We start from the raw sequence: 72089 nt of genomic DNA on the forward strand, positions 1-72089 counted from the left end.
CAAATATCATAAAAAGAGTTCCCAGCTTTTTTTGTTTACAGAAACAATTTGTATAACATATAAGTTATTTATTCCTTTGGAAAAAAACTCACCTGTAAAGTCATTGGACTTGGGTGTTTTTTCACGGTGGGTTTTGATTACTGATATAAATTCCTTAGTATTTTTTGACACTCAGTATTTTCCAACACTTCTCAGGTCCACTTTGTCAATAGATATTATTTTTTACAAAATTATTTAATTAGTTTCAAATTTATTGTCATAAATCACAAATAGTATTCTTTCGTGTTTTTCATCTCTAGCGTATTTATTAGGTTCCACTTTTAAATTTCTAATATCACTATTTTCTACTTTCTTGCTTTTCTCCTTGATTGATTTTGCCACAAGTCTCTTACTGTTATTAGTCTTTTCAAACAAATCAGCTTTGCTTTTGCCAATCTTTTCTATTGTTTTAAAAAATTTTATTCCTTTAATTTATGCTGATTTACATTTCCTTCTTTCTATTTTTTGGGGGAGGTTGACTGTGACATCCTTCTAATTTCTTCACGAAAGCTTAGCTTGTAATCTTCAATTTTTCTGCTTTTCTTTTTTTTTTAATTGTTTTTTTTTTAAAGATTGGCACCTGGGCTAACAACTGTTGCCGATCTTCCTCTTTTTTTTTTTTAAGGATTGGCATCTGGGCTAACAACTGTTGCCAATCTTTTTTTTTCCTGCTTTATCTCCCCAAATCCCCCCTGTACACAGTTGTATATCTTAGTTGCCGGTCCTTCCAGTTGTGGGATGTGGGACGCCGCCTCAACGTGGCCTGATGAGCGGTGCCATGTCGCACCCAGGATCCGAACCCTGGGCCGCCGCAGCAGAGCGGGCGAACTTAACCACTCGGCCACAGAGCCGGCCCCTCTGCTTTTCTGATGTAGGCATTCAAAACCGTAAACAGTCCTCACCCACTAATTTAGCTTCATCCCACAAGGCTTGATATTCAGAAGTTTTATTGTTTTACTTTTAAATATATTTCTGTTTCCATTATGATTTCTTCTTTAATCCACGCATAATTTAGAAGTGTGTTTTTTAGTTTTCATATATATGGCATTCTTTTGGCTCTATTTTTATTTCTCATTTCTAATTTCTAATATAATTCCATTATAGTGAAAAATCTGGTCTTGATTATTCTGAGTCTTTGGTAGTTGTTAAGATTTGCATTTTGGACTGCTATGTGGAAATTTTTTTGAAATTTTCCACAAAATCTTGAAAAGAATGTGAGTTTCTGAGTTTGTTAGTTACAGGGTTCCATACATGTTCATTACATAAACCTTATTAACTGTGTCACTGTACTATTCTATCTTAAATAAATTTAATGTGAGCACTGCTTTTACTATTAAGTCTATGTGTCTGGTATTATATTGTATCCAACTTTTTTTTAGCCCATATTTGTCTAGTGTACTTTTTTCATGGCTTTACCTGAAACCCTTTTTTATGATTATTCTTTTATCTTGTCTTGTTTAAACAAAATAATATATGGAGGGCCATTTTGTCTCTGGATGATCCCTTGCTCTCTTTCATCTGTAGTAATCCATTTGAAGGTACTTGAACTTACTTCAACAAGCACTAATTAAGTGACTCACACACCAGACACTCTACTAATAATACAAAATTGGATAAGACATGATTCCTTTTCCTAAATACTTGCAAAACTAGTGTATAGACCTTTATAAGAAGAAAATTCCAGTATAGAGGGCAAATACTGAGATAATAGTATGCACTTGATAAATATCTCCTGATAAGGCAGGCCAGCTCTACCTGTGCCCCTGCAATGTCTGGTGAAGAATCTCACTGCTTTCTTCAAGCAAAACATCCAGGCTCTGTGAACACTGATTGGTGTATGGAAGGCCAATAGCTAAGGGAGGTCCAACTTCAACTCTGCAGTCACTATCTGGGTTCTCAACAGATCCATTTAGATGAACTTAGACACTGTTTAAAAAAAAAAACCAGTGAGCATAGAAAATAAAAACGCCCTTTAGCCACAATTTAAAAAGTAGTGTATGTGGTTTAACCTGATTTGACCAGACCACAATTAAACAAAAATGTATAATAGGGTGTGTCATATGACTAGGCCATTATGCATGCCTTTGGGCATCTTATGAGGCACAAAGCCCAGAGAAGTGCATTAATGGACCAACAACACATGTTTTGCCTTGTCCAGCAGTCATTAGAATATTGTTGTTTTCAGTGAAAAAAATTAAAATATATTTTAAATCATTATCATTTTTGTGATTAGTCATCATTTTTTGAGCAGTCATTCTGCAGTATTGACTCTTTCAAATAAGAAAAGTATCATTTGGAGACTTCATGCCAGCAGACGTTAATCACAGGCCTACTCTGTGCAAGCACACTTGCATCTTAGATGTGTGGGCTGGAGGGTGTTTGATGGGGGTTAAGCTGGAAGGTTCCAAGGGGCCTTCAAACACCAGCTCATTGAATCAAGTGGGGCTAATTAAGGATCAGAAGATAAAACACAGAGCCAAGAGGATTAACATCAGGAAAAAAATCAATATATAAGAATTCTATGGGTTGAATTGTGCCCCCCAAAAAGGTATATTCAATTCCAAATCCCCAGTACCTGTGAATGTAAACTTATTTGAAAATAGGGTCTTTGCAGATGTAATCAAGTTAAGATGAGATGATACTGGATTAGGGTGGGCCCTAATACGATGACTGGTATCCTTATAAGAAGAGACAGATTTGGAATCAGAGACACAGACATACAGGGGAGAACACCATATGAATACAGAGGCAGAGACTGGAGTGATGTGTCTGTGAGCCAGGGCACACCAAGGATTGCCAGCAGTCATCAGAAGCTAGGAGAGAGGCATGGAACTGCTTCTTTCGCAGAGCCTCCAGGAGGAAGCAATCCTATCAGCACCTTCAGTCCAGACTTCTGGCCTCCAGAGCTGTGAGAGTATTAATTTCTGATGTTTTAAGCCACCTAGTTGGTGGTGATTTGTTATAGCAGCCCCAGGAAACTAATAATAAGAGCGTTAAATTAGATATGAGGAAGGTGAACGAAGAGAGATGCTCCGAAGACTTTGGGCTCTTTGGTACCTTTTTAGATGGTGGTTTGGGCCAGTGTCTAGACATATAAGCGTTGAACTCCGGAACAGTGCTTCTCGCTCTTTGGTGGACACAGACAGCTTAGGTGAGGCAAGAGACATCACAGCCCTTCTAGGCAGAGCAAAGACCCAGGCCCTCCATTCCTACCTGTTCCAAACTTTCAGTGAGTAAAGGACACAGCGATTAAGAAAAGAAGATGAACAAAATTCACAAGTTAATTATAAGCTTCCATACAGGTTTTTGTTATAAAACAATAACAAAGTGAAAAATAATCTAGTACTTTTGTTACATGTACTTTGACAGCACATTTTATTTAATAGAGCAGCACATGACTGGCGAAGACAGCACAATTTGGCAGATGATGCATCTAGGTGTCTGCTTTGTCCCTAGATGTAGAGAGGATTCATTCTTGAACTCACGGTAGGCATGCCTTAAAATCCAAAATAATGTTGATGCAAATGTGCAGAGCTACATAATGTACGGTTAGCCAAACAGCCCACATCAAACTAAAATTAGTAATGATGAAGCAAAAGTAACAGTAATTTATAATTCTAAAGCAAGATTAGCAGCAATTTAAAACCACCACAACTGTCGATGTACTAATAACAATGTACCCTTCCTGAAAATCGTGGGAAATTGAATTTGATGCCTACGCACATGTGAAGGGGGAGCTGTCATTTATTCAAATATTTCAGTATATACTCAATTATTCATCAAGTGCCTACTGGGTGCACCATGCATTTTCTTCGTGTTGGGGATGCAGCAGTGAACAAAACAAAATCCTTTCTCTCACAGAGCTTACATATTGTTGAACGTGTGTGAGGCATCATAAACTTGGAGTCCTCAGTGAATCTGGTGAGTCTCATTTTGGTTTTCATATTAAAACATGATAGGTTGCTATCAAGTAGCCTTGGCCATACATAAAAGAGAAGAATTGTCTATCATTCACACTCAAAAACTGTCTTACATTTTTGGATCAGTCTGTGATCCATTAGGAGGGTAACTGCTGCTCTCCAATAAGCCACATAGCATACTGAGAAACACTTCTCTAAAACATATCAATCGGATGATCTCAGATAACTTCTAGAATAATCTGACCTTTGGCTTCCTGAAACAACTCAGAGTGTTTTATCCCTCGCCACTGGAATGCAAGCAGTACATCAGCCTCTTTCTGATCTAGTCAGTCTTTGAGCATAAGAGACTGTAGAAGGGTAATCTGTTTTCTTTAGTGCGCATGGGGAAAGTTAGAAACGTGCCTCTTCTTCAGCTGAGACACAGTGGACATATGGGCCCTGCCAGCTTTCTCCAGCAAAGAGGCTGGTTCTGGCCCAAGCAGAGATGGGAGTTTTCTAAGCATTGAGGTCTAAGCTATGCAGGTTTAAGTGGTTTCTAATGTACCTGATCTCCTACTTTTTATTCATCTGGGGTCTTATTTATTGAATCTGTCTTAAAAATCCTATTTCAGATTTATCCATTTCACCTATATAGTCTTCTCAGATGTCAAAGTTTAATTTTCACACAGGTAAAAAAAGTTATTAACTTATTATTAACTTATACAAATAAAAAGTTAGCACATGTCAAATATTCATTTAACTTATTAATGAGGGAACTAGCAGGGTAGTAAAGCTGATTCAAAGGCAGACTTGAGGACCAGAAGTTTATCTAGACACTCGGGGAAAGCACGTTAAAGTAAGTTTGCTGAGTTAAAGGCAAACCTGGTCAATGTCCTTCAGGATAATAAAATTATAAGCTTTAGGGTTATCTACTCTGTGGACAGAATCATTTTTATCTCTCCTGGTTGAGAATCTCCAAGTTGATTTATGTCTTCACAGAGTCTGAGCCCTACCCAATAGTAAATAGGAGGTAAAGCAAAGATTTAACCCTTAAGGGGGCCTGTTAAACAATGCTTCTGTGTAGCATTGCAAGAACTCTCATTTGCATTATTTCTAAAATTTAAACAATTTTTGCTAACACAAGGTTTTGCTTCTTTTAAAGATTAGAATGACCAAAAATCAAAAAATGTGTCTGTATTATTTTGTCTAATGCTTAAATAATGGCTATAGTTTGAGTACTCATTTAATACCCACTGTGATTCCTTTAAAACCTTAGGCTAGTCTGTAGTCTTCCCAGACTTATAATTGTATGGCCATCTCTTTTCCTGTCTCTTTCTGTGTATGTGTGTGTGTGTGTGGTTACCTCTCCATAAAAGAAACAATATTTGAGATGATGAGATAGATTTTTTCTTGCGCTTGCATTATTGGTTCCAATTCCCCAGTCTTCCAGCTAAAATTGCATCCTCCAGGCAGAATAATCTACTGGATAAGAATGTGAGCTTTGGCTTCAGACAGCTTTGAGTAATAGTTCTGGCTCTTTTATTAACACTGTCTTCCAGCAAGTTAGTTAACTTTTCTGAATCTCGGTTTCTATGTCTCTAAACCAGAGAAACAACACCTACATTGTAAGGCTGATGTGCAGATCATGTCCAAAGGGCTCAGAACAATTCTGGCAGATAAGAAACAAATGTAACAGATATTAACTGTTGTTCCTTTTTCTTAACTTTATAAACTCCCTCATCTCACAGAAAAATAGTCCACTAGGGTCTTCAAGATAAAAATGTACAGTTTATATGGATGTTCAGGGGAGTTACAACAATCCCTAATTACTCTTAGTCTGATTTAAATGAGATCTAGGTTTGTTTTGCTGTGTTTTGTTTTATTCATTTTCCTGTTAATTTTCTTTGACTGATTCTGTAGCTTCTCCATGGATCTGGATCTGCAAAGTGAGTGTGCTTTTCTGACATTAAGCTTCTCTTCAAATGCACGAGTAGTTCACAGTTACATGTGTTTTTAACACTCATCCTGAATGTCACTGGATTCCTGATCCTCTTCATTTCAGAGATAGTAACGGGGTGAAGGCATGGTACTCTAGGATCTGCTTGTGAACAAGCAAGTATGCTCTTTGTGTTTCCTTCTTAATGCCAACAGACAATCATGCAGCTGCCTCACAAAGTTTCAGGCAATGAAGAACTGCACACATGATGGTGATCCCATAAGATTGGTACCATATAGCCTAGGTTTGTCATAAGCTAGACCATCTAGGTTTGTGTAAGTACACTCCGATGCTCACACAATGATGAAATCACCTAATGACACATTTCTCAGAATGTATCCCCATCGTTAAATGATGCATGACTATATCAAGTTCTCTTCTGTATGGATCTTGAGAGCCCTACCAAAATTAGACTAATGGGCCATCTGCCCAAATCTATGTTTTGTTCAATCACTTTAGGAAAAGAAATATATAAATTGAAGTAGCATGTAGATGAACCTCACTCAATTTCAACTTGCTAAGAATAGAGTCTATTTCCCTGAAAAGGCCTGTGCCAGAATCAAGTCTTAATTGTATAACTTTTAATTCATTTTTTCCTAGTGGGTACTAATCTCTACTTGTAGCCTGCCCAATGAATGAAGAAACACTAGAAGCTAACATTCTAGCAAGGTAAAAGGTCAACAAAATCAGTTACAGTTGCAAAAGAAATTCACTGTGCTCTGTGAACTGTTTCATTAACAAGATGGAGGAACTGTACGAAAGGTAGGGCATTGCTTCTTGTAGCCGGAGATGAGATTTACCCAGCACACCTGTCAGCTGGTTGGTGAACTGCCTTCTGAGAAACTGTATGAAAAGGGAAAAGGAAAGACGGAATGAGAAAGTCCACTACCCATTTTACAGGTGCAGTGAGTGCTGTGTTATTTGGTTCCTCTATGAATTTTTTGTTATTGTTTAAATGAGATAAAAGCCTACATAAAACACCATAAAAGTGTGAGGTGTTAGAATTATTTCCACAAATTAATATTAAGGCTAGAAAGTTTAGATGGATAACTGTGCATTTTCATCAATGCTCTTGGCAGATTCTCTCTGAAGCAGCAATAGCTGTGACATCCGTGTCAGCACACGTTGCCTGTAAACAAGGAAGGCCTGCCTCAGAGTGGGGTTGAGGGAATTGATGCCTCACTTGAGTGCTTTGAGACGCAGAGATCAAAAGCTCTTTTAAGCATATCATATAATTATCATCATTAAGAAGCATGAGGTGAGGAGTCCTAAACTCTCAAATTTTCAAAGCAACAAAAGCAGCACAGCTTTAAGGAGACTTTGAAGTCAGATAAATCTCCAGGTATTTTCATTATAGAAACTCACAACTAATTAAGAAAAACCCTATCTGGCCCAGTGTTTAATTATGTTTGCTTGTCCATCTGTGTCATATACTCTGTTCTTAAAGTAGAGAGATATCAATTGGATTGTACCAAAAGTCGGTGCTGGGACCAGCCAACAGCATTCATTTTAAACAAAGCATGGCATAGCAGGGTTTTGTCTAAATCTAAATCTCTTTTGTCTAAATAAGTAAGTTCTTGATAACCATTGATGATTTTTCTTATTTGTAGCCCAAATGTTAATCAGAACTTTCTCTGCAAAAGTCAAACCTACTTTATATTACGGGGAGATGTATCAAACCATCTACGTGGCAAGATGCTGGAAAATTCAATCTGATAATAACATAAAAAGAAATGGCACTAAACACATCCTTAAGAGAGGCCATTTATAAAGAAGGTAGACCACAACAGCTAACTGGTGACCCGAGAGTCAGATCTTGCCTAAAGATAATTTTTCTTTGGCACACAAGATGGCCCGGATTGCATTTTTTCTAAATTTATTTATTTATTTTATTTTTTAATTTTTTCTGCTTATTCTCCCCAAATCCACCTGGTACATAGTTGTATATTTTAGTTGTGGGTCCTTCTAGTTGTGGCATGTGGGACGCCACCTCAGCATGGTCTAATGAGCGATGCCATGTCCGTGTCCAGGATCCGAACCAGAGAAACCCTGGGCCACAGAAGCAGAGAGTGCGAACTTAACCACTCAACCATGGGGCCGGCCCCTCCAAATTTGAAATTATGGATAGCATTTAAATGTTAGGAAATATCCCAGAATATCTGAATCTGTGATAACTCTGAAAACATTGGAAGGTCTGACAACACTGAGCTCACTTGGCAACCATAGACTGGTTTAGCCTCAGAAGAAACATTGGTTAATTCCCTACAGACTCAACAATGGTGAAGAGTTAAACAACATATGGTGCATCCATTACAATGGAATATTATTCAGCCATAAAAAGGAAAGAAGTATTAATACATGCTACAACTTAGATGAACCTTGAAAACATTATGCCGTGTGGAAGATGACAGATACAAAAGGCCACATGTTGTATGATTCTATTAATAAGCAAATCCATAGAGACAGAAAGCAGGTTTGTGGTTGTCAGGGGCTCAGGGAAGAGGAAAATGATGACTACTGCTTAATGGTTCTGGGGTTTCTGTTTGGGATGACAAAAGAGCTCTGAAACTGCATAGTGGTGATAGTTGCACAACATTGTGAATGTATGTAACACCACTGAATTGTACATTTAAAAATGGTAATTTTTTGTTATTTGTATTTTACCATAATTAAAAAAGAAAAAGTAAATCACAAACTCCTTGCCTTCATGGTGCTCAGGGCTCCAGGAAAAAGTGGTTGATATAGCAGAGACAACCCCGCCTGGCAGCATGCCCCTTTGCTAGTGTGAGTGAAAGAAGGGCTCTTGGTTGCTCTAACACCTCTGTGTACCCCACTTCTAGGGTGGCAGACATTTCAACAGTTGTCTATGTGCAGCCAGGTTCTAAGGTCCACCTCTAGCAACATGCCCATCAGTACCTGTGGGCAGGTGGCTTTTGGGGTAAAAATCCACTTTATCACACAGGCATTCCCTGAGGCCCTCACAGAGCATTAGTTGTGGAAGCTATCTTGCACCTGTCACTCTAGGCCAGCTGCGGAAAAGTATCCCAAATCTGATGGCTTGCTCCATGGCTGGTCCCATCCCAGAGTAAGCTAGTCATGTAATCTCAGCATACCCCTAGCTGTGTGAGTTAGAACCATTTACATCTGTTTCCTCCATCAGAAGAGGAGAACTCAAATAATGAAAATACAATACAGTAGCATTTATTGAACATCTACTATGCACCTGGGACTGTTCCAGACACTTTATAAACGAGACAAAAAAGGCCCCAAGCCCTTCTGTAACTTGCCTAATATCCTTCAGCTTCCCAGTACACATGCCAAGATGCAAACTCAGACAGTCTACCTCCAGCTCCAGTACCCTAAATAGTGCACTCTTCAACCTGTATAAAAGATAAGCCTTTGGAGATCCCTGCAGAAGAAAGCCTGGAAGTCATACTAAGTGTCCTCTGAATTTCTCCTAGGAGGGTAAGAGGAGCTCTGCTGGGATCTCAGGCAGGTGGTGGTAAGGGTGGCTCCCGGGAGCGTGAAGTGGGCAGCTGCATCTTACTTCATCGTTTGAGCCTAGAGGGCGGACACCCCCTGCAGAGCTCTTACTCCCATGGCAATGTCCCCTGGTTGCAGATTAGAGAGGAGTCACTCTGGGGGTGTGCTTTGATAGTAATGTGCCTCTGAACCAAGCAGACTGCATGTCCTCTAACCTCAATGCGTCTTGGCTATGCAAGGTCCAGTCTGCATGACCTGGTTAGGAGAAGACCCTGACTTCCCATGGTACCAGTATGCCATCAGTATCCATGGCACTGCATACAAAGCTCCCAGCATCATCAGCAGGATGAATTTGCAATGTGGCCATCAGAGCTAGATTCATATTGTGAACACTTTTAGCTTCAGCAAAACATCATCAGTCACCTGAATTAATGTTATTGAATTAGATTGCTCAGATCTTTCAGTCTCGTTTCTATTAATTTGTGAATTTGGTTTGATTTTACAGCTGTATTAGCGCTGTAAGAAATATATAACTATAATCATTTATTCGTGTAACATTATGTTAAAGAAACAGTTTAAGTCAACAGAGAAGGTTCCTGTGAATTTTTTTCCTTTGAATGTAAGTTTGAGAAACATTTGATTTTGCTAATTCCTCCCTTTCCCAGTAAGTAGTCCTCTGCATTACTTACAAAATGGTTTTTTCAAAACGGAAAAATCAAACTACTCGTAAGTGTCCTTTACTGGCTCCCATGTCATGAAAGTCCCCAGTCTAAACGGCTCTCAAGTCCCATCAGTTTAGCACCAAAAACCTTGAAGCACCATCCTGTTCTTCTCCACTACCTTCATGCTTCATGCATTGCTATCAGCTTCTTCGATATCCTCATTCACTACGTACCCACTGAATGGCATCCACTCCACGACAAGCACTGTGTCAGGCACTGGGAATACCAGAGGACACAGGCCCCTCCCGGAAGGCAGTACAGTCTGGCAGAGGAGAAAGACCCAGGAACAATGATACAGCCTGGCAAGTGTACTGTAGAAGGAAAGAGGAGGTTACTCTGCAGGGGAGAAAAAGAGGGTGTGTTGCCTGGACCTCAGGAAGGACATCACAGAATAAGTTTCTGAGCTACATCCTGGCTGTTTGCCATATAATCCTCACCTAAGTTGTGGAATATCCGACCTTTACAGAAGTTCTTTTTTCTTATGAATTGTTTTCAACTAAAGTATAGTTAATAGTACTGCCTATTACTTCTGAGACCATTTTATTTAATTTTGTTTTATTTCATCTTTATTTTTCATTTCCCTGCAGGCTTTAGAATCAGACTAGCTTGGATCTGAATCCCTCTGCTTCTATTTACTAATCCTGTAGTCTTGGATAAATGACCCAACTCCTGTAAGCCTCAGTGTCCTCATCTATACGACAGATATGATAGAGTGCTCACTTCACCGGGTTGTTTGACCTAATAAGATAGTGTAAATCATGTGCTCAGTATGGTACTGGACACATATTAGGGCACCAGAGGTGGTAGCTGCTAGTATTTTTATTAGTAGTACTCTTCAAAAGAAAGGCTGGGACACAAATCCCATGCTAGCTATATCTTGATTATAACAGGATCTTGTGGAAATAATTTACTTTATCCAGGTTCTGGATACTTAGAAATGAATGTATTTCATTTCTAACACGGTTTAAGTGAGTCAGCTGATTTTAAAAGCTGCCTTCTAGAGCTGACACAAAGTGTACCCTGCTGATATGTCCCACTGTACTTTTATTTTTAGCTACACCACCTGGCCCATCCTAACACATTTAGATCATAATATGCTGCCACAAAGGGTCCCCCAGAAGAATAGTCCATGACCACTAAACACTTCTAGCACTTGAGTAGCTGAGAGAAAAATCAAATAAGAATAAACAAATTTTTTAAATCCCCAAACATATCCATACAATGTTATTTGGGGGCCAGGCTCAGCAGAATACTTAGTATGGATTTTAGTGAAATGAGTAAACAAACAATGTGGAGAAACTTCAAAGAGAGAGAGAGAGTACATTATACATTTAAGGTTTTCAAGGGATGTTGGGTCTGCATGTTTTTGTAAAGAAACATCTGTCAGGGTTTGTGAAGCCACCCGAGTGTTGGGATTTGCTTGTTTAATGTGGGAAGAGACTGTAGAGTCAAAAGCCCCAGGCAAATTGAGTGGGCTGGTTGCCCCTGGGGAAAGCAGGAATTTAGCCGAATGCTTGATGCCATTTTGGTGCCAACTAACAGAACTTGATACTAATGAGGCCCCACCATTTCAGAGCAGTTACATTAATTGACATTAATCAAAACATCTATTGGAAAGTTCACCCATTCTTTCAGGGTATCAGTCAGAGACTGCTGTGTTTGGGGGCCCCTCTGCCAGTTAGCAAATGCACAGCTTTCTGCGCCCTGAGCCCTGCTGGAGGCTTAGTAATTCCTGCTTACCTCTGTGCATCTCAGCCACCTCACTAACCTTTCACTGGTGCTTGAAACACCTGGTATTCCAATTTTCTGTATTGGCAATTCAAGAATGGAACTCCAAATGCTGTTTTTTATGCTGTGATTGCCTTGGAAATTTTCACGGCAGAGATGTCTAGATGTTGACACCTCTTTCAAACAATCTAAGGAGCTTCCTGATCATCTCAGGCAAAAGGGAACAGTTATTAACGGCAGACAAAGCCTCTCAAAGCTGGCTGCCTTGCCGGTCTCCATGCTTACTTCAACGGTTATTGGGAACCAAATGGCACAATGGGACAATTTCACAGTTCATTGTCTAAGAAATAGTGGAACCTCAAGAGTTTAGTTGAGGGCAAGCATACAAACCTTGTACATGTATCTAAATTTGAGAAAGTTACTGACATTGAGAGCTGTTGACCTTTGGACAGAATTACCTAAAAGGAAATAAGAACTGGCCTTTGCTATGGAACGTTACTTGAGGCAGTAGGTAAGATAGATTTGCTGTTTGCTTAGGAGTTTTGTGAGGCCTGTTGAAGGTAGGAGAATGACTTTACAGGGTCCCTGCCAGCTCCGTGATTTTATGGGTCGAAAATCAGGCAGAAAAATATACATAAATAGCCTTCCTAGAAGATTTTTGATCATTCCAATTTGGCTAGAACCATGTAAAGGGTGACTTTTTCTGTTGGTTTTCGCCACACAGTCTGGACTAAAGCAGCGTAGGCCATGGAAGCTGTACAAATGAAAGCTGACTGCAGGCTAAGGAGTCACTGCGTTCTATCTGAACCTCAAAGAAAGGTGCTATTCAGTGCAAATTCTGGGAAGTGTAAAGGTTCCTATTTCACTAGAGCTGGTTTGCTCACATCCAGCCATGACCAGGGAAGGAACAGCCTTCAGCCAAGTCTGAAACCCGCTCAGCCCCTGTGGGATTTGAGTTTAACTCTTTTAAAACAACATTTTGATGAGTTGTGTGTAAATGAATCAGAAACATATGGATTCAATTTCCCTTGAAGTGTACGTGGGTTTAAAAATTAAGGGGGAAAAAATGTGTGGTGCTTGGGTATGTATCAAAGGCAAAATGTTTCAAAAATAACGCAAAATGCATTGCAGAACAGAAAGCACGCCTTCCTTCTCGAAGCCAAAGCAATTGCAGCAGGCCAAGAGGTCAGTCCTATGACTCCGAAGTTAAAAAGTGTGCACAGACCTGGCCCTCCAAGGTCTGTTATTCTGCGGGCAGCCTCCTGCCATGTCCTGGGACCTTGAGAACAATGCTCAGCAAATGAAAAGCAGACACCATCCAACAGGAAGGCCAAATCATATCTGGGCTGAAAATTAAATCACCAGGCAAATTGAACAGATTTCCAAACAAGGTTCTTGCACTCTCTTTTTAAGTTAATTTAATTCTAAATGGAGGACAGTCTGCAGCCTGAGATATATACTGAAGCTGTGATATATGAACCATGAATTCTGTCTTCTGAACCCTTATGATTCTCAGGGTCAGAGGCCATAAATATCAGTGAAATAGACTGTTCTGGAACTGAAACTTGGCCAAGGGAGAGCCCAGCTACTGAATTCCTTTTGGCTTGTGGGACGTGTTCATTGGTTTGCCACATCCTCACTCCTATCTTACCCCAGTGGCAAGAATCAGCTCCATTATAGAACAGTGAGTTGAGACTGAGGGTTGTGAGAGACCAGCCATATTCAAAAACCATTTAAGGACTGATATAAAGCTGTTGTTGTTAAGTGAGCATGTTAAAACAACCTATCAGGGCCAGCCTCACGGCTTAGCGGTTAAATATGGCATGCTCTGCTTTGGTGGCCCAGGTTCAGTTCCTGGGCACAGACCTATGCCACTCATTGGCAGCCATGCTGTGGTGGTGACCCACATACATAATAAAGGAAGGCTGGCACAGATGTTAGCTCAGGAAAAATCTTCCTCAAGCAAAAAGAGGAAGATTGGCTACAGATGTTAGCTCAGGGCTAATCTTCCTCAGCCAAAAAAACAAAAAACAAAAACAACCTGCTATCTGCTATTACGGAGATTGGGTAAAGGATAGGAGAATTCAAAATAAAAAACATATGTAGATGAAAACGAAAAACAAAAGAAAGTCCTTCCCAACTAGAGTAGTTAGCCAACACATGCTGACATTTTTTAAAATAAGCTATCTTAATGATAATTTCTAGTGCAATTAAACAAGACCATAATATTTTATCTTAAAATTTTAATTGTTTTTAATTGTTAGTAGTCATTTATTAATTGAAGAGGTCCAGCTTGTTCAGACAAAGAGACAACATGCCATCACTATTTCACTCAACTGGGAACATTGGAGAGAACTGAGAAAGAGCAGAGCTGCAGTGCTCCTGACCTTGGTTGCCCTTCCTGTCTTCTGGGCAAGGTTCATGGAGGAGCAGTGGGAGACTAGATGTCTGGCCCTGGAAGGGGTGGGTAGAAAGGCTGAAGACTGATTCAGTGTGATTCTTTCCACCCATGACTTTGCACATCCTAAGGTCCCTGTAGTGCAGGTGCCATAGTGGCTTGAGAGCAAGACCTGGCTTTGTAAAAGCTTTATCAGTTACAAGTCCTGGCTTGCCAGCTGCATTGGATTCAGCTCAGTTACCTCTGTAAGATTAGATTCATCTCATTGTTCTCCCACCAAATGCTTATCTACTTTAAGCCTCTTCTCTCTACTGACTTGGACTTCCTCTCCTCTGAAAAAAATCTGAGTTATCCATAATCACACTGAGCATTATTTTTGCTCTTAAAAAAGAATATCTGTTTATTTACATTATGGTTCCCTAAAAGGCAGATTGTGGTTGGTCAAACAATTTTATTTTCATGGTGGTTCTCTGAATATATTCCCAAGGTCATCCTCTGCTTTCTTCTACGCACACACTTTCCAAGTGGAGAAAAGATATAAGCCACTAGTTCTCTTCCCATTGCCTCACATTACCTCCTCTCTTCCTCAGCAAATTGCCCTCTAAGCAGATAGCTTCCTTACCCCTCCAATGGCAAATTTTATACTAAGAAAAATTCAATTTAGTTCTTTGTGTCTAAAAAGTAGGAAATTTCTAATACCAGCATCAACTATGTAATGGTTTTCAAAATTCATTCATTCATCAAACATTTACTGAGTGCCTACTGTGTACCAGAACTGTTCTCAGAGCCAGAAATATAAAATCATATGAGAAATTGTTGCTACCTTCAACCAGCTTTCAGTTTCTAATAGAAGGACATAGATGTATAAGCAAATTACTACAAATAAGAGGTCTGGTTACTAAGGTGGGAGGATATGCAGTACACAGTGAGTCTGACAAAGGAGGGGGATGGCTAATTCTACCTTGGAAGAAGGAGGTGAGGGAAGGCTTATGTGAGAGGCAATTGTTTTAATCACCTCTTATTCACCCTGTTGGTGAAGGAGAGATTCTATCCTGGGTTATAGGGATGGCCGAACACATGACACCCAACCTTGGACAGACAAGATTGACAATAGTCTATTAGTCACATAGACTCACAGCCTGGAGAAGAAGGATATCACATGCCATGCAGGGTCACATGGGGCTAGCCCTCTAGAATACAGTGCACAGCCAGGGACTGTGGGAGACAGGCTTTGTAGTACCAAGAGGATGAGGAGCCCCTTGGTTCCTACAGGAGGATGTGATTGGCTTGATTGATCAATGCTGTGGCTGGCAGGGAGCTGAAACCCACTACTCAAGGAGAAGCAGAAATGCCCTTGGTCCCCCTGATAGGGAGAGTTGTCTGGCTTGAGGACCTTATCTGCAGGAGCAGAGTAGGGGGAAGAACTTGGGGGTAGGCCTTTGGAGGCCCTCCCAACTCCACTAGACATCCAGGCAGCACATAATATTGGGCCTTAATTTAGACCTTACACCCCAGTGATACTTGAGACAAGTCTTGAAAAATAAGTGAGCGGGTTTCACTAGAGGCTGGGTGAGGGAGTATTGGCATTCCAAACAGAAGGACAAGTGAAAACAAAGCCCCAAAGGCATAAAGCAGTCTGGAAGATAAGTTAAATATTTTGGAAAAAAATGAAGAATTTCTTTCCACAAATTTGTAGAAAAGAAACTCCAATGTCTTTAAAGTTTAAAATATTTAAACTTAATGAAAGAACAGAAGACATATTAATTGAGAGCAACATGATCCAGTAGAAATATAATGTGAGCCAGAAATGTGAGCTACCTGTGTAATTTTAAGTTTTCTAGGAACCACATTTTTAAAAAGTAAAAAGAAATAGGTGAAATTAGTTTTATGATATAGTTTATTTAACCCAATATACCCAAAATATTATCATTTCAACAGGTAACAATATAAAAAATATTAACAGATGTTTACTTTCCTTTTTCATACTAAGTCTTTGAAATCCAATATGTACTTTTACAGTTCCCCCATGCCTCAATTAGGACCAGCTACACATTTCAAGTGCTCAGTGTCCACATTTAGCTGATGGCTACCAGACTGGACAACACAGATTTAGAGCATCTTGAACTGGCTTAAGATTGAAACAAAATGCTATGTAGTTTTCTCATCTGTAAATCAGCTGTTAAAATAGCAAGCTGGCACAACTGAGTGTAAATTTTTAGATGAAGGATGGAAAATGCCTAGCATGTATATTGTTACTTCCACAAACTCCTTACTGTAATAATTACAGATATTACTTCTAGATCCCAACACGCTTTCCCACTAAGTCTGCAGGCGGCCGCTCTCGAAGATTGGAATTGGCACATAGGATGAGTTCCTATGCTGTCCCAGATAGACAAGCACTGCTTTAAGACTACAAAAGATAAGCAAATCTTAAGTATCCCTTTCAGAATAAGATTTAAAACCAGATTTTAGGACCCTAGAAATATAAAGCAAAGAAGCCATTGACAGTAGGTTAAAAAAAAAAAAAAACCTCTTAATATCACTTACTAGATCCTCTAGATGACAATTGTAACTTGGCCACTTGATGAAATATCTACACATTTTATACCTAAAGTGAAACTGCACCATCTAAAAGACCTTATTTTTGGACTTCTGCAGAGAACACTCTGACGGTTTTCCATACACATTTATACTGAGTTCTTCAGAAAGCAAATGCAGCTGTAATGAGTAAACAGCGTAGCAGCTCCCTTAGAGGCAACAATCCAATCGTGCACACGTATATACTGCTGCTCTCCTTCCAAAGTCTCTATTTGGTAGGTCTGTGTTACTCAGAAAATATCATCCTACCTAATTCAAAATAGTTTTTCAAGTCTGAATTCTTTGGTTATGACATTTGTTTTATTCTGATAATCTATTTTTTAAATATCCCTATGGGTTTTTTTTTTTTCTTCATACCCCACAGTAGAAGTATTTTACTTTCTGGCTGAACCTAGGTTTTTCAGTCATCTTAGAAATGCCATTGCCTAAGAATTCACATTACATGCCGTGTGTTTGCTTTATGACATGGGAAATAATTTCCTTTTTGACAGAGAATAATAGGAAGAAACCTGAGAAAGAAGATGCAAACATTCAGAGACCTTGTTTTCACATTGTTCTTAGTATTTTAAAATGGAAAAAAAATTAAAGCAAGTTCTTACATATGTGGATTGTGATTTAATTGGGAAAATACCATACCCCAAATGTACAGAATTCAAAGCCTGGTGAGGTAGTAGAAGGAGGCCATGGTGCAGTCTAGCAAAGTTCAGATGTGCACTGATAAATAAAGGCACAGTTTACAGGGTTATTAAAATATTTGTGAGGCAATTTTAGATAGCTTACTTGCAGGTTAACTAATAAAATCCTCCACAGAGCGCCTTATGAACCAGACCAGTGCCGTTCTCTGCCAGTGCGCACCTCGACCACTTTCCTTCCGCTCAGAGAAAACTCCCTTGCTTGATTAATTTCCTTTTCCATGAAATGTGCGTATTTCAATCTGAAAATTTCCCCGACCCATCATTTTAAATTTTATTTTTGACATACATTAGGCAAATAGAAAAAAAAATTAAAAAGTAATGAGGAGTGGGCCAAACTGCTTTGAGAAGTTTCCACATATGTGCTAATTAGTGATTCCATCTGAAAATATTCCCAGAAAGCTGGATGAGTAAAGCAGACTGGGATAAATAATGCAAAGACCCTGTGGCATTGTCGCAAACACCATAATCAGGGCTGTTTGTGAGTTCAGAGAGAGTCTCGAAGTGCTATGCCTGAGAATAAAACATCAAGGAAGTAAAACTGTGCTATCAACCTCGGGGTTCACACACACACACACACACAACTTTTTTCTTTCAAGCTTTTGGTTCTCGCTAAGCAGCTCTTCCAGGATTTATATCCCACTCACCCCCACTTTCAGGTCTGTTTTTACATAAAGGGAAATAGAATTTCTTACATCTAATTTGTAGTGCTGTTGAAATGTGCAGTCTTCATGCACACACTGGTCCAGTTACATAAGCACGTGGAGATGATTAGCTGTGAAATAAGGCATTAGTCCACAGCCTCAAACACCAAGTGAAATACTCTATGAATACTCCTCAGCCTCTGGAAGTCCCTTTTGTGAAATGACAAGACTGCTGATTTAGACCTCGTATACAATGCCCAACTGTGTTTTTTAAGTACAATTGAGTTTCATCAACCAGACCAAAAATACTGCTGGTTGAAACGCATTCTGTAAAGTCAGTGGAAAAATAACACTGTAGCTCCATAAATGAGGGGTAAATAGCACTATTATGGTAATTTCTGGTTTTAATGCTTTCAGCTAACACAGGAAGACTATGATTTGAAAGTTGCAGTGGAGATATTAGGAAAAACACCTAAATACTTCACTAGAAGTGCTACAGAAATGACAGCATAAATTGTGCAGTTTCACACCTGTGCACACCGTCATCAGAAAAATGGGGGAAAAAAGCATTTAATGGCCTTATGAATGTGTATGTGACGTGTGCCTCTGTGCTTTATTAGAGGCATTTCTAAGGTTCCCTCCTTCAAGCCTTTAAGACTGCACAAGGCTAAGTCAAAGCTGCTCTTCCTCCAACCCTGCCTGTCTCTACCTACCAAAATGAGCGCTTTGTGATCATAATTATCCAGAGCCAAGGGGAAGCTGGAGCACTTCCCAACTGACCCATTGGTGTCCGTGTTCCCATGATAGCAGCAGCTTTGAACTTTGCAAGACCACAGTGGTGTCCCATTCTGGTCAGCGACCCATTTACCAGACCGATTGTACTGCTTTCTCAAACTTGTTGGACAAGAAAACAAAGTCTGCTCTCTAGCAGTAAGCACAGGGTCTGGAAACAGTTTGAAGCCTGCCTGCTAATGAGGGTCCTTGGGGTCTTCCTTCCCTAAAATCAAGGCTTTCTACAAAAAGAATATACTGCCCTCCATGACAGGGAGTCAAGTAGCCAGGTATTTACATTTAGACAAGATGGAGTCTTATCTGGCAGCCTGGAAGAATGCACTGCTGTCAAAAATCAAATAAAGGCCTTCAAAAATCCTTCTCAAGAGACAAGGATGCCATTTGAAGAGCAAAGTAGTAGCAATTTCCACTAACATCACAGGAATTTTTAAAACTATTCTGTTTAAAAGACACAACCTGCCTGTACCCATCAAAAAGTCTATGGTTCGAGTCTTTAAAAAAAATTATTATAAATGTTAACATAGCAGACTTTTCATTCCTGCATAGTGAGTTTTTCCTTTAAATGAAATAAAAGATCTACCGTACTGATTTTTCACTATGAAAGTAATTTTTATCATTCAGGGAAAAAAAGAGGGTTTTTTTCCTTCATACATATATCCTAATACATGTGTCTTGTTTTACAGGTTTGATGAGAGTATGAGAATTAATTACCATCCTATGTCTAAATCTTATTACAATAGAAGTATACCCTTACCATATACGAGGATTCACTCATTTCTATGAATTTTAAAGCACTAAGGGGCTCAGTTGCTTTGTGTCCCAGAATCTGAGTGTTCCTGGAAACGTCTGGTGGATTATGGGGACAGGGTGTATGGAATCAAGAGCTTCCTTGAATGGTATTTGGAGTCTGAAAAGGGCAGGTAGCAATTCTGAGTCCGGTGAGATAACCCTCATTCAGACTATTCTCTGCCTCAACTGAGAAAAGGAATCTGAAATAAAACAGGTCATTTTAGACAGGTTAGCCAGAGAAGATCTATCTCTGATGAGAGATGGCACTTGAGTAAAACACTGTAGGAAATGAGAGATATCTGAGGGAAAAGCTTTCCAGGCAGAAAGAACAGCAAGTGCAAAGGCCCTGAGTGAGGACCATGTCTGATGTGTTAAAGTTTGCAGTAGAGTGAGTAGTTGGAGCACAGCAGAAGATGGGGTTGGATCAGAGTGAAATGGAGAGGGCAGGCCAATCAGGTAGGACCCACTAGAAATATGGGACCACATCTACTTTTACTTGATGGGAAGCCATTGAAATGCTTGAGCAAAGCAGTGACATGATCTCAGTAAAGACATGGTTTCAGCAATGACAGGACAGTGATAGAGCAGAGAGGCTTACAATCAGAAGAGGAGACATTTAAGTTGAGGCTAAAGAAGACTAAGAATTAGCTAGAACCAAGTGGGTTTGGGGTAGATGGAATAGAAAGAATTTTAGAGCCAGAGAACCATATGTGAGAAGGCTCAGTGGGATTGGTACTGGTGTTATCTGAACCATTGGCAAACGATGGTAGTGATGGCCATACCTTCCATACTCTAGAAATCAGACATGGGTTCCTTTCCATAGAAGCATACCACAACATCATCCTTGAACACTGGCTTTTGTGAGGACAGCACTAACGGCAATGCTCTGGTGTGTGTCCCTGGCATACCCGTGGCCTGGGTATCAGCAGTGTTGGAAGACATGACTACAATGAGCCAAAGCAGAAGAGAAAGAGAACAGTAGATGGCATGTGGTAGGTAGCAGAGGCCCACCTGAATGACTTACAATCACTGAGACATGGTCCTCACTCAGGGCCTTTGTACGTGCTGTTCCTTCTGCCTGGAAAGCTTTTCCCTCAGATATCTCTCATTTCCTACAGTGTTCTACTCAAGTGTCATATTCTAAGGTAGAACAACTTGCAATTACGGGAATTTAGGGATCTGAAGCTGGAATTTTTCAAGAGTAGGTGAAAGCAAAGCCAAAGAAATAGGAAACAGAACTGTAGAAACAAGGGCTAAAGATGAAAAATAAATGGATAGTACTTGTGTATTTTTTCCAAGAGCTTCCGAATCTATTGCTTCCTTTTGTCCATACAAGTACACTGCAAGTTAGAGGGGCAAATAAACAAAGTGGGTCATGCAGAGTTAATGAATTATATAATACCACAGAGAGAATTAATAGTGGATTAGAGAATTTGAACATGAGACCCTTGGCAACCGGTTCAAGTTCTTTTAGACCAAGTGGTGTAAATAAAGACAGGTGGGGAGAGGGGAGGAGGGAGAAGAACAACAGACAGAACTTGTATGTGGAAAGAATAGTTTGCATCTCCCAGAACAGTGACATAAAGGAGCCATAGATTGTCACATACTTTGGTCGTAAGCTTATTTTCATGCAGCACAAAATAAACTTCAGCATGTTTTTCAAAGTGCAAAACTGTTTGCTTGTAGGAGAAAGCATTAGTATGAACTTTCTGGAGGTAACTTTCTGATTTTAAAATTCCTAAAATCAGAATTTTAAGCACTAAAAGTCTTACATTTTGATTACCATATCAGTTACTGTTCTTTGGACTGTAAGTTGAGCTGTAACTAATGAAAAACAGTGATCAAACTGCTTTAGAAATGAGGAAATGTATTGACTCACATAACTAGATGTGAAAAGGTTGAGCAAGTTGCTATATTGACTTAGTCCAGTGGTTCTGCTTCCGTTCCCTGTGCCTTCCCATATTTGAGCTTACTCATCAGACAGAATAAGGAGTCCTTGGTATAATAGAAATGTTCAAAAATAGAGGATTGATCAAAGTATGATGGAATACTATACATCTATAAAAATGTGTTAGCGTTCTTTAAAGAACTGAAAATATGATTCCAATATACCATTAAATAAAAAAAAAGCATATTTCAAAGAAATATGTTCAGCATGATTTTGTTTTAGTTGGGAAAAACATGCTATACTTTTATAGAAAGAACTAGACAGATATATATTGAAATGTTAACAGTTGTAAATTACAACTGAGCAATGGGAAAAAGGGACACTTTTTCTTCTTTTGACATTGTTATTTTCTAAATTTTCTACAATAAGCACATATTGTGAGAAAAATAGAAGTTATTATTTTAAAGTCATGTCATGATATTTGAGAGTTTGATACATAAATTTAATTATAAATTTTCCTCTTTTTTGGTCTAGTACTTCTTAACCATTGCTGCTCCAGGGGTTGGAGGTCAATGTGACATAGCTCGAGTCAACTTACCATGTGGAAAACTGTCCTGCTGGGCTGCTAGACGAACTACCACAGCCATCTGAGCAGATTTTATAAAAATAAGACTCTTAGAAAGCCTCAAGTTAGGGTTATTCTGAAAATAAACTAAGTTATTTACAGATAATCTAGGCAGTAAACTACCAGGTAAGAGATGAGATTCTTTCAGAGCTACTCATGAATTTACATTTAATGAAATTAACCATTGTGGGGGACTGGTCTTGGCCACGTCAAGATATGTCTCTTTGGCATGAGGATTATTTGGGACAGGGAAAGAGGCTCTGAGGAGTGGAACTTGCTTGCCTTTTGTCAAGAGACGTTTACATTGTAAAGGAAATCTCCATCTATAAAGATATCTCCCTCTCTGTACCGGGAAGAAAGGGGATGACTTTATCTCTAGAAACTCTTAATCAATACCAAAGGCAAGGACTTAAATCTGCATAATAATCTTATTCCTGTTTCTGGTAATCTCCTGTAACTGACTCCCCCCGCCCCCAACATCCTCCTTTGTCATTAGCGGGATATGACATTTAAGGTGGTGGCTTCCACCATTTTGGCAAGTTGCTCAGCTTGCCTGTCCTCTCCCATGTATACAGCTTATAAAGCTTTGTTTAGTTTTCCCCTGCTGTTCTGTCTCATGTGAATTTAATTCGTTCTCCGGCCAGATGAACCCAGAGCAGGTAGAGGAAAGTCTTCCTCCCCTACACCAGCATGTGTTAAAACTCACAATGCAACTGGCACTGGGTAAGGATCTTTACAAATATCCTTTGATTAGATGCTATTAACTCCATTGTACTGATGAAGAATCAGAGGCTAAAGAGGTTATGTAATATGACACAGTCCACACAGGTGGTAAAACTGGGATTTGAGCTCAGGCCTACTTACTGCACTCTGGGCCTTTCATAAGGCCTCACGTTGTTTCCAGTCAAGCTATTTGGAGCACCTTCATTTTACAATCCTCACTCATCTCAGGAAACACTGTTTTTCATCACACATAAGACTCTACCATTCCGTGGATATGTTTTGGAAAAAAACAGACACAGAAAATTTTGTTAATAAAAACATTACATGTGCTCAAATTTAAACATTGAACATAAAAATTTTTCCCCAAAACAACTTCATTAGACATATGTCCTCCCAAATGGACTAGCACTCATGAACACACTGGAATATAAGATCTGCCTTTCAACAACATGTATTATTTCCACATCAGCAAAACATGAATAACCCCTTGTAGAGAATTATTTTCCTGGGCTAAATTACGACCACATGATTAGGCCTTCCAATCAATTCCATACCACAGATATTAACAATTAGGAAAGAGCCTGTGGATAGGCTGGAATCAAAGTTTCAAGCTGAGGAATGAGCAGTGGGCTTAGGATATAGAGGAATAGTGAAACTAAGAAAAATTCATTAGGGGCTGGCCCCAAGGCTTAGTGGTTAAGTTTGGCGCCCTTTGCTTTGGTGGCCTGGGTTGTTTGGTTTGGATCCCAGGTGCAGACCTATACCACTCATCAGCCATGCTGTGGCAGCATCCCACATACAAAATAGAGGAAGATTGGCACAGATGTTAGCTCATGGCTATTTTTTCTCAAATAAAAAGAGGAAGATTGACAACGGATGTTAGCTCAGGGCAAATCTTCCTCAACAACAACAACAAAATAAACAAATAAAAGGATTAAGCTGTATAAAAATTTTTTTAATAAAAAAAGAAAAATACATTATATTGGTCTTTGATATCCCTCTTCTTTTATGTGTCATATGAAGAAATTTCTGGCAGTTTACTATTCCAAAATAAGTTACCCTGTGGTAGTGTTATAGTCTATAGCATTTACGAGAGAGAAGAAGAAAAATCAGTGCAAATGTCCTTCACACACTTTCATTATTTATAACAATACTTCACTATAGATTGCTTCTAACAGAGTTAAATACCTTATGTACTAATTTTTCTCTGGGAAAAAGCCAATTTACACAAATATATAAAAATCCATATAATGAAAATGAATTCTAGTCACTGAGTACTTCCTCATATAGAAATATAATCTACCATATATTCCTCTAATATACAATATCATGTCACTGGAATATAATTGCAATATAGTCATTACAATACTCAGCTGACTATGCTCCCAGGTGCTGGCCCATCCGTTTTTCTCCTTGGTTCAAAAATGATTCGCTCATTTAACGATAGAAATTGATATATATTTTTAGCACCTCATCTCTGTGATTTCACTCTTGGATCTGACTTTTTTAAAAAATGTATTTCCAAGTAGGAAATAAAGCAAGGGATTTTCTCTCCTCTTCTAAGGCTCATGCTTGCTGTGGTGATGCTTTCATCTAGTGTAAGTCAGGTTAAACCTGTATGAGATTTTACAAATAAGTGACATATCACAGTAAGCTCTTTGGTGGCAGACTTGTCCTGCTATATGATATACAAAAACTTTGTCCTTTAACCCACAGAATGGAAGCCAGCAGACTCACAGCTGCATGTAGAGCAAAAGCTCTCTGCCCGTGGGAATGAGTAGGAGAGTCAGTATCTCCTACAAGAGAAATAACTACAGAGTATAGTCTCATTCATGCCTTCGGAGGACGTGCTGCCTGACAGCCATGCAATTCTTCCTAGCAGAGGAGGCCCAGGATATTATTTGAATGCTACAGGACAATATCCATTTGTGATCCCCACAAGAAGGCAAAAGCTTAGTTGCTCAAGATCAATAAAATAGACAAAAATCTCAAAAATAAAGCCACATGTTTCTTCCCAGTAGAGTTTAGAATCTTGGAAGGAATCTCTGTAACAAGTTTATATAGCCTCTCACCTAAGAAAAACTTGTTTTGCAGATACCTGCCCTCTCCCTCCCAGATTATTTATAAAGACCCCCTTATCCCTCACACAAAGACACCCCCAGCAAGGAGTTTCCTCTTTGCGCTTTGGACTCTAACCTCCTCCTTGACTTGGCACCTGCCCTCCTCTGCAACCACATTCCTTGCTAATCATCTTTCAATACTCAGTTAAGAATTACCTCCTCTCTGAATCATTTCCAGCTCCATTCTCTGTTCAGAAAATTCAATCACTCCCTTTTTTTTATTCCCTCATTCTGTCCAGTGTATCATCTATCCAGGGCACCACAACACCTACAATAATATTGCATTTATTTATTTACATATGTGACTATCCCTATTAAACTGGAATCCCTTTAAGAACAATAATTATATTTAAATCATTGATATATACAAAATATCATGGTGATTCTATCACTTGGTGTGTAATATTTGCTCAACAGACGTTTGATAAATAAGTGAAAACATGAATGATAGATAAGTGAGAGAAAGGTGAGGTTAGAGAAATTAAGAAACTTGCCCAAGGTCTCACAGATAGGGCGTGGAGTCAGAATTGGAAACAAGGTGACTCCACCTGTCTGATTCAAAACTCACATCCTTTCCACTATATCCAACAGATATAAAAGTTCTTTTCTCTACATCAAAAGGATTGCTCAGTTCATTAAAGATTTTAACATTAAGGAATTTCCCGCACTACCCACGTTCGACAGCCTCCTCCTTCACTCTCTCTCCACCCTCAGGACAGCCTTGTTAAGTCACAGTTAGTGACACCAATTTAAAGAGGGCACGGACAAAGGAAATGGGCCTGAGGAACCCCGCTCCACAATCTCTCTCAAGCAGCCTTCCCACGATTCATAGAACCTTGAGCACTCAGAACTCCACTCCCCCTGGTCCCTCACGTCTGTTCTACTGCTCAGAGTGCTACTTTATCACTTCCCTTCTCCAGCACCCTAGGAAGCATCCAAATCTCCTTGGCACTGATTCCCACTCAGTTCTCCTTCCCCAGTCTGTCCTCAGTGGTCCATTTTCCTGATGTTGTCTCAAGCTCAGCCCAGCCCATTGGGAGCGTCAGGTTTCAGAGAGCCTCACTCTGAGGTAGGTTCAGAGCCATGGGGGCTAAGGGCGTTTATAGAGTTCTTTCCTTCTTCTTTTTTCCAGTAACATTTGAAACATCATTTTGCTGTGCTAGTACCCACAACAATCTATCTATTCCTCCTTTTAAACCAAAATTTAAATGAAAAAAATAAAGGTTGCATTTTAAAATCATCTATATTCAATACTTATAACAGAACAAAGCTAATTCATAAATATGCAAAAGAACTAAAAGTGGTTCAAATGAGGCTTTGCCTGTGATCTTTCCCTCCCCCATCATTTGACACCCAAAGGAGAAGCTACCCAATCCTGATGTTTACAGAATGACATCCATCACACAGGTAATTACTCATCCATCTTAATGCTTCCTTTTAAGTTTGCCTGTAAGAAGTCTGTGATCTCCCAAGTCAAGGGCTTCAGTAAAATCAATAAAACCTCGTCCTATCAGGCCACCAGCCAGATCATTTTCCACCTTTTAACAAGGCAGTGGTTATTAAATGCCTTGTTTGAAAACCCAAGTGGGGTCATCAGACTTTCATGATGAGAATAATCCATCAATTGTACATGTGCTATCTTTTCAGTGTATTTGATATAAGTGATAAAGTAGGTAATGGCCTATGGTTTTTCAATATCTGAACATGTTCTCCTTTTTACATTGGAGTTGCAATATAGCAAAGGGAATTTCATGACTGGAGGAAGCTTGTTAAGAGAGAAAGATATTTCACTGTGTTATTTCAGAAAATGCATACGATATGCTGTTGGCTCTAACTTTAAGAGCTGGGCTCCAAGCTGTCAGTGCCTTCCTTAGTCCTTAACCCAGCTATTCAACGACCAGAGATTCTGAATCCATAAACTTACAGTAAGATATAACTTATCATAATGGCTCATCCTATGCTTTTTCATTAGTTGAATTCTTATTCTGAATTTGTAGGAGGGATTAGAGATTCAGGATCATAAAAATTAAATGTCAATTGATATTGGACTCTTCTTCAATGCCAAATAATCTTAAAACAACAACAGCAAAAAACGAATACACTTTTTGTGGGTGTCTATGAAAATAGATCTGTCTGTGAATACCCTTCTGGCGTCATATTTGCTGAAAGCTTGTCTTCTGATACTGGCAGACATTGTTATGAATGATAAAAACAATCCATAAAATGACAAATGGAAGCTCCTTCTCTCTTTTGTTCATATCTGTTTGATTTGGTTGGGAAACCATGTTTGGATTATGCATTTTTCCACTTAAAATATAATCCTTTCTATTGTTTCACATTAATAATGGAATTAAAAGGACACTATCCCCAAACATTTGCTGCGTTATTGTAAATTTACAGAATTAATTAAAAAATTGAATTCAAATTTTAATCTATGACAATTTCCAGTAAGGTATGATTATGGGACATTCTACTGACTAAAAATGACTATTAAGCCAGCACTCTTGCAGTTTATCAGGACAATAATAATTGACATAGTGATAAAAATTCTGAGAAACAGCATGGCTCTGAAGCATCTTCACAATTACTAAAGGAAGATTAAATATATAGTTTTATTGTTAAATATATTTTTTACTCTGAGACTTTGAAATTAGGCAAACCTCAAATGGTTTGTCTGGTTATCCCAATTTACCAGATCATTTAATCTCCCCAAACTCTTCATTTACAGAATATAAGAACATAACAGACAGTAAGCTGTTCTTGGTTTTACTGTTACCTCAGAAATAAGCTCTGGCATCCAAGCCAAAAGGAATGAGGCTGGCAGAGTCAATGAAGACATGGATGCGCTTTGCATCTCCTCCTTACTCCCGTTCTCTTTAGCTTTTGTTGGAATTTATTTAGAGAGAAAATGAATTAGGGGAAGAAATTAAATGGATCAGCTTCAGCCAGCTTACATTCTCCTTTTTACAATGAGAATAATAATAGAAGGAAAAATAATGGTTAGGAGGGTAATATGAATAATCACAAGCCTTTCATTTATAAATTTAGGGTTGTTTCACAAAATGCCTGTGTTATTTTGTGGGATGAGCGGCATGGTGGTGGAGAGCACCAGCTGGCTCAAATCCCTGCTCTGCCAATTGATATATGACCTGGACAAGTTATGTAATGTTCTCTCCCTCAATTTCTTCATCTATAAAATAGGATTAATAACAGTTGCATCATAAGGTTGATGCAAGGATAAAGAAGTTAATGTTTAAGAAAACTGCCAAGATTCCAGTGCTGTCTGCATAATAATTATGTGCATTTTCTTATGTAATCTGCACACTCCCTAAGAGTTACAGTTGTTATTTCTATTTTGTCAGTGAGGAAACTGAGGCTTAGCAAAGTTAAGTGACTTGCCTGAGGCCACTTGCCTAATTAAGTGGGAGTTTGGATCACGCACTTTACACTATTGGTACAGTGCGTGGGATATATTTACTCTGCCGCTCCATCACAACAGCCTTCTTCAGTTCCTTCTCACACGCTTTCCTTTTGCACCTGCAAAGGAAGTCTGTTTGCACCTGCTGGTCCCTCTGCCTGCAATGTACTCCCCTCCTCTCACTGCCTCCCTAACTTCTACATATTCTCCAGATCTCAAATCAGGAGTCACTTCCTCAGAAGAGTCCTTGTAGATCAAACGCTTCATAATAAGTTCCCATAACACAAGTCCCTCTACAGCAGAATGCTGTGCTGTTTTAAGTTTTACAGTTCTTTGTATGACTACAAACTACAGATGTGACTAAGAACTGTCTTCTTCACCAGACTGTAAGTTTCACAGACAGGCCTTATGTCAGTATCTGCTCACCACTGTATCCTTAGCACCTAGTACTCTTCCTGGCATGAAGGAGGTGCGTGGTAATATTTTTCAGAGAATTGTGAATGAGTGAGTATACCAAGCATGTAATACATTTTGTCTCTTATTTCTACCCACTTGTTTGCACATGAAGAAACTAACCTCGGTCAGGTTAAGTAAGCTGCCCAAGGTCACCCAGCTGATGTGTTCTAAATTAGACTCAAACTGAAGCCCTCAGACTTTTTGCAAGGCTCTCACCATCATACTCAACTTTTTAAAAACTGAATATTAAATTTAGATGTTATGATAGAATAATGGCTCCCCAAAGATGCCCATGTTCTAATCTCCAGAACCAGTGAATTTGTTACCTGACATGGCAAAACAGATTTTGCAGATGTGATTAAGGATCTTGAGATGGGGAGATTATCCTGGATTATCCAGAGAGGACCAATGTAATCACAAGGTTCTTGTAAGAGGAAGGCAGGAGTATCAAAGTCAGGGAAGGAGATGAGATGACAGAAGGAGAAGTCAGAATAATGCCATTACTGTGAGGATGCCATAAGCCAAGGAATGCAGACAACTTCTAGAAGATAGAAAAGGAAATGAATGTGTTCTCCCTAGAGTCTCCAGAAGGAATCATTCCTTCCCACACCTTCCTTGTTTTTAGCCTTATAAGACCTATTTTCAAACTTCTGACTTCCAGAACTTTATGATAATCAATTTGTGTTGTATTGTTTTGGGCCACTGTGTCTGTGGTAATTTGTTCACAGTAGCAACAGGAGACTAATGTAGATGTTAATGACCTCAGGTTCATTGATGAGTTTGCCCACATGATGAAGTAATTATGAAGTGCTGTTGATGTTATACTGTAAGATCAAGCTCGATGGACAGACATAAACAACACATGATAAAGGACCATTTGTTGAACTCGGTCTGCACAGTTAGTTACTTGAGCCGGGTATTTCAAACAAACAAACAAATCTATTGTTTAGTCTTTACCTCCAAATAATCTAAATTTAAAGAAGGCAAATTTCATGGAAAATTAATCTCTCTTCTTTGGGTTCTGAGATAACGCAATATATTTGGAAAAGTCCCTGACCAAAAGCCAGAAACGTTGATTTGAGACCCACTCACCACTTTTGAGCTTTGTGACACCAGGCTGTGCGCTTGCCCTCCCTTTCTCCATCCTAATAGAGGAACTGAGAAGCAGATCCTGAAGCTACCTCCCAAATCTACCATTCTGTGACCCTATCGTATTGTTACTTGGCCTGAGAGACTTCATCCCTTTAATTAAGAATGTTTGCTATATTCTAATCTGCTCCTCCCACCATGCCTCTCCCCTCGATTCTTCTTACATATTTCCCCACACTGAAATCTAAAATTCATTCTACAGGCATGCACACCATTTGCAGTTCATGAAAATTACAGAGTTGAGAGTTGAAGCTGCCGTATGTCATTTGTGTATGAATCCAGAATTGTCACTAAACTGAGTATTAGAATATGGCTCAACTCTAAGTCTGCCCCTAAGGTGTGGTAAAATTCTGCATGAGTCAAGAACCTTCTCATTAATAAACTCTCTGCCCTAACTCATAGGGATATTAAAAATAAATAATAAAATAAAGTACCTTAAAGCATGATTTTTAAAAGTTCACGATTGTTTCAATGCAATAAACATAACCTATCTCTTAGATTGCTTTTTGTGTTTATCATTTTAAAGACTCAGACAAGAGAATAAGAGACGTGAGAGAAAGCCATCCGAAGGAAGGAATAGGGAGGAGGGTTGAAAATAAATCCTTGGCTTTTTCTCAACTGGAGACCTGTAAACATAAAGAGATTTAGAACAATCAAAGTCAGAGATGCTACTGGCATCACCACATGCCTGCTGACAGTCAGATAATTTTGCTAATATACTCAGTGGAACTTAAAAAATTGAAAAATCTATTCCCTGTATATTGTAATGGCTCAAGCAATGAAAAATTTATATTAGTATTGATAATGACATCCTTGGAACAAGAAAGGAGCAGAGACTGAAAGAGCATTGTATTTTTAAACATCACACCAGGCATCATTTCTGGAAAGACACAGTTCCTGTCCTAACTAGTGCTTCAGTGGCTTCTCTTCATTGAGCAATAAATAGAGTGAAGAATATTGGTAAATTATAGACGATAAAATAAAATGACCTTCTTCCCAAATAGACGTTTTTCAAGATGCTATATTTCTATATATCACCCAAGCAACATTATTAATGCATAGGGATATTTATAGCTTTTTATACATTATAGAATTGAATTATGGTTGGCTCTGAAATGGAGTACCTAAAAGACCTGTTTCACGGCTCTTTCTAGGACTAGAGCTCACTGTAGAAGCTCTCTCAGGGACATCATCAGCAAGAAGACTCTGATCTATTGAGAAGCACCAATCTGCCGGACATATTCTTGTGTCTCTTGATGGATCCAGAAGGAGCGACCTCAGTTTTGAGGTTCTCTACACAATCATATAGGCTTGTAGGGAAGGTAGGCCAGCAATTTCTGAAAAGAAAAAGTAAGTGGAAAAAGTGAGTTATTGGTGAAGGCCAAAATTATGTAATTCCTCTAGCAACAGTTAAAAAAACTGAATTTTTTCACCTTCCTGAATCCAAATATTTATTGAGTTCATTGGCTAGGCTAATATTTACTGAGGTTCTATAATAGGCCAATATATACTAACAGGGTGAACTATAAAGGCAGGGTAGGAATGGGGTTATGAAAACAGAGAGTAAGTGGTTTGCTGTGGTAGCCAGCCTTCAAGACGACCCACGATCCATGATGAGCATGCCTCTGGGTATTCACACCCCTATATAGTCCTTCACACATTGAATCAGAGTTGGCTGTGTGACCAATGTAATATGGTGGGAGTAATAGTATGTTACTTCTGTAGCTAGATCATGAAAAACATTGCTGCTTCAGCCTTGATCTTTTGAATGGCATATTACAGGAGAAGTCAGCCACCATGGTGTAAGGACACCCAACATCCATGTGGAGAGATCCACATGGAGAGCAGCAGAAGCCCCCAGCTGGCAGCCAGGACCATCTGCCAGAAATGTGAAATGAGCAACCTTGGAAGTGACTCTTCCACCCCAATCAAGCCTTCAGATAACTGCAGCCTCAGCCAACATCTGATTGCAACTTTAGGAGAGTCACTTAGTGAGGATTGCCCAATGCAGACACTCCTGAATTCCAGACCCACAGAAACCGTGCAAGAAATTAAGTCATTATTGTTCTTCTAAGTCTTTAAGTTTTGGTGTTATTTGTTATACAGAAATAGGTAACTAATTCTTTCAAATGGATGGCATGTATTTAAATTTGACCTAAGAGGCAGTCTAACATAGTAGTTAAAAACAGAGTTTTTGGAGTTAGGTCTGGGTTTGAATCCTAGCTAGGTGATTCTGCAAATTATTTCACCTCTCTAGACTTCAGTGTTCTATTCTGAAAAATATAGATTGTAATAGTACCTACCTAGTATTTTGCCCTAGATCACACATAGCTGGACTACATGACTTCTAAGATCCATTCCAACTCTAAAATTCTGGAAGACAGAAGACATATATATATATATATCAAAAAATAAAATAGACACTATTCATCTTTACATACTTCAGGCTGCTTTTGAGTAAAATCTTTCTTGATATCAATTGGGATCATATTATCTAAAAGCTCCCTGATTTTATTTTATTTTATTTTTTTTATTTTAAAGATTGGCACCTGAGCTAACAACTATTGCCAATCTTTTTTTTTTTATTCTTCCCAAAGCACCCCCTCCCGCCGCTCCCCCCCGCCCCCCCCCCCCCCCCCCCCGCAGTACATAGTTATATATTCTACCTGTGAGTGCCTCTGGTTGTGCTATGTGGAACAGCGCCTCAGCTTGGCCTGACGAGTGGTGCCACATCCACGCCCAGGATCCTAACTGGTGAAACCCTGGGCCATGGAAGCAGAGCATGCGAACTTAACAATTCTGCCACTGGGCCGACCCCAAAAGCTCCCTGTTTTTAGAAGAACTGGTCCCAGATGAAAGTCGTATGATAAAAGCTACTGAATTGTAATCAAGTTCTATTGCAGCAAATTAATCTTTGTGCAAAAGCTGGAAAGTATTTCATGAACCAGAAACCAAGGAGAAAGCTTTATTATAACCTAGTAGTGAGCTGACCTTTTATACTCCAGGGACTGGGAAAAGTAATCAATCCATGGGTGTTTACTACCGGAAAAACTCAGGCTTAGAGGGGAGAAGCTGAGCCCCAGGGAGGCAATGCCGCAAGTCTGTCAACTTCCTGATAGAGCTGCTGGCCTGGACCCAGAACTCCACCAACCTTCTAGCAATTGAGGCTGTGTTTTGACTTACAAAAGCAAAACAAAACAAAAAGCTTTATTAAACCAGTCTTTTGTTATTGAGACCTGAAAATTCACTAGGTTACAAGTATTTTTTTTTTTTAAATATGCTCGTTTAAAATGATATTTCATTTTTGTTTTTCTCTTGTTTGCTTTTCCCATTCTGCTCTCCCTGCAGTTTCTGGTAATCATGAGAACCTTGGACATTATCATTCCACACACTCTCTTTCCATTTTTTGCCAATTCCAATTTGTTCTGAGTCCTGCAATAAATGAAATAAATAATAAATGAAAAGGCCAGAGGCAACAGCACCATCACCCTGCATACCCAGGGGAGAAACCAGAGGTTGTAGAGAGCTCTCTGCAGAGAAGATGGAAAACAATGTCTCAGGGGCCCAATTATTTACTGTAGCTGCTGAAATGAGATGATTTATGTTGGTGACAAGGCTGTTCTGGAAGTACAAACCGACTGGTATAAATTTAGATCTATTATGAAAAAAAAATGATCCTTGGACCAAAAAGAGCCCAACTTAAAAAGAAATTAAATGACTGTGGATTGTACATATACATACTGCACTTTATATGTATAGACAGGTATTTGTTCTTTAATGATTGCTGGCTATTCTGATATATTTAATTGGTGGAGGTTCAAGAAGTTAAGAATATAAACATTTTGTGTCTCAAATTCATAAGGTCACATAAAATAATTTGAGTTAGGCCATAGGTGGAAGAGGATGGACTTTTAATTGAGGACTAGCTTTAATTTTCCAGTACATTATATGAATACCAAAGCATTTAATTGGCCAAGACCTTGGTAGAGAAACAGGCAAGGGTTAAACTCACTAGATTAAGATCAGGCTTTGGTTACTTGAAAACAATACCCTACAAGGTCACATGCTGAAATGAAAAATTCAAAATGTCAAATAGCAATGCTGGTTCCATTGGACAAGCATCAAGAGGAAATTCATTAAAGCCCTGGGAGAGTCCAAAGCACAAAATTCCCAGGCCTTAAAGAGTCATTGAGAAAGAGGAGCCAGTAGTATGCTAAAGCTTAGAGGATTAAGCTTCGTGGAGATAGTAAAGTTTTTTGAAAGTGTACACGATCAGTTAAAGATAAGTGAGCAGATGTATTATGTGAATGTATGTATTATCATTCATAAATATAATGTTCCACTGTATATCATCTATATTATAAAACGCATGCAAAAATAAAAACTTAGAAAGTGACAATAAATAAATATAATTATATGTTCCTTTATATTCTTCCAATACCTCACCACTGGTAACAGCAATGTCACCAAGATTTAGAGATAAGGTTGAAGGTTGTAGAAATAGGATCAGGATCCAGTGGGAGACAAGAAATAGGAGGCATCAGGGACTGCAGACATTTGAGATTTGCCTGCCCAGCACCTAATGCTCAAGAAAATAGTGAGTGGAAATTGAGGAATCAGTGTAATTTCTCACCCCTCCAAATAATACTTTATTCCTTTCCTTGTGACTATCAAGGACTGTACCTGCATGGAGATATCATCCTGATTTGCCCTCACTCCACCACTCCTTGGACTCCACCTCCCTGCTATCCACATGGCAGCTGGGAGGTCAAATGCTAATTTGAACAAAGAGATGAAAGTCAACTAGCCCCTACTTTGATTGTGGCAGTAACAAGACTGATAGCAGGATTTTCTCAGAGACTGTCTGCTCTTCTGTGGAGAGTGGCTCTCAGGCTTGAATAACCTACACAAAATAATTATTTAAAGTGCAGATGTCTGAACTCTACCCCTCTCCCTGGAAATTCTGCTTTGGTTGGTCTGCAGTGGGCCTGGAATTCTGCATTTTACAATTTCCAGATGATGCTGAGGCAGGTGACTGGCAGCAGCCATAAGGAAGAGGCTAGACTTCTGGATCCTGAACCCTTAGGCATCCTTGGCCTAATCTCCCTCCCTCCATAGCCGTTCTTCTGAAAACAGTAGATCTGAAGATGGCGACTTTGAGGAACAGTCAGAGACCCTCCAGGGAGAGGTCAGACAAGGTGGAGTTGAGTAGATCCACCTGTCCATCTTTCACATAAAGATCCACAGATGCCCTCTGACACTATTCACAGATAAATGCATATACATGGTCCATCAGAGTCTTAAAATCAATCAGCATATTTAATATCAAAATATTCCCTCCACTCATTCCCAGTTTTCTACCCACACCACATCCACTATGATCAAGGAGAAAAGAACAAATTTAAGGACCTTAATAATTGAATTTAATTTTGCACATAGAGACATTCTTTTTGGTGTTGCTTTGGCTTTAAAAAATAGAATAAGTATAACCATATAATTTTGTCCAGAAAGAGGAGGAAATGCTGAAAACAAATGCAACATATCCTGTCTTGCCTCCATGAAAACACCCATCACTAAATTTTAAATATCTGTTTCCTTTCCTAGATTATAAGATCCTTGAGGGCAGGGGTCAAATCTGTCTTGTTCACTCTGTTAGTCCCAATAACTAGAACAATGCCTAGCCGATATGCAAGAGAAGTTCAGGAAATATTCTCTATTGAATAAATTGTTCATTCAGGCACATTAGAATGTCATGTAAATAATTTCACAACTCACAAATGGAAACAGCTATTCTAAAATCCTACTGCTCTGCCAAACAAATCCAGGCCTCTCAGGACTAAGGCCAAGCGACTTGACTCATTCCTTATATACTGGGTGTCCTTCTTCCAAATATGTTCACACCATGACAGCAAAGCATGCTCCCCTGATGTTACGTGCATGTGTCCTGGATCTGGCACAGGGACCATACTCTGAGGTGTCCCATACATGTGTTACATGAATCACAGCCAATGTAATGTAGTTCCTCTGAGAAATGAATGATCTGCTTATTTTCATGACCTGTTTTATGCGTACTTGGCAGCTTGAAGTTGCAGTATCAACCTTGTTCAACATCTGAAGAAAATACCTTAATTCACAGATTCTGCAAACACTGAATTAACCACAGTGTGTTAGATGACTATGAGGATAAATGAAGGGGAACTAAAGGACATAAATATAAAAGCAAAAGTGTATATGATATTCCATGACAGGTATACTAGGATAGAACAAGTGCTATAATAAACAATCCCAAATTTCATTGGCCTTGCACGATATACGATAACACCTCGCTCATGCAAAATCCGGGGCAGATATTTCTAGTTAGGTTTCCTAGAGAGTTCTCCTCTAAGTGTGCCCCAGGGACCTAAGCTCTTTCCATCTCCTGACACTCTTGTCTTCAACACAGGGTCCCCATGAAAGGGAAAGTCAGAGAGTAAAAGATCAAGCAAGAGAGATTTTTATAGGCCAGTTCTGGAAGTAGCAGATATCAGCAAGGATAATGGGAAATAGAGTTTAGCAATGGACCCACAAGGTAAATGAAGTAGATTTGGAAATCACATAGCATTATTTCTGCCACAAGGTGTTAGCAATGTTTCTGTTTATCTCATTAGTCCATGGATTTTCCCTAAACTTAGACCATAATCAGGAAAGCACAAAGAGGCAGTATGGTATAGTAAGAAGCTACAATTACTTTATATTATACTGTTTACGATCAATTACATATCATTATTTATTAGCACTATTTTTCTCAAATCCCTAATCGTTTTATTTTCATTTCAGTTTCAAAAACCTTTCTTATGAACTTTAGCATTAATTCTTCTGGTAGCCATCCAAAATCAGGTTGGTGCTTTTTAAATGGTTATTTTACAAGAGTGATGCACTTTTTTCATTCTAATAGAGATGACCTTTACAAATTCTAAGACCTAATAATTTTAGTTAATTCAAAACAGGTGGAAAATACCTTATAGGAAGTTATTTGTTATGCACAAGATCAAGGCGAAATGTCATCACCTCTCCATAACTCTCTCTCCTTGAGGTTTCCTTTCCCAGATATAATTAATTGCCCTTCATCTGTGTTTTCACAGTACTTATATATACTCAGCATTAGAAGGAGTCATGTTATAGTATAGCCATTTGTTACATATTTGTCTTCTCCATAGACTTGAACTCCTCGGGGCTAAGGGAGGTTGAATCTTCAGGGCCTAAAGAATTGCTGGAACATCGCAAGCACAGAATAAAAGCTACCAAACCAATCAGCGGTGCTTCCTCCATCGTGTGCCTTGTAGCCCTGTGTCCACACCACCATTATAGCACTTAGAAACTTCATTGCAATTTGTTTTATGCCTTTCTATGACTGTCCAGCTACCAGATTGTGTAAATTAGGGCAGGAATAATATCTTATGTGCCAACTGCCTACCATATATTCGTCTATACATTCAAATCTCAACTTGTTCCAAAAATGATTTTATATGCTTTGTACTATATATAGTACAAGAGGATAAAAGATGGATAACTGATAAAATAATGGCTAAGGGTAAGAAAAATGACATAAAGAGTCCAAGAGTGAGAGAAGCACAGAAAATGCCTAGCAGAATATCCTATACTGTATTTGTAAAAAGTGAGCCTTAAACTTGACTCTGAGCTTTCTAATAGTCAAAACAAAAAGGGCCACATTCCCGGTTACAAAATGTAATGTCTAAAATGTTCAAGTGAACTGTTTTCTTGAGGCAGTGGTGGTTTGTCCTGGTGTTTTAAATTTTATTTCTGTTTTCAGCTACCCAGTGGGTTTTTGTTAAACCAGATGTTATAACCATGAGCTGCGTGTTTGCTGGGGTTTTACATATAAAACCAGGAATTTTTTGTTAAAGGGTGAGAGGTGAGGTTTTTCCTTCTAAACTCTAAGGTGAAGTTCCAAGAGATTCACAGAGAACAAAGGATATCCACACGTGTTACAACAGCCCTTCCAGGTATCTCTTTCTTCCCAGTCCCCTGATGTCACCAGTCCAGAAGTGAGGGCACATGGGCCCTAGAATGCCTTCAATGAAGACCAAATTAAGGTGGAAGTTATCTCTTCTACCTGGTCCAGAATGTCTATCTAATAATGGCATTTAGATATCAACCACCAACTGCAGTGTATGCCAATTCCTCTCATATGCTTGTATCAAGTTAGTCACATACAAATTACAACTTGAGGGGAACTTTTCTTTTTAATGGAAATTACAGGAAATTCTAATTTATTATGTCCTAATTGGAGCTCAGAAATCCATATTATTAAAAAACTCCCAGGTGATTCTAGTCAAGGCTATGTTTGCAAAAACCATCAACATAATCCTTGATATCAGAATATGAGTGAAATTTCCCCCAGATTTATTCCTTATGTTCCCATTTTACCAGTCACAAGTTCCATAACTTAGTACATTTGTTCCTAGAGAGACAGCTATGAGAGGTAACCCTCCCAGCCCTCATTGGTGAGATGTAGGACCCATCAATTCTATAGCTCCATCCTGGCATTTAGAGCTTTAGGAATAATTAATCCATGGGCCCTAGATTATCCAAATGAGCATCATGTGTCATATTAGTGGTAACATAAATTCTCTGGCAGAGAATGTACAATATGGTAGCAAATCACTCCAGGAACCAAAGAAACTGCTTCCATTATACAACAGCACCAGTAACAACTGACATCTATCAAGTACTGACTATGGTTAATATGGCTTAGGTGCTGTACTATGTGCTTTAAAAGACCTTTCATTTAATACCAAGAGAGCCCTATGAGCTAGATATTATCATTCTCACTTTATAGACAATAAAATTGAGGTGTGAAAGAGTAAAGTAACTTGCCCAAAGTTATACTTACAGAAAGTGGCAAAGACAGAGTTTAGACCCAGTAAGTCTGACTTCAGAGCCCATGCTCTTAACCTTCTACTATCCTGCCAGAAGCCAGGAATGACATTTTAAACTTCAAAGATACTAGAACAGAAATCCCAATCCTACTTTGGCTAAGATTTTTTTGCCTTTTACAGACTGGGAGGAAAATATTTGAAACCTTTAATCAAAGTGATGGAGTCTACTAGAATTTAGCAGACATATAATACTGAAAAGCTACACAGAAAATGCTGTGTATATCAGGATATCTTCTTCATGTATCCTCACTGGACATGTTCCAGGAGAGGAATTTTGGTTCAGACAGTGCCTTGAACATTGTATAGGCTTTTAATTCACTCTTGGTAACAAATGAATGCATGAAAGAATGAATAAATGAATGAAAGATTAGCCACAGCAAATCAACGAAGGAAAAACCAAAGAGAAGAAGGATAGGGGGAAGAGATGTGAAGTATATTTTATACTAACCAATTGCATTATATTTTCACAAAAACAATAAAAAAAATGGAATATCCATTTCATCACTCTCAACCTTCTCTGTGAGGGGAAGGATTTGGCTCATATGATTCCTAAGTTTTCTTGAATCTCATTTAAGACAGGTTCTATGTCCACTCAAATCTTGTGTCAAAGCAATTTCTAGGAAGTCTGTAATTTTTATCCCTATTTTTCATACATCATCAAGACAATTTGAAAGGGCAGTTGCAATAGTATAAACTCTTAAAACAGATTTTTAGCTCAAATACATACATATTGTCTAAGAATTGCTTTCACATAACATCAGAGAATTAAAGTTGCTAGATAAATAACGATATGAGGGACTCGTGTTAGTGGGTTTGTTTGTACTAGGACCTCTGGGCCTTGGACACAAAAAGAATCCAACAAGCCTCACACAGCACACATCCAAAGGGCATGCATTTTATTCAGCTGATGCATCTAGTTCTCAGGAATCGTAATCTGGACACGTGTGAATTTCCACATGCTGGTAACTCTAGCCTGAGGGAATACGACTACCATCCCAGAGAAAGGACCATGCATTCCAGGAGACGCCAAGGGAATGAGTATGAACGAAAGAGGACATGGAAGAAATTGCACCCGGTGAAAGTACCAGGGTATTTTGCATCGCCTTTTCTATCTCTGGGCACACTCATACCAATTCACATGCATGCACAAGCACACAAAAATACACAACTGGCGCTAGTATGGGAGAGTCTCTACAATCAGGTTGAAACCCAGGGCCATGTGAAGAATCTGAGTCTGGTGGAAGAATAGAAGCCTGGGGTACCTGTACCTAGAACGCAAAGAGCACGTTTGTCTCCTTCCACAGTAAGCATCTTGAGAGATGAATGTTGCTTATTCATTTGTATCCTGCACATATTGCATACTCCTGAGCACATAATCAGTTTTCAATACAAGTTCATTGAAAGACTGAATAAACAAATCAACAAATGAATGAACCCTAGATTAGAAATGACCACCATAAACTAGAGCCCTCATAGAATGACCATCGCAGCCTCCTGATTGCTCCTGCTGCCTGGACAGGAGCCAGAAAATACAATGCCCTCCATTACTAGAGTGCTTTAAAGTTATTAAGGAAGTTCATGTCTGTTAAACTCATTTTATCCCCACAACAACCTCTTGTCCTAGGAAGGGCAGACACCCTGACCCTAACTTTACATATTAGGGAACTGTGGGCACTGAGGAAAAGTAACTTGGCTCAGTTCACATATCAACAGAACCTATTGATAGAAATGGAGCCGAAGCCAAGGTCTAGTTATTATTCCCTGTCTGCTCCTCCCCTGGGAGATATATACATATCTATATAGAGAGAGAGAGAGAGAGAGAGAGAGAGACATATCCACACAAAATACATATAAGAGTCAATTCTCATTATTCATGGTAGTTATGTTCTATAAAGTCTCTGCAAATGCTGAATTAATCAATTAGTGAATACCGAACCATTGCTCCTAGAGATGTATATTTATATGCATATATGTATATCACATAGAACATAATCTTAAATCCTAAAAACAATTAAAATGAGCAGATTCTATTTTCTTTATTTCACAAAAGAGAAAGCAAGGCTCAGAAGTGTTGAGTGACTTCCTAAAGCTGCTCCACTAATGGGTGCCAGAGTTGGGATTCAAACCTGATCCAACCGGCCCCAGAGGCAGAGTTTCTTGCGTTACACTGCACTGCCCTTCCTGTTTCCATCCTCTAGTCCCTTCTTTATGAGAGACATGATCAGAGTGACCCCTTGTTCAACCTCAGCTGGGAACTTGTGCATGAGGGTGGCTCAAATTTTTCACACTCTGTATATGTCTGTGAATGACTGTGAAAACCCCAGGAGTACTGATTTTGAGTTACAAATAAATTTTAGTGAGTAGGTGAATTCACAAATATGTAACCCGTGAATGATGAGGATCGAGTGATATATTGTATCGTATATATCATATCATAAGAATGACCTTTCCCTTAGGTCTGGTGTCTCGACAAGGGAAAGAAGACCAGCTTTATGATAACAAGGCTGGTTCTACCAGTTTTCTACTTCTACATTCAGTCTCCAGTGTAAAAGAGAGAGGGGAATGTATTTTACACAAGGAACTCAGTTCTCTCTCAGGCTACCTCATCCTTCGGCACAGGAAGGGAAAGACCATTGCTAACAGGGTGCAAGTGCCATAGAAAAGCAAAGAAAGCACAGGCAGAAACTTCTTATTAGGAGCTTCAGAAAATACAACTATGTTGTGTGGCCATCAAGGAGGACACAGTTGACTGTGAACAGGATTTAGGCCTGCCTGATATCTAAAGGTCACAGATGCAGTAGTGCTGGACTAGCAGACAGCAGTACCCAAAGTGGGGAAAGCAGTACAGCTTCCGCATCAAGCTCTGCATCATTGACTGAGAGGAGGGATCAGGGCAGCATCTCTGAGCCAATTGCTACTATTCACTGAGTCTCTGCTCCCAGCAGGCCCTGCATTAGGCATTTTGCATGTACCAAACATTTAATTCTCACAAGAACACAGCCAGGAACAGTATTGTACTGTTTCCACAAGTGAGGAAAGCAAGTCTTAAAGAAGTCAAGTGATTTGCCCAGCGCCACTCAACCAGTCAGCAGCAAGGCCAGGTTTCAAACCTGGTGTTATCTGAAGCGAATGGCCATGTTTCCTCCATTTTGTAGATATTCAGATGCCTTCCATGTGTACTAGAGAAAAACATAGACATGGATCTAAAACTAGCTGGTAGGAGTTTCCCAGCACTAGAATTCTCTACTCCATTCAATCATGAAGCCATGTTAAGGGGCTTACTCTGAGAGAAAGGGAAATGCAATTCATCAAATTGTTGGCTTGTGTTCTTATATTAAGAAATTGGCCTTCTGAACTGAGTGTTTCAATCTATATGTTGGTAATGTGTATGCTCTAATAACTATAGATTTGTCATTCTCATTATCACAAGAGACATAATTTGTTATAAAAGACACAAACCTAAAGTTACCCAAGTCATCCTTGTTATAAAAAACATAAAAGCCTTTGGAAACGTAAAATCTTTCTTCTCACATATATTAGTCAATTTAAAAATTAAATATAAAGTAATGTTCAACTAAAGATGTTGGTGTGTTGCTGAATGCAAGACATTTGAAAAAACAATAGATTGGGATGTTTTATGATTCCCAGACATGCCTGGATTCACTCCTCTTCACCCAGGGTGCATATGGAACCCAGCCATTAACGCAAAAATAAACATGCGTGTACCACATGTTCCCAGGGCACAAAAACATTACTTCAACCCTCTCCTATCCTGCTGCCTCCTCAGTTTTTGCAGTAACAGAGATATCATTCCTTCATCTTCCAAGTTTCATGTATTGTATTTTTTAAATAATGTACAATTGATTCAATGCCTTTGAACTTCCTCTAAACAAACTAAGCACTTAGGATCATTAAGATGCTTTCAGAACACAGAGAATGTATCCCTCAAATACTCTTTGCCGCTTGCTGTAGATTGAACGTTGCCTTAGTCTCACCCAGCCTGGGTGTCAGCTCATGGCTCATTACTGTAAATTGCTAACATTAGAAATGGTGAACCATGAAGATGAATTGTGGAAAACTTATGTAAGAGGTGTTACTAGGCCATGTGTCTGTGGGGCGTGCTAGGTGTTAATGTAGAAAAATAAGATTCAAGGGTTCTGAAGACACCCATCTTCTGAATCAATAGTCACACTGCTGTGTAGGAATGTAGGATGGAATTTTTTAAAGTGGGGACCACAATCCTGATTTCTGTAACTGAAGCTGCTCCCTTTGAGACATACCTCAGTTTTGACATCATATAGAACACAGTGGGAGTGACCACAGACAGTCTAGCTGGACAAAGGTAGAAACAACTCTTAATCATTTTTAACTGAGTCCGTTGCCTTGGGCCCCTCATTTGAGGGATCCCCAGTCTGCCGTAGTGAATACCAGAGGGACAGGGATTCAGGGAGGCAGAACAAGTCAGAAAACCTAATGTAGGTTGGGATGGTTTAAAATAATACGTTAAAGTTTAAAAATAATAAGACAGTTTCCAGGGGCTGGCCTGGTGGCATAGTGGTTAAGTTCATGTGCTCTGCTTTGGCAGCCTGGAGTTGTCCTGTTCAGATGGGGTGCAGACCTATGCACCGTTTATCAAGCCATGCTGTGACAGGCGTCCCACATATAAAGTAGAGGAAGATGGGCATGGATGTTAGCTCAGGGCCAGTCTTCCTCAGCAAAAAGAAGAGGATTGGCAGTGGATGTTAGCTCAGGACTATCCTTCCTCAAAATAATAATAATAAGACAGTTTCTATAAGCAACACAAAGAAATCAAGTATGATATGTTTATCCATCATAGATTTAATTATTCTGCAGTAGGACTATTCTAACTTCTACTCACATACCTTACCCTTGTTAAACCCTTAAAAGTTGCCCTCATTGAGGTTCATCTTGATCTGATTTGCCTTTCTAAAAAAAATAAATAAAGGGGGAATAGGTAGTCTTAGAACTACTCTGTAAGTCAGCCGGTGGCTTTCAATCTTTGTTGACCCTAATGCATAATAAGAAATACATTTTACACCATGACATGGTGCACACATATAAATATATAAACAACAGTATACACACCCAGAAACGCTTAAGAAAACAATACTTTGATAAGTGATGATGACTGTAGGAATGAAGAAATGAAGGAAGAGTATAGCCAAAAAATGATATATTATGCAGTCGATAATTATATTTACCTAGAATATTTAATAATTTGGTACAATGCTGATAATAAACAATAAAATGAAATACGGGAAAACAATTGTGTATATACTGTATAACCCCAGTTTTTAATCCAATGCTACCTTGATAAATTCAGATCATTAACAAAATTTTTCTTCAAGACTCAGAAGGGAAACGAACATTCTTAAAGTAAACAGGGTCCAAATCCTATTTTCTTTACAGAAAACCAACAAAAGTGTGACTTATCACGGAAAAACATCAGACATTCTATAAAATAAAAAGGAAGTCACAATTTTCTGCTAAATTCAGACTATGTATACAATCAATTCAGATTATTCAAAGTATGAGTCTTAATTAATTAGAATAACAGCAGTAACAACTATTAAGTACCTGCATTCGGGAATACTCTTATTGCCTACCGAAAAGAAAACGAGAACTAGAGTGATTCATAATTTATGCCATGCAACTAATGAGAGATATCAAGTTACTTTACTATCTATTCATTCATTCATTCATTCATTTATCTGAGTAAACAATATTTTTGAGCCACTCTGATATGCCTGGCTGCTTAATAGGGCATAGAGATCCTAAAGATAAATAAGACAGAGATCTCATCCTCATGTAGTTCAAAACCTAGCAGATGATTCAGGCAAGTAGACACTGACATTGAATGTGATGAGTACAACACTTGAGTCAAACATAAAGGACTGTGGGGACAGGGATGCTGTGGGTGTTGAGCAAATGGGAGAAGGCTCACAGAATGGCTGACCTTGGGCTGTCTTAAAAGGTATGTGGATTTTGCAAAACAATGGAAAGAAGGACATTCCCAAGTGAGAGGATAGCCGGTTCAAATGCCCGGAGACAGAAGGGGAGACTCCCAGTTTGCGAACCCGAACCCGTATATTCCATATGACTAAAATGTAGGATACTAGAAGAGGGGGAGAATGGGAAGAGATGAAGGAAGTAGAAAAAAAAGTTTTTTATGCTATTCTAAAGAATTTGGGGTTCTCCTGAAGGCAATGGAGAACACACGAAATGTTCGGGGCTGAGAAGTAACAAATCTCATTTGTGTTTCAGAAGGATCATTCTGGGATGAGTCTGGAGGCACGCAAGGTCAGAGACAAGGAGGCTTGTTGAGGAGGTGAACTCAGGCCCGCGGACACCTGTCACTGTCAGACTGGCTCTGCCAAGAGAATCTGCAAACAGAGACCCTGCCTCAGTGAATTAAAAGTCCAATGTACAGAACCCCAAATCACCACCGATGGAGAAATGCTCTTTCTTGAGATAAATGTATTCTGCTTGCCAGCACTTTGATACAAAGAGACGTGCTGGTTTCAGAAAAATAATTAATCCTCTTTTTCTGCCACTGGGATAAACAAAGAAGAAGAAAGAAATAGATGTTATAAAAAATAAAATCCAAGGCAGATCAAAGGGGATGTGGCAGAGGATTCAACAACTGCCACCCTTAAGCAAAGAACAGTAATGAGGAAATGAGTTTTGGCAGCCCAGCCAATGGGATATTAAAGAAATTAATCCAGAAGGGATGTAATGACCTGAAAAAAATGATGAGCAACGACCAGAAGGATCAGAGGAGAGAAAAAGAGCAGACAGGTAAGAGTCATTTTCTTCTCCATCCTGCCTATTTGAAGGAGATGGGATTTAAGGTCTCAGCAAAGGAAGAAGATATGAAAAAGCAAGCCAAAGAATTGATTCGGCAAAGTCGAATCTTATTCTTCTTATTCACTTTTCTTGTTAAGGCAAAGAAGAGTATTTTAATTTACTGTCATAACAGAGGGACCAGCTATTGATGAAAGCAGATCGGTTCAAGGATAATGTTTCAGTAGACTTAGGACGCCTTTGCAGATACACTGTTTTTCCAGCTAAGGATTAGAGTTGCTTTTAAGACTCAGACCTTTAATATAAAGTACATCGATGGTTTTTATTTTTTCTTTCCAGAATGGACCTCAGTGCAACAGGGAATTAAACTGAGATCATTAAAGGCTTTCTACTTTAGAGAACATTTCTATCCAGCCTGCTAAAGGTTAGTGAGTACTGTAATAACAGACTGTTAATACTGAAGTCTCTTGAATTTATCTGATTTTTAAATGATTTTTTCCACCTTGTTAGGTATGGTCTTATTTTCTTTTAGTTCTGTGAGTTAGAAGCAGAGAAGATAATTTGGTAGTCTGAGAATATTTTCCTAACCAAAGCCTCTCAAATAAACCTTCCAATGGCATGGACATTCACAAGGACAGGTCAGAATTTGTCGAGAGTTCTGAGTACTAGCTCCACAGGTTCAAGTTCTCATTTATCAACTGATTTGTACTTTTTACACACAATTTGACATCTGTTTCTTGGACTTAAAACGATGGTGCTCACAGTGAGAAATTTAAACCGACCATTCAGTGTCAAATTTTTAAAAATATCCATCCTTACCCATTGTTTTATGAATCAGGAAAAGGTGTCATCAAACTTGGGATTATTGAAGAAGCTGTATAACAAGAATCAAAGTAAGAAACACTCAAGTAATTTGATTTCCTTCATCAGTACTATGCTCCAGAATATGAAAAAGGTATATAATGTGTGCCCATTTACCTTTTTATCACATTAAAATATCTTTTCAGTTCTGCTATTCCTGAAATTGGTTAAGTTTGCCAACAAATTTCTAGAATTTTAGCCTCCATTTTTCCTACTCCAGCCTCTCCACTCCAGTTACTGCCCACACTGAAGAGAGAAAGAATTTCTACCCTCTCTCTACAAGTCAAAGAAGGGGAGCATTTGCCAAGAAACCTGCCCTTTACCAGAAGTGGGCAAAGTGACAACTGCAGCAGACAGCAGCCCCTGGAGCCTTATCTTGTGGTCCAGTTGCAGTGAGAATTTTCTCGGCTTCCTAAGGGAAAGGGGCACTGACCTAGCTTTCAGCCTGAGCCTGCTGCTGGAGAACTAATTACTAGTGTGAACAAAAGACTTGCTTCAGGTCCGTGTTTCCTCAGATGCTGTTGACATCTGATTTTAGATCCACACAACAGTAGAATGGACATGTGCGGCTCATTACCACATTCATTTGCAAGGTTTGATGTTATTTTATTTTCAGGTTAGAAATGTTTCAGGAGGCATTTATCGTTAAAGCCATGGCCTTTGCTCCTAGAGCGTTGCCTCCCAAGTACAATAACAAAAGCTGCTAATAAAAAGAGAGAAAACAATCAGGAGTGATCACAAAGGGGCATCCTTTCCTCATCAGCATAGAACAATAGACTAGCTCCTTCCAGGACTCCATGTGAAGCTTGGTATTGGCAAGCCTGCTCTATCCACCCAGGGCATCCACTTAATTCTACTGTCTAAGAAAATGAGGGTAGCGAAAGGCATTATTCTCATATATAATATAATCTGAGATGGGCTAGGTTATGTGTAATAACAAACAGCCCCCAAATCTCTATTCAAATCCAACAAAATTTCATTTCTCACCATCACAAAATCCATTGTGGGTCCAGGCAACACTCTGAAGCAACTTGCCCTTAGGTAGTGACTCAATAATCCAGGCTGAGAGAGATGCCACCATCTTGTTGATGTGCCATCAGAAATATTGTCCTTCCTTTCTATCCAGCAGGAGAAGAAAGTACTAGTCTCACACCAGTAATTCAGTGCTTCATCCAGGAAGTAATGTATGACACAGCTCATTGGCCAAACTAGTCACATGACCTCACCTAATTGTAAGAGGGCAAGAAAACATCATTCTCCCAGAAATTAGGTGAGGAGAATCAGATGAGGGTGAGCACTAAAGTCTATACATGACAGCTTCCATATATATGGTCCTTCTTAGTTTATATAGCACTCACATACAGTGTGAGATAATTGTTTTTCAAAGAGGGATCCTTTATCTTTTCAATAAATTTAAAAATTCCTCATAAATTCTATTTTCTTTTTCTCACTTCTTTGTTCTTTGCATCGAAATGTGAATTTTTGTTCCTAACAAACGTCAAATAAGTCAGTTGAGATAAGAACTTTGATTTATTCAAGTGAGAATATTTTGACATGTTTAACATTGCTCTCCAAAGCAGATTTTGGTATGCCTTATTGCCATGAACTATCACCAAAACGACAATTTTGTGAGTTCTATATTACAGACAAATAAAGTGTTTCCAAAGTTGTCTGAATGAGGAAAAGTTTGAATCAGGAACTTCTATATCACATATGGGGAAACTAAACCATAAAAAGGTTAAGTAACTTTCCCAATATTGCACAGATAATTAGTGGTAGATCCAGGATTCAACCCGGATATCCTGGCTGTATGTCCCACTTTTAACTACCATGTTACACAGCCTCACGTACAAAAAAAAAAAAAATCCAATATTGCTTTCTAGTAAAGAGGGAGTTAAAGAACATGAATCTGGACAGGCAGACAGAAAATATATGTTGGAAGATCTTTTGTGCTATGCTAAGAAGGTTGGGTTAATCCTCTAAGCCAGAGGCCAGCAAATTGCTTCTGTAAAGGGTCAGATAGTAAATATTTTAGGTTTTGCAGAACCTATAGTCTCTCACAAATACTCAACCCTTCCTCATTGTTTATGGCTATTCTCACATAATGAAAGAGTTGAATTTGCACGTGAGTTTTGTTTGTACAGAAATAGAAGATGGGCCAGACTTTCCCTCCTCTAAATCATGAGGGACCTCAAAAAATCCTGACTGAGCACTGACATAATCAAATTTGTGGTGGATGGATGGTGTGTGTGGTGGATGGATAGTGAGGGGCAAGATTAGAAACAAGAAGCAGCAAAAGAAGTCCATGTAGGAAATGATGGGTGCCTGAATGGAGGCAGTGACAATAGGAAGTAGAAGACGGTGTGGACAAGAGAGGTCTTGGTCTGGTACAATTGGAGAGAATTGCCATTCAATTAGCCATATTGGTGAAGGAGGGGAATGAATCCAGAAGTACCACGGGTGCATAGTGGTACAAGGCACCTCCCAGGGAATACATGAGAGAGAGTAAAGTGAAGTAGGTTGAGGGAGGGAGTTATCCTTTGGGAGAGAGCAAAGTTGAGGTGTCTGGATTGTCTGATGTAGATGCCATTGGATACTTGACTATATATGTCTGGGGCACAAGAGAGAGGTCTGAGTGGGAGAAATGGGCTCAGAGTCAACAGCATAAAGACGGATTTTAAGCTATGGGAGTAAATGAGACATCCCAGAAAGGACTCAAGAAGGGAAATAGGTTGATAGGAGATTTATAATATGAATATTTAAAGAAATATCAATATTTAAGGATGTTATAGAAGAAGAGACACCTGGAAAGCAGATCAGGGAGAGGCACAAGGAGCTCAATGAAGAAACCAAACAAGGAAAGAAAATTTAAGAAGGATGGCACTGTCAACAGTGGTAAATATTACAGGGAAACCAAATAAGATGACTGAGAAATCATTCATGACTGAGAAGTGTCCATGGAAGTTGACCATTAAGGGATCATTGGTGGTGTTAGAAAGAAGAGCTAAAACAGACTGGAAAGGAAGAAGATCACCTTGCAATGAGTTGAAGAGAAAGAAAGACAGTCACTAAAGTGAGAAGGATTTGTACACTGTGTGATGAGAAGGACCCACATGGGCAAAAGGAGGGATATTTTGAAGATATAGGCAATAAAGAGGGAGAACTCAATGACACAAGTTTCCCAGAGGGTACAAGTTGGAATCCAGGTCACAGGGGAATGGGCTCGCTTTGGGTGTGAGGAGGAGGAGGAGCAAGAGAAATGCTCAGGCAGATGCAGAGACTGATGCCCTGAAGTAGAGAAGCAGCATGGAGAGGAAATTTATAGCTGAAGGGTTACTATTTCATCTGTAAATAAGAAGCAGTGTGTTAGATGCCTGTATATCTGGAAAGCCAAGAAAAGTAAGGGACAGGGTTAATTCACAGGGTCAAATAAGCCACCAACCATCTATAACTTAAGAAGTCCAAACATTTTTGGCAAAGATTCGTGGGTGAAGAAAAGATAGCTTCTACCATCTTTGGAAAATTTTGCTTAAGCCTCTTCTTAGACTACTGCCAGTAGCTCATAGCCCTCTTTAATGTGTGGCCAACCTGTCCTTCATTACAACATTTCTATTTAGGCCAGTTATAGTGCCTGTGTCTCTGTGAAGTAGGCAACATCTTCAGGTTGAGTATTCACAGTTTAGAGAGAGTGGCAACTAGGTGAGGGCAAGAGGTGTGGTCTGAGCACCAGGGGACTGTAAGGGTGGCTAGGAAGCCAAAAGAAAGTGAACTGTATTGGCGTTCAAGTTCACTTCCTTCACATGGAGACTTGTGCTGGCCTTGAGAATGGGGCTGTGATCATGTGGCTGCTTGCAACAAACCCCACAAAGCATTCATCCTTTGCAGCCTTATAATACCCATGAAAGTCAAATTTGTGAAAGGGAGAAAATAAATGCTATTTGTTATTTATGAAAAGACATTTTTAACAATATCCTGCCAAATAAGACAAATGTGGGAGGAGAGATTCATCTCTGTGGGAATAGCAGTTTTGAGAGAAATAGTACTATTGTTTTTGGGGATTAGGAAGACAATGCAGTCTTAGGAGGACAGAGTATTCTCATTAGGAATCCACTGTAGTGTTGGGGTTACTGGGAAGTAGCATGTTGATGAGGGGGTGGTGAGCTTGTGATGTGCAGTACAGCCCTCACATGCAAACATTCGAGTAGGTTGGGAGTGCAGTGTGCTGCCTCCTAATCTGAAGTGCAGGTGGGGAGCAATGATGGGACAGTCTTGAAATAAAGAACCCTGGCAGAACCTCGGGCCTTTTGTACCTGAGCCCTCAGATTCCCCGGAGTAGACACTGGATGAAGGTTAATCACAACAGGCCAGGGGAAGGTCTCAACGGAGAAGTGGTTCAGAGAATGTTTTCTTCCTTCCCTCCCTCCTTCTTTTCTTCCTTCCTTCTTTCCTTCCCCCCCTCCTTCCTTCCTTCCTTCTGTCCTTCATGTGCCCTGAGTGAGGTTCTTGTTCTGTTCACCCTTGACCCAGTTCCAGCATCAGCTCCTTGTGACCCTTGCCTTGATGCCCCTCCCACATCCAACAGAGTTCAGTGAGCCCACCTCTGTGTTTCCGTTAAATCACCACAATACCACTAACTTAGCAATTCCCTCTAGTTGACTGTAACGTGTCCTCCCTCCTCACTGGACTCTGCACCTGCAAAGACTCGTCAGAGCCATCCTCCTCCAGCCTCTTTCCCTCATCTCTAACAAAGTGCTGCACGCTTAGAAGGAATGTAATAAACTTTTGTTCAATTGAAATACATACGGGAATTTGGCAAATCAACAATGTTTTTGAAATTTCAATTTCTTGGCTAATTAGACATAAAATTGGGAAAGTAGTTGAACGACAAATATTAAACTCTTAATGCTCTTCAAAATGTATAATAATGTGTGGAGCAGCAGGAATCCTTATTCTCTCCCTCTGAAAATATAATTATAAAGCTAGAAATGACTAGAAGAATCATTCGCTCCATTCTCCTCTGCCTCTAGGTAGATTATATTAAAATATCTCAGACAGATGAAAATCTATCCTTTTTTTATTTCAAAAAATGAGATTTTAATTCCACCATTCTAGTATAAAAAAGGCCTCAGCTAAGCATCTCATCTTGATTTCTTTTCTAAAGCCCACATGGCACAATTTAAGTTGAGATGGAGCCAGCTGGACAAGATTCCTTTTGCTATAATTTTACAAATTATATATACAGATTTATATATAATATAGATATTATGAAGATATAGATATCATATATATATATACACACACACACACACATATATAGAGAGAGAGAGAGAGACATAGAATTGGCTCTATTTAATTTGGAATTTCTGAATGATGAATTATTAAGGGAATCTTTTTCACCTGAAGCACCAAACTCTAGGAAGTCTTAGTCTTGACCAAATCAGGTTTTGGATGTGAAATATGTTGGTAAAAGGACACAATAAGATGGGTCTTTAAGTCTCTATAGAGTCCCTTCTCAATCACTCTTCCCTGTGCCTGAAATTCTAGGATGTGGGAATGTATCTATTTATTTACTTTCCTTTGCCATGAGAATTTAGATCTGAATTTGTAGACATCAGTAGTCACTCCTACTAATAATTAAAAGAAAATAACTGGGGATAGGGAGGGGGAAAAAATAGTGGAGTATGGATTAAGGGTGTTGTATTGAAGCCTTGAGAGATTCAGGGGACTAAGGAAAAGACAACGGAGACTGTCCTGCATCAATGGATGGAGGAGGGGTCAGGTGCAAAGCCATCAGGGGTACACAGCTGGTGCTCCAGCCTAGGAATAGGGGAGGGGCTCTCTGAGGACCACCCACCTAGCTACTCCAAGGAGGTGAAGTACAGGTTCCCATTATCTCTTTCATGTTTTAATTTCTGGGACTACAGTCAGATTTCAGGAATGGATTCCCATAACTAGGAGGGAAAACAAAAATCAGAGAGGCACTGAATATTTGGAAAAAGGACCAGAAAGGAAAATAAGCTATTAAGATAAAACGCATAGAGTCAAAATGGTACAGTTAAAAAAATAGAGTTTCCCGGATCAGCTGGGTTCAGAGCCCATTCTTCCATTTATGTGTGAATTGCACAAGTAATTTGTTCTCTTTAAACCTTGCTTTCCTCAGCCATAATGAGGATAATGAGTATCTTTCTTACAGGGTCTTATGAAGATTGAATAAAATAATAAATATCTGCAATATAGCTTGTGCTCAGTTAATGGCAGTTATTACTATATTATTTATAACAAAGAAAAATGCATTATAAGTATCTTATTAAAGTTTAGGGGGAAATAGATCCTGAGAGAGATAAAATAATAAATTAATTGTAGAGTATTAATTATTACTGATTTAAGGTATGCAAAAATAGCATTGATAAGATGTTTTATTGTTACATTTCACTAAATGTAAAAAATAGATATGAGATTCCTCTTAACTTTACTTGCAGCTTTCATTTCTCTATAATGTCTTATTTTCCTCAAATGGGAATTCTACAATAAGGGGCGGGTGGATGCCGTGATGTCCACCCAGATCCACCCTTGTGAGGCCAAACACTCATTCTCCCAGCTGCTAGGCATATTGGCAGCTGAAGTCTCCCAGATGAGTCCTTTCCCAGGTGAAAGCTGCCCTTGGTCAAAGGGAGACGCCTTATCCAAGATCATGCCCCTCCCCAGGACAGCCAGACTCCAGTGCTATTTGATGTCAGTTTACAAAGACCCAGCCCCCAGCTCTGAAGGGCTCCACATGGGGCACAGCTGAAGCCTTTGTTGTGACTGCATCACAGTCAACTTCTCCCTCTGCCCCATCCTGGTTCCTTTACTCCTCCGCAGGGGATGACCCTGACAGCACTTCCCCGGCTGCATCTCAGAGTTTGTTTCCCTGGACCAAACCTGCTACAGAGGGTTTCAGAAAAATATATTTTGTTATTTGAGAGAGACCCCCAAGTCTCCAGAGAGGAAAGAAAGAAGAATTTGGGGAGTGGTGGGTACCCAGCATACTGCAGGGGCCACTGATTATGACTGAAAACTTTGTGAAGAAATTGGAGGTGTGCTGAGAGGAGAGTGGCAGAGGATGGAATGCAGGGTGGTTTGACATGAGTGTGGAAGATCCCAGAATCAACAAAGGCCCACAAAACATTACAAGTCTACAGGAGAAACACGAACTGAGAGAAAGTCTACAGAGTCACCTCCACCAGGCATGGCCATAGCGGTGTGATGAAATGCCAACCCAGTATAGGTTACCACTACACTAACACCTTTTTTAACAAAAGTTTTCTCTTTAGAAGTTTGTCCTCAATTCAGCAGAAATCAAAGAGAAGATGAAATTTATCTGGTTCAAGTTCTCTTTACAGGCTTTTCTCTCCTGGGCCAAAGCAATTCCATAAGAATACTTAGCCCCCTTCAGCTTTCTCTTTTGGTCAAAGTGGTCAAAGCTGTTTGTTTTGACCTCTATAGCTTGTCAAACTGCTTTTTTTATTCTAAACTTTTACATTATAGCAAAGGGTTATAAGGAGTTTATAAACTCTGCAAACTCTGGTTTACAGCTTAAAGGGCATAAATGTACTGTGCCACCAATTCTGTGCTATTTAAAAGGGCAGATCTTATACTTTACTGTAAAAAATACTCACCAGGTGTGCTGTTAACATGAGTGTTTGAGGGTTTCCTGGCCGGGCCTTCACAATTTTTGGTTTATTGAGCATTTTATTATTTCTAGCTAATAGTGGGGTTGTGTTTCTGGTTGTGCTTAGAGGGAGGGGTGAGTTTGAAAAAACCAGGTTACCTCCCCCAGAAGCTGATGATCAGGTCTCACCTGGCAGTTCTACAGCTCCGTCCATGAATGGTTTGACTGAAAGCTTTTGTTGCCCCTGTGCAGGAGGTGGAACGTGCATTCTTCCTTCTCCTCACCCCATCATAAGGACTTTCAAGTTATTAAGAAATCATCAATGTGTTCATTATTCAATAGCTGTGACAGATCATTCTCCCATCAATTAACACCACTAGAGTGAATATTGGAAACCACTGGGAGTAGGAGAGGGCGAAAAAGGAGTCTGCTTGGAACCACTGTTGTCTGCGTCTGAGAGGTGGAAGATCAGAGCCACAACACAGGCCACCTCCCCTTCCTCCCTCCATTGTCAATGGCAGAGCAGCCAGGGGTCTACCTCAGTCCAGAAGCCCGGAGACGGGTTCAGTTGGCTGGTGCTCCATCTTGGGCACTTGTGGCCTGGACCTGGTCTCTACCTGTTCCTTGTACCAGCCTTGTACCAGCCATACTCGAGGAAGAGAGTAGAAGATATAGGTGGTTATCTATATATATATATATATATATAGGTCACCCGCTGAAATATGGGAGAGCATGTATATTACATTGCTAGAGCTACTGTAATAAAGTACCACAAACCGGGTGGCTTAGAACAACAGAAATTTATTATCTCACAGTTCTGGAGGCCAGAAGTCTGAAATTAAGAAATTGGCAGGGCCATGATCTCTCCGAAGTTGCTAAGGAAGGATGTGTTCCAGGCTTGTCTCTTTGTAGATGGCTTATATAGCTTTGGCTTGTACATGGCTGTCTCTTCACATTGTCTTCCCTGTGTCTGTGTCCAAATTCACCCTTTTAATAAGAATACCAGTCATATCAGATTAGGAACCACACTAATGATCTCCTTTTAACTTGATTACCCCTGAAAACACTCTATTTCTAAGTAAGGTCACATTCTGAGGTATTGAGGTTTAGGACTTCAACGTATCTTTTTCGGAGGTGGGGGGCACAATTCAACCCGTTCCAGCAAGCAAATGTTCTGGTTCCGATAATTGGGTTGTTGGCTTTCCATGGAGAAAATCCTTTCAATATTGAGATAAATCCAAGAAAATCGCCAAAGATTGCCTAGCAGAGTGATTAGTTAAGAGTCAAGATTACAGCCCTTGGAATCAGACAAAATTGCCCGCAAATCTCAGCTTTGCCAGTTCCTGGTGAGGTCGCCTCTCTCAGCCTTGGCTTTCCCACCTGCAAACTGGGGTGAATTATAGTTTACGTTTTCATAGGACTGTAGATGAAGTGAGAAAATATAGGTAAAGCATTGGGTATTAAGGTCTGGACACATGTTCTAGGTTCAATAAGCATGTTTGCTATTTTCAAATGTCAAGGTTTCTCTTTCACTGTGGAAAGAAAGAACTTCTAGGAGCATAGTCTACAGGTATTAGTTAAAGCACTGTCTAAAGCCCAAAAGAGCTATCAAGGCTTATGGCCCAGCTCCCTACAGAGGCACTGCAAACAACGCCAAGCAAATTGGGTAGATTTGGATCTTACCTTCCAGTCGATCTAGAAACCTATTGTTTTCAAGTTCTTCCAGGTTTGTATTTTCCAAAGAGAGACAAGTCTTTTTCTCTTCCTTTAAAATAACGTCACTCTCTGAGACAACAGATCCCAGGGGTCATGGAAGCAAATTACAAAGGCTAATGCAATGGATTTGAGAAATTGTTAATGTAATCAGATTTTGAACAAGTTTTGGAAATGGTCGCCATTTCAAAGCACCGACAGTATTTTTCTAAACCACTCATTGCTTTCAACAAGCCCATTATGAAACCAACTAAAAGTCAGAAAAGCAAATTCAGCAGCAACCTATCTTGTCTGGATAAAGAGACCTTCCTCACCAGAAAGCTGTTTTCAGAGAAATATTCAATAGTGAACAATCCTATTTGAATTTTTCCACTCATAGAAGAAATCTTAGAAAGAGAGACCTGTGGAAGAAATTGCAGTGGGAGAGGGATGGAGAGGGAGGGAGAAACAGAAAGCCTTCATTGCTTTCTACCTGGATAAACAGAAAGGATTTCTGGACCTTTCATTGTAGGAAATGAAAACTATGAGATCTCATACCTCTGACTTTTAATATAATATTTGGACCTCATACTAAAATATCACTGAAGACTTTACCTGTTCAAGCAGCAAAAGACATACTAAAGTATGGAAGTCCCTAACGCCTTGCCTGACACACAGTAAATACACAATTAATGTAAACTTTTTAGCATTTCATATGTAAGGTGATCCATATGTCCTAGTTGCCCTGGAAAGTCCCAGTTTACACCTGTTTTCTCAACAAAAGTATTTTAATGTCTGCTTTCACTCTCAAAAGTGACCCAGTTTAGACAATAAATTATATAGTCCACTCTATTGATAAGCAACCTTGGGAAAGTCTGCGAATATCACACCACTTCTGTTTCCTCTTATTTTGGGAAAGGACATTTAAAATTGCATTTAGAATTTTATTTCTTTGGGGACTTAGTTTCTTTGATATTAAACATAAGAATTTTTCCTTATGTAATGTTAGACATACGTGTTTAGAAGGTTTTTTTTTATACAAATTAACTTTTTCTGAGCAGTTCTACCAATCTACAAATATTTATTGAGTGTCTACTATGTACAAAACAGCTTTATATCCAGTACCAGTCAATATTTGGAATCATACTTGAAAGCTCTCATTTGATTGAAAAAGATATTCTTCTTATGCTCACTAAGTTACTTTTATAAGCCTTTTAAATTTGGAAATATATAAAGACTTGAAAGCGGTGTGAAAATGAGGCAGTCATCCAGACTCGAAAAGACACGAGGCTGGGCATTTGGAGACTTGGGTTCTCTGCCCAGCTGCTAATTAGCCGTGGAATGCAGGAAGACGTCTTCCCCTCACTGGGTCCCAGGGTCCTCATCCATAAAATGAGAGAGTCAGATGAGATAATCTCTGAGGCTCCTTTCAGCTCTAAAATTCTATGATCTGATGAACCATCTCTTTTCAATTGATTAAAATGAGTGTTAAGAGATTTCCTAAAGTAAACAAGCCAGGCATGATTCCAATTTGTTCTGTTTTCTCATTTCTCTTTTCACTCCATTTTTTATCTCAGAGCGTTTGAGGGGATGCAACGCAAATATTTCTGAACTGTCATTTAGAAACGACACCTGAAATCTTCTGCATTTAGAATGCCTAACATGTTGCCATTTTTAAGTCATTTAGACGGAAAATTTAAAAGGAAATAGAGTGTACAAACGTTGAGTTATTTTTGGCCATGTAGAGATTCAAATACCTTTTAGTTTGTTATCTTACAACTTGTAACTTGGAAGGATAAAAAAGCAAAAGGGCATTGATGGAAGAATTACTATTCCCACGAACAACTAAGTGATAGGTCAACCCACACCAGCTTAATATTCCTGGTGAACCAGCCCCTTTGTGGATGTTCACAGTCTCTCAGTATCAAATGACCTCATTTCTTGGCTGAGTGGTTTAAAAACTATTTCCCATGGTTGTGTTTCAGTATTCTCTAATCCATAGGGATTATTGTGGCAGAATATTTCAACCCAGTGTGGCTTTCTGGCACACGGAATTTTCATCAGAGCAAAACTCAAAGTCAACTTATGACAAACAAAGAAACTAAAATCTTAAAGTTTTGTAGTAAAAGCCAAAATCAAACCATCTCAGTGAATTAGTTTTCTTTTAAAAAAAAATTTACATTTTTTGAAAGTATTTTAACACCACAAAAGAAATGCAACTCAAAATTTGATGGAATTAAAAAGGAATTTGCATTTTTAATTTTACTTACAGCTGGTGGCCAATGTGTTTATCTTGGTAGGTAGAGGGGCCAATTGGGGGATAAAAATAGTAGTTAAGATAAAAGACTGATATCAGTATGGAATTTTTAAATAAATGAGAGAAATGGATGGCAGAATTGAAAATGTATATAATCCACAGGAAGCAGGTATGGGAATGGAAGAAGGAACAACAGCTCATTTTCAATGGAAAAGCAAAGTGAAGACATCATCAAAGCCCAATAGTCATTAGAGGTGGGCCCTCAGCTTCCCTTCCAATCTCAGGTTTAGAATGTAGGGCTCTTTGGGGAGCACCATTATGTGCCTATTATGTGTCAGGCAGAACTGGCTACATAATTTAAGGGTACCAGAGCAAAATAAAAATATGAGGCCTCTTGTTCAGTAATTATGAAGAATTTCAAGATGGCAACAGCAGAGCATTAAACCAAGAACAGGACCATGTGCAACTGCACAGGTCACACATTCATAAAGTTTTCCTGGTGCCAGCTATATCCATACCCACATCAGCTCCCATGCTTTCACTGAATTGCACAACAACCCAGGAGGTGTGTACCATTATTCCAGCTTTACAGATGAGGCCATTTGAAGCTGAGAGAGGTGTTTTACTCAAGGTCAATCAGCTTATTAGAGCTCAGATCTCCTTCCAACAGGCCTAGTTCTTTCCACCATCCAATCCACAGTTAGCCTCTCCATAATACACAAAGGTCAGTAAAACATTCAAAGTTATACCTGAACTTCTAGTTCTCTGAAGAAGATGTGGACTTCAATCAGTAAAGTCCCCTAAGCAGACTCCACCTGATCTAGTCATGCTTTGCTCACAGTTTTTGCCAGTTAAGTATTAGCTAAATGAATAAGTAGATAAACATGGCATTCATTACAACACTATTCTTTGGTAAATTGTTTAAAAATTTTTTGAAAGCATTGTCACATATTTTATTTTTTTCTAGGGGTTTTTATTGCAGCGTGCTTTGAGTTATTTTATAACCTATACATCCCCATCAATCTGAGTCTGATATAAGTCAAGAGAAATGTCTATCCAAATTCATTCAAAACTATTTGCTAAGGACAGTGCTAGTCGCTGGAAATAAATACACACAAATGTGATTCTTTCACTTAAAGGCCTTACTACCTAGTAGGACTGACAGGAAAACTAGAGAAAAACACAGTACTGTGATAAGTGCAAGAACCAGGTATGGACAGGCTCAGCACAGAAACAAAAACAAATCAGGGTGGGGACTTGGGAAAGGTTTCCAAAGAACAAGATACTTTTCAAAGGAGAGTAAAGGGTATTTAGATGAAAAACTGTAGGAGAAAATTTAAGAGGTAGGAACAACATTGTCAAAGGCCCATGAATTATTAAATGGCAACGCATGGAGAAAGGATGCATGTGTGGAGTGGTGGGAGATGGCAGACCATCTAAGGAGCTTGAGTGCAAAGCCCAGGATACTGGCTTTCTCATAAAAGCTTTGAGGAGTCATTCTAGGAGCCAAAAGGTATTCCCACGACAAAAGACATGGCTCCCAATCAGGAAACACTTAGAAACGGAAATCGTAGGCTTCACAGCTAAAACCTGGCCCCCAATCTTCCCAGTCCCATTCATCCTCAGTTCTCCATATTAGTTATGCCACAAAGGCCCCAGTGTTCCTGAGAATGAGAAAGACCGGACTTAGCGGAGTTCTTACAAGAATTGATTTCATACCTGAACCACCTCTGGTTTGTTAATGCCAGCCCCACCAGCCTTGCCATACAGCTATACGCATACGATCAGCCTTGCATGGTGGAGGATCTTCAGGCTTTGAATGGAGGATCCAGTCTTTTTGAAGCCAGAGTACTTTCTGTGGCAATCCTATAGGCTAAACGAACCTCTATGTCTACGTGCTTAATCACTCTAAGTCCTTCCAATTTAACCTATTAGCTGTTTCTCAACCCTAACTCCTCACTTTCTCGCTATCACTGCCCTAGTTCAGAGCTTTGTCCTGGATAACTGAACCAGATTCCAGTCTGACCTCCAGCTTTAGTTTTCCTGTGCTTGAATTCACCCTGTGCCCAGCTGCCTGAATGATATACATAAAGCACAAATCTGACCAGTTCCATTCCCTTCTTAAGAGCCTCTTCATCCTGTGCTTAATGAAGTCCAAGTGCATCACCCCTCAGGTAAGACCACTCATAACTGGCCCATACCTACCACCTGGCCTGCTTACTCCCCCCAACACACTTCCCTGTCTGCATTCCTATGTGACATGGAACTGCTCATGATTTCTGCATACATTACGTGTTTCACCTTCCTAGGCTTTTCTCATCAATTCTCTCTGCCTAAAATCCCCTCTTAACAGTCTTTTCTTGGCCAATTCTAACTCAAAGAGTTTATTCAGTTGCTGTCTCCTCCATGAAACCATCCTAACTCCCCCAGCCTCGGCGATAGTTGTCCCTCCTCTACGCTCCCATAAACACTCTTCACACGTATCTTCCTAAATTGCATCATCACCATCATTTATGTATCTATCTCCCCTTTGGACTATGAATTCTTCTGGGACTCTAACCATGTCTTATTTATCCCAAGAGTTAACAGAGTGCCTATACCCACTGGTGTGCATGTGTGTGAATGTCATGGCTTTCTAAGTTTGAGTCCCAAGATGGAAAGGAAGAAACTAGGTAGGATAGGTAGAAATAAGTGTTAAATGGTCGTAAGAGACCATAGGAGAAATAACTTCCTTTTATTTTTTCCCTTGCTGCTTAGGTCTAGAATACCTCTTAGCTGATAAATACAACCCACACACACTTACAGGGAAGAAAAAGGAGGTGATCCTCGCACTACCTCAGATTCCCCACAGAACAGTGTTTCAGAATAATCATCACCCCTTCATGAAAGTCTGAAGCATTAGGAGTTCTCCTTTTCCCCTGGACAAGACCACAGACCACATGAGGCAACTTTATTAAGACAAAATGGACGAGGTATAGGCAGCCCTAATGCTTTCTCCTTTCTGTCCCCAACTGAATTGTTAAAAGCCAACCATCCATTCTGAAATGGTAAGAAAGTCCCACTCAAGGTAGCACAACAGCCAGGGAAGTAAAGCCTGTTTTATTTTTTTATCTTTCTCAAGTATAGCTCAGGACTAATTTGAGGACAAGAAATGATTCCCATGCCTTGTAAACTGCGATCCACATTGCAACTCCTAGCAGCCACAGTTCAGCACAGCTAGAAGTCAATTAAGGGAGGCTCAGGATTAAGACATCATGGAGACTGAATTATCTCACTCCAGCAGGAAAGAGTCATTTCTTCAGTTCAGGTTCATGGTCTTTGGAGCAGAAGTGGTTTCAAAGAGGAAAGAAAATACAGGCAACTGTGGTCTCTTACTTTCTGCAAGACAAGGAAATAGAGAAGATTCCAACCCAAATATATAGCCAGCTCTTCAATATTTCTTAACTGATGAATTTAATTTTTTAATACACTTCAAGTACAAATTTCAGTCCTTTAGCTTCATTTGGAACAGCTAAAAATACCAACACATGGAATAAACTACAATATCCTGCAGTTCCCTCCGTATGTTTTATTTTCTTCCTCTGTTTATGGGATAAAATAGGTGAAATAAAAGTAAAAGTTTAATTACAAGAAATAAAATGTCAGCAGTGAAGTTCACAGCCAATTTCTGTACTTGGAGTCAGGTAGGATGTTTCTATGTAGGTTTTAGATTGTGCAATAAAATAATTCCAACAATAAGAGACATTAGTATGCAGGTGTTCTATAGTTTTCTCAGGAAGTTTGCAGGAGCTGGCATGCATTTGATAAATGCACTCCCAAACCCCAAGCTTCCATGCGGAGACATGTGGCTTCACACGGAAAAGGCTTTTGCACACCTGCAGTAATCAAGCAAAAACATAATGGGAGGAAGGGGATTGAAGGACACACAGCCTTTTCTCTTTAGATGAATGTTGAAGTATTAATGAGGCCTCATACACGGAAAGGCAGTATTGTCATTTGCTGACTGCCCACCACCACGTTTAGTAACTTTCACTTTAGAGATTTATGTATGACTCTTCAAATAAGCATAAAGGGACCAAATCACTTTCTGGCTTTATTGCAAAATTGAAATTCATAACAGGGCCTTTAAAGTAACTCTATTGTTATTATAGTAAGGAGACATTCAGTCAGTCAATCAACAAGCATTTACTGAGCAAGTTTCTTATTATTAACTCTTGTACTAGGCTTAAAAAAGGAAGAGGATGTGAACTCATATCTAAACCTTACACTGGATTCTCCAGGCCAGTGGAATCCTTTTACAGAGTCCTTTTACGCATCATCCACATTTAAAGCTGAATGAAGCAGAGCTGCCTGATGGACGAGGGAGCAGGAGCCCTCAGCACAGCTCTGCAGACACTCATAACTCTAAGATGTGCATGGCCTGGGAACCACCTCTCTCTCAACTCCAGCAAGAGAAAATACACTGTATATGTTATGCAATAATTTCAGGAGGGAAGTTTTACATCTCTAGTTTTTAAATGTCAGCAGAATATTTTACTTCTTTCCCTATGTCTGGTTAGCCAGACGTGACTTGAGCCAACCACCTCCAAGTCCCAACAGCACGGGAAACACAGCAGTGGACATGGAGTCACTCCCCGTGGGGCCCTCGCCACCTCTCAGCTCGCACTCTTGCAGCGCCTCTCAGGGGTCTCCTCACAGAATAATCAAGACTGTCCTGGAGGGGACGTCCCTTCCTTCAGAGTTTGAATAGTGCTTGGGAAGGAGAGTTACAAAGTGAATTTAAGAAAACCTCCTCTTCTGGTTACATGCCATTCCGGCTTCAAGAATTTTCCCAGTAGGTGATTTCCCTGGGGTCCTAAGTAAACAAGGCGGTGCCCTGTCAGAGCCCACAGGTGTGAACAGGGCCTTCCCTGCCACTCCCTGTTCTATCTCATTTCCTCTTCACACCACCAGCACAGCCCATCATTTTGTCTATGAAAACAGTTGGCAGTCCGAGTTCCTCTTTCCTGGAGGAAATCCAGAACAGGTGGTCTGTCCACCAGGAGCTAAAATTAGGTCAAGGTATCCTATCTAAGGTAACTCTGAATGGAAAGATCCAAAGGGTGGGTCTAAGCCAGCATCTGTACAAATTGCTAAGGGCCCAAGCCAGGAAAATTTAATAGCAATGTCAAGTTCAAAGGTAAGAGCAGGCTGAAAGGGGAAACCAGACATCAGGATCCAGGAGAAAACAGAAACAGAGCAGAATGAGATCAGGAAGGAAGCAAGATGACTCCAGGCAATTGTTCTGACTCTCACTGGCCTGCTTTTGACTCATCTCCTTTGGTCATTAGGCCCGGTGACGGACATGGGCATCAGCTGAAAGGTTCAGGTTGGGGCGAATACTCTCTTCTTCCAAAAACTTTTGGTTATTTTCCTTAACTATTTATTTTTTAAATTGTTACCTCCTTAAGTAATAGATACTTCTTCACTACCTATTGAGAATCTAACAATGAAATAGGTAAACCAGCATCTGGTTCCCTCTAATGCTGAAGACCAGTGGTTAAAGACCAAACCTTTTCCCTTTGTTTGGAAAAAAAAAAAAAGGCGAGGCAAGAAGCGAGCAGTAGACTCTACAACATGACTAAACTAGCCTAAAGATTTCCTTCTGATATCCTTTTACTTTCAAACTTTGTATTTCCAAACAGAGGAATAAGAGTTTCACGTAAATAAGAAGCATTCAAACAGCATCAATCTGTACCCAGCCCTGTAGTAGTCACAAAAGTTGCAAAACACAAACACTGCCCTTAAGGTTTCTACAATCTCAGTAGAAAAACAGAAGACTTATATATATGAAGTTTCAAACGTGCGTGTGTTTCAACTGGATTTTGCTAGGTAACAAACATCCCAAAACTTCCTGGCTTACTATAATCACTTATTTGCTCACAATTCTATGAATTGACAATTTGGGTTGGGCTCAGCTGAGACATCATATCTCTGCCCGACATAGTGTCTGATGAGCTCACTCCTGTATCTGGGGCCTCAGCTGGGCCAGATGGCAAGTCTGGGGTGGCTAGACCTTTCTTTCCACAGGAGAAAGCGGGCAGGCTTGATCCCAGAGTAGACAAGTTCCAACAGGGCAAGTACAGAGGCTGCAAGTCCTCTAGAGGCTTAGATTCACAGCTCATCCTTCTACCACATTCTGTTGGCCAAATCAAGTCGTGAGCCAGCCACAATTCAAGAGGTAGAGAAACCAACTCCATCTCTTTATGGGGCTAGCTGCAAAGAATTTGTGGCCATATTTAATCTATCACGGTTACCGATTGACAATCCTATTTGTACTCCTCCCACATGTCGAATGAATTTGCCTTCTTCCAAAATGGCCAAAAAGTCTCATCTAATGTTGTCATCAAAGTCAGAGTCCTTTATCTCAGGAACTGCATCTGGTCCAGCTGTGGATGAGGTCCGTTGGGTGCAGCTTCTTGCATGTGGCTTTTTTAAATCCAGAAATCTGTGCGCTAAACAGTCAAGCTCATTTGCTCCCTCCCCAGATATACCCAACAACAATGGTGAGATGGCAACAAGATAATCATATAGATATTTCCATTCAAAAGGAAAAGGGAAGCACATAGGCATCTTTGGTCCACAGCAATTCAGGAATCCAGTTGTGCACATATTGCCATAAGAAATAGCCCTTATTTAGAGATAAATAGCTTTTCTAATTCTGCTTCCTGCTCAAAGAAATTTGGGGCCCCAAAGTCATCTTTTCACTTTGAACTGTATTGGTCCCTTTTAGGGGTTAAGTGCAAGCTTAACCCCTTTTAAAACTGTGGGTTTTCTTTGTATCAGGCTATAGGCATTTAACTAAACAAAGGAGACACAATTCTTTTGGCTGCAGTCTCCTTTCCTCTTTGGGCAGCAAATCAGGATGCTATGGGTTAATGCCCTTAAGGAATTATCTTGTCCAATTGAGAGAATCTTCTAGGAACCACCACAAATCTTTCTGAGGTCTTCTCAGAAAGTCCTTAAAGTCCTTAAAGTAACCCCCTTGATTAGATTTTACAAGGGTCTTTTGCAAACTAAAGAGAGTGGGAATGAAAAACAATTTTATTTGCTAATCTAGAAAATCCTGAGTTTTCCATATTTCCTCTACTTTCTGCTTCCAAACTGAATAGTTCTTTCTTTAGTTCATCTCTTTCTTCCCATATATTATCAACATTCTGCCTGAAAATTTCCCTAACCAGATCCACAATTTATTAGTTGTATTTTCTAACTTCTAATTTACCACATGCAATCCTTTTGCCAATTGTTTTGATCCAAAAGCAGTGCCACTTGTTTTGTGTTTTTGTGATAGCAGCACTCCCTTTCTAGGTACCAATTTCTGTTTAAGTTAGCTTTTGTCCCACAACAAATCACCTCAAAAATTAGCAGCTTAAAACACTTATTTCTCATACTTCTGTGGGTCACCAATTTGTGTTGGGCCAAACAGCATGCTGATCTGGCTACAGTCATTGCTGAATATGCAACCTGTCGACAGCAGAGACCAACACAGAGCACCTGATATGGCACCATTTCCTGCAGAAACTGCCAGCCCTCTAATGGCAAGTTGATTACATTGGACCACTTTCATGTGGTCTTCTATGAAATGCCATATTTTGTTCTCATGGACTAGACACTTACTCTAGGTACGAATTTTCCTTCCCTTCCTACAATGCTTATGTCAAAACCACCATCCATGGACTTACAGAACACCTTATTTGCTATCATAGTACTCCTCGTGGTATTACTCTTGATCAGGGACTCATTTTTCAGTAAACAAAGTGGGTCATGGGTTTATGTTCATGGGATTCACTGGATTTACCACAGTCCTCATCTTTCTGAAGCGGCTGGCTTGACAGAATGATGGGAAGGCCTTTGAAGACTCAGTCATGATGCCAGTTGAGTGCCAATCCTTTGCAGGCATGGTGTGATACTTTCCAGGATGCAGTACCTGCTCCAGATTAGTGACTAATATTGTACTGTTTCTCCCAGAGATAAGACTCAGGAGACTGAGAATCAAGGATGGAAACAAAAGGGACTCCTCTCATGTTACCCCTAACCATCCAGTGGTGAAATTTTTGCTCCCTATCCTCACAATTTTGGGCTCTGCTGGTTTAGAAGTTCTTTTTGCTAAAGCAGAATGCTTCCAGACACAGAAAAAAATGGTTTCTTTAAACTGGAAGCTGAGAGGACACCCTTGTCACTTGGGCTCTTCATGTTAGTAAATCAGTAGTCAAAGAAGAGGATGACTTTGTTGGTTGGGGTGATTGTTCTATCAAGGGGAAATTGGCTTGCTACTGGGGAGGTTTTTTTCTTTCCACCAACCAATTTAATTCCAACACTAACTATCTGAATTAGCCCTTTAAACTCCACAGGTTTAAGGCCTTTGTCCCACAAGACTGCTCTCATTTCAGATGTCAGTTCCAAGTATTGGATCCTTAGATTATCCATACTTCTGTCCGAGTTGGCTGCAAAGTCAAGGATTCCCATAACTGCCCTCTTCAGATTAAATTTACTAAAAAAAAAAATCACAGAACTTAAGACAATGCTATACTTACTGTTATAGCTTATCACAAAGGAAACAAACGAACAGCCGAATAAAAGGTACATGGGGCAATATCCAGAAGGGTCCTGAATGGAGGAACCTCTGTCCCCATGGAGTTGGGGTACGCCACACTCCTGTCGCATGTGTGTGTTTGCCAACTCAGAAGATCCCCAAACTCCATCATTTAGGGGTTTTTAATGGAGATTTCATTACATAGGCTTTATTGATTAAGTTGTTGGTTATTGCTAATTAACTCATACTCCAGCCTCACCCTCCTCCTCAGATTTTGGGGAGTGGGGCTGAAAGTTCCAACCCTCTAATCACATGGTTGGTTCCTCTGGTGACCAGCCCCCATCCTGAAGCTGTCCAGGGGCCCACCAAGAGTCCCCTCATTAGAACAAAAGACACTCCTCAGGAAGTTCTAAGGGTTTTAGGAGATCTGTGCCAAGAACCAGGGACAAAGACCAAACATTTTTCTTATTGTACCACAGTACTACACAATGGGAGCAGAGGCTTTTAATACTCCCAATTCTCTGCAATGAAGTAAATAGAAAACTGCAATGACCCATTGTAGGTGGGACTGCTAATAGCACAGACCCTTCAGAAGTGAAGGTTTTGGTCCCCTTCCCAGAATCAAACAAGAACCATCATGAGTTGAGGTACTTGCTTGGGGCAAAAGGAATACGGCATCATTATAAGAAGAAAGAAATTACAAATGCCAGCAATGACTGTGATCAGTTGCAGAAAAGAAAATTGTAGCACTTACCAGTTTGTCTTCCTTAATTTGATATGAATATATACATATATATATCTTTTTTTCCCCTCTCTGATTCCCCTACTATCTAACATGAGATATGCTCGTAATAGCTAATGTTATACATGTTATACATCAATGTTTAAGTTATAGGGTGAAGTCAAAGGGTGAATACGATTGAGCTAGAAGAGGAATGAACATTTCCCAAAGATGAGTAAATTGACATGAGACTTCATAAATGCTCTTTGGGGGAACTGGTTACAGTATTTTTTGTTGTGTTAAGCAGAAATGATTTATCTCTTGTCTTTATTTTGAAGTTAAATATGGTTAAAAGAGGAGTATATGGACATCAAGTTATCATGGTATTGACTGTGCTGGATTTTTCTGTCATCAACTTGTTTAAGCTGAGAACTACTTTTCCTAGAATCCCTGACCCACTCTATGATTCCAGGCTAGGTATGGCCAAAGGAGAAGCTGAAAGAGAAGCAGTATCCATTACTCTTGAAGTTTCTCACAGTTAGATGAGGTAACACACTGATAAGAGGTGCTGGGAGGCCCCCACTTGTCCTTGCTCTCCTCCACCTCAGGTCTAGTTCTTCTTGACTTGTGGCATTGCTGACCACAGCAGCCCAGGCCCACCACCAGATGCTTGGTGACAGAACTTCAGAGGAAGTAGCTACTTAGAGGCCACAGCTTCCCAGACTCCTCTCTGTGCTCTCCCCCTTCACAATCCCACCTTGGCAGCAGGATGTTGTTGGCTTCTGAGACTTTCTTCTCAGATTGTCCACCTGCCCTACTGCTTCAGGATGAATGGTTAGTGATTCTCCAATCTTCTGACTCTCCCTTTGGGACTTCACTCCCCCAGTTGATCCCACAATTGTGTAAGATCTCCCTTCTATAATAAATGCCTATCCTCTAATACTCATGATAACTCTGCTTCCCTGACTGAACCCCAACAGAATCAAGGTGTTGAAAATAGGACACTATGTTGAAACATTGAAGAAATGTTTCTAAGTGGGGCTGCTCTTGGGGAATAACACTTCTCTCCACTCCTGAGGATTCTTCTATGTAGAGGAAGCCCCACCAGGGTAACCCTCTTGGCCTCTCTCCACCCCTAGACTCACTTGTCAATCGATGAGTGTGGGATAAGGAAGTGGATCTGCACAGTTCTGTCCTTTCCTCCTTCTCTAAGGAGTGAGCCTGCTGGCTGAGAGCATGTTGTAAATTTGCTGTAAGTTTGACAGGGGTGGATCTCTGCAGTGGGCCTGCTCTGCCCGTGATGAGGTGGGTATGTCCTTACAATTCTGAATTATGAGATCCACCTCCCATGTTCTCCAGCCTTATCAGAATAAAGATCATATTTTGGTCTTCATCTGTCTTATTTCTGTACATTTCTCAACTGGTTCAGAACTCAGGTGGGAAAGAGAAGTGTTCATTCCTGGGCTCCCTTGGACCCCAGAATGGATAACCCTAGGAGAACTGCCTAAGAAAGCTTTCCACCAGCTCTTGAAGGATGAAATGAGAACAGAATAAAAGAGAATGAAAAGTCAGGCAAAGGAAACAGCAGGAGCAAAGAAAGGATGCAGTGGGCGGGAAGATTAGTTTGAGGAATATACTTAAGTTTTTCAAGCAAATGAAAAATAATGAGGAATGGAGTCTGAGGAAGGACAGGACAGTGGGGCAGCTGATGAAGGACCTGGAAGACGAAATTTAAGCTTTTAATAACAGTTACTTTGATTTTGTGCCAATTATTCCACTTCCTCCTGAAACTAAATTTTATGATCAGCCCCACTTTCAATTTAATGAAATATGCAATCGGCTGTTTTATAGATCTCTTTTATTGCTAATATATGCATCTTAATATCTAAATCAGAGAAATAACCTACCAGTAGTGATAATGGTCCCATGCTCTTATTTGACTGTCTCTCCCAGCACCATTACTTTATTTGACTTTACTTGGAATACATTTTGCAGTCATACAGCATTAAAATACTTATCAGGAGTAGAACCCCTTTTCTATGTGATAAAAATAAATTCAGGGTGTTTTACCAAGGAAGATAAGGAGAGAGAGAGAAGGGATGATAGAAATGTTTTACCCTGGCTCTGTATCTGTCGGTAATTTAACCAATGAATTGTATCTCAGTGTCTGAGTTCATCCGTATGTTATGAACCACACTGTTGGAAAATGTACCAATATTTCCCTTTGGTTCCATTTCCATCCTCCCCCTCCCTCTCGTCATATTTCAAATTCATTTTTGTTTCAGTTCCAGACGTAATTTGACTGTGATCAATGTATCTCAAGCTGACCCTGCCTTCAAGTCTTCAATCATACCTTCTCTGTCTGATCCACTACACTCTCCTCTTTGTCAACTGATGGATTTATTTAGAAAAGAAAACTAAAAATGCAATCACGCCTCAACTCCACAAACAGGCCTCTGGTTTGATTTTCTTCATTTTATGAAATCCAGCCAACCACAGACACTAAGCTGTGCCTTTAGAGAATCTGTCTCTGGGCTGGTAATATTTTCTACTTTTGTAAAGACATTTTAAACTCTGCCTCTTTCTCCTCAAGCCACTTGAGGGTAGTGTGCTTTCCTGAGGCCAAGGTTCTGAGGTTAGATTGTGAAAGCTGTATCCCTAAGCCATTTTTGCATGAGTTAAGTGTCATAGTCCCTCTCTTCTTACAAAACAGGGGCTCCATGCAAGGTCAGCACCTACCAAGGGGATGCAGGGAGAGACCTGGCAGCCCAGACACCCACTGCGCACTGACTGCTGAGCCTGACGACAAAGGACAGGGGAGGTAGTGCCATGACTGCAAACCTAAGAAGACCCTTTCAGGCTGCCCTTCCTATTTCTGTAGTTGTGCCAACTTCATGTTCAGTCCTAAGAGGCCTTGATGTTTGCACATTACTTGATGATTTGGACAAATGCTTTCACACATGCTATCCCACTTGTTACTTCCCACCTTCCTGAAGTTCTCTCTCTCTCATTTTTTTTAACTCTCTTTTTGGAGCTGTAGAGCCTAAGCTTCTGACCGTTAAGTTACTCACCTTAGTTAGCATAACAACTAAGTGAGTGACTGGTTCAGGCCAGCTTCATGGTCTTCCTTCTGAGCCAATTCCTTAACCTCCTGACTTCTGCTCTAACCCAGCAACTACACAGTGCACATCTCCATTCAGAGCCCCCGAAATGCCATCTCCACACCAACTGCCTTCGTCTTTTTTTACTTCTACCACTGTGTTCTATCCTCTCTGGGCTACTGAGCCCCTGTTACCTGGAGGCATACTCCAGGTCATGGACACATCTCAGGTTCTGAATACATTTGAGGGAGACGTGTGGACTCTAAACCCCACAAAAGCATGACACAGAAATAACAACTTTCACCCAGGGACCTAGAGTATCCATCATGAAGACGACCCCAAAAACCTTGGGCCATCAACCTTCCCAGGTGACTTTGCTCCAAGTCTACTTCCCAAGGTGGCCTTCAACTCATGGAGAAAAAATGGAAGTTTCATCTTCCCAATCCCAATGTAAGTGAAATATTCTCCAAAATACAGATTTCAATGAAATTGATATTCCCTCTTTTGTCATTTGTACGCTCACTGCTTTGATAAATAAACATTCCCATTGGGAAAGGGGAAGAATCAAGTAAAGCACAATTAACCTCTGATACCACTTGGGAAATATGGTTATACATGTGAAAATGTTAAGATGGTGATAGGGACACTAAGAAAATCATTTGTGCAGCTAGCACACTGTGTATTTTATCTGCAGATTCCTGGACAAGGTTCATGAAAGAAAATACTCTTGGATCACAAGTCATGCACTGTTTCTTAAGAGCGAAGTGCGTCTTCTATCCAAGAGCACTTTTCAGGAACAAAACATTGGGAGAAATAGCTGTCTTGTAGCTGCCTCAATAATCAGCCAGGAAGACAATCAAAATTTAATGACAAATACTCGACAAGGATCAATGAGGAGAATGAGATTCTTTAGTCTTTAAATAATTGGTATTGCATTGTTTTAATGCAACTTCAATTCAGCAAAGAGAAAAGTTTGGGACTATCTCATCCCATTTTCAAAAATTACCAATAGCACATATAACACAAAAATAATGGTTTATACCATCCTCAATACTTTCATACATTCCTTACTTTTATTTCCTCTACAACCCTGTGAGGCAGTCGAGTAGTACATTATTTTTGCAAGTGAGGAAGCTGAAAACGGGGACCGTCTCTTGCCAAGGTTGACACAGCTGGTTAGTAACAGCATTGGACGGGAACCCAGATTTGTTGAAAACCCACCCAGAACACCCAGCATCACATGAGCCTATTATACCAGTTCCATACTGATCATGAACTTCCAGGCATTCCTGGAATCCAGGAAAATTATAT

General features: G+C 39.7%; 1 long non-coding RNA gene across 1 annotated transcript; it reads right to left on the bottom strand.

The window, feature by feature from the left end:
- Positions 1-31162: 31162 nt before the first annotated feature.
- LOC139085325 (uncharacterized) lies at positions 31163-33119 on the bottom strand. Its single transcript, XR_011543607.1, has 3 exons — positions 32826-33119; positions 32463-32532; positions 31163-31496 (listed from the first exon to the last, which is right to left on the bottom strand). It is a non-coding gene; the product is annotated as an uncharacterized lncRNA (long non-coding RNA).
- Positions 33120-72089: the final 38970 nt, after the last annotated feature.

The sequence above is a fragment of the Equus przewalskii genome, chromosome 8 (assembly GCF_037783145.1).
Source record: "Equus przewalskii isolate Varuska chromosome 8, EquPr2, whole genome shotgun sequence".
In the NCBI taxonomy this organism is placed as follows: domain Eukaryota; kingdom Metazoa; phylum Chordata; class Mammalia; order Perissodactyla; family Equidae; genus Equus; species Equus przewalskii.